Here is a 72,089-nt window from a genome sequence, read left to right on the forward strand (position 1 = left end):
TCCAAGTCTTAACTAGCAGACGCTACACATCTGCGATATCAATATGCCACCGCTCGACTGTTGACGACTTCACGTGTGCCGTTATATAGTACTCCACATTATCACTCACAGTATCCTAGCATCAACCATATTGCTAGCTACTCAAGGCTTTCTCTAGCTCGTGTCGCCCAACTCGCGCGTCTGCATAGTCGCAGCATAAGTGCTCTCGCTATACGATTTCGAAATTATCCACAAAACAAAAACCGTCCCTGAACAAACGGCCTGTTCGGCTTTGTATAGAACTTTGTTTTTTTTTTCGTAGCGATCCATTTCGCCACGTGATAGGGGCGACTGCCTTTGCCTGAGCCGAGATCTCTGCCAACAATTACAACGCTACGCTAGTGCTCTAGTGTTCGAAGCCCACTGGTTTCCTCTACCTGCCCCTTAGATCATCTGAATGCACGAGCGCCAAGCCTCGAACCACGACACAATCATAGTCGCACAAGAATAAATTCACGACAGCCACCTTCCCTTTTATGGGATAACCCTCTTGTTTTCAAGATTTGGCTACAGCCACGTGAGCCGAACACACAAACAGGTGCGCATTAGCTAATTGTGAGCCTGCAAACAATCAGGACAGGTTACGTAGGAAAACGAATGGGAGAGTACGCAGTCTGATGTGGTGCGATACTATAACATACTGTATTGTACATCTAAATAAAAATGATGGAAGAAGGTTCCGCGTCGCCCGAGTCACAGCGAGGCTAACGTCACACGTTGCGTCCAAGTTATGCGTCGTGGGGACAAGTAATAGGAAATTGCAGGGCCTTGGTAGCGATTGAAGTAACGGACCACTCGGTGCTTCATCGTGCCGTGTTCTAGGAACCTTCCACACATGAACCTGCTTTAAAATGAAGGGGGTCAAACACTTCAAGTTCCTTGTCCAGAAGCGCCGCAGACTGACAGGCTTGTAACCTAGCTAGCGACCGACTATCTTTAAGCCCCTCTGAATTCAGAATGGCGCATGAAGATAGTGGTGTAGTGCTGTAGAAGAGTAGCGTCGATGGCAGAGTCGATGTTCGTGCTTCTACCGCTCGCACAGGGACGAAGACGCTTAGAGTTGCTTGCCTCTAGCCCAGTGCCCAGTTCCATGCCGTGCATGCCCTGTCGTTTCACAGCACCCTCTCTCTTTCCGCTCATTCTCTTCCTTTGCCTTCGCCTTGGCGACTCAAGCGACACAACAGAACGCGACAGAGAACCCCACAAAGAAATACCGAGGTAGACAGAGAAAAGCGAGATGAAGTAAAAGGCGCAGCGAACGAAAATTAGGGGGAGAGGGGAAGTGCGTGGGTATCTATGGGAGAGGGATAAATCTCTTTCGTCCGCTTCCTCTATATAAAGAGAAAGAGAGATGCTTCTCCTTTCACAGCAATACAGAACATCAGAGAGCGACTGAAAAGTAGAAAACGACAAGCAATCTCTGGCAAGAATGTGAAACGGGGTTTGGCGGCTATGGCGGATGCAGCCGTTGGCTCGAAAGAAGGAGCAGAGGCCGAGGAAGCGCCAGCCGGTTTGGTTTCATTAAAATTCATTAATTACATGAAGCGAAGACTGACGCAGTTCCTCCTGGCGCAGGACGGCTACAGGCAGCGGCTCGAGGAGCCGATACCGCCACCGGCATTGTCTCCGTCTCCAGGAGATGACTGGTTTGGTTACCGGTCAGGTCGAGCTCTATTAACGGCAGCAGCATCGGCAACGGTGTTGCTATGAGATAGCGACAGCGAGCTAAAGCTCTGTTCTAGCTGGGCCATTGATAGCGATTGCACTGGGAGAATTGTTGGAAGTAATGTTTCCAAACAGAAGGTACCGGCATAAACGCAATTGGGATCGTCGTTGGTTTATGCTACCGGGTGGTTTTAAGTGCACGCGTATGACATGCCATGCATCACCGTTTGAACCCGTTTAGTTTAAATAAAAATCAACTGTATTTCCTATATAGACTCCATGGGCTTCTAATAGATGTACATTACGTAAAAGCACATTGAAATGTATCATATATACGTTCTGTGTGTTAATACATTCTAGAATTAGCCCTTTCACAACACCAAAGCGTATTGCAAATGTAAGGCTTGATCCTGCTGCGTGGAACACCTGTTGTAGAATCCTTAAGATTCAGTATCGTTATCTTCAGCCTACTAGGGACGGTGGTCTCTATTTTTCCTCAGCCGTCCACGCTGAAATACGTCTCCTTAGATTTGCTCGTGTCATTGGATTAAGAAGTGTCTAACTTTAAAGAACTCAAACCCAAGAATATACGGAAATTATAACTTACTTGTGAATATACCGAAACTATTATTTCTTTATCCAGTCACGCCTGTCGTACTGTATATGTCATTGTCAACCTAATCAGCAGTCTTTCGCTTTTTAGGCAGAAATTTTGATTGTCTAAGACACAGTCAAACTATTTTAATAGGCACTCTTCTGTCACAACGGATAAATAATCACCCTTACATGATTGAATTATCGCCCATTTCTCTTTCTATTTATCAGACCATGAAGTCAATATACTCGACGACTCGGTATTTCATTAGTTTTCGTGCGTGAGAGCCTTTCTGTATTTCCGGTCAAGTGTTGTTATCGACTGAAAATCCTACAGCGACAGCTTACAACTTACGCGCTTTTCTGTACTTTGCACGATTCTGTACCCTTATTAAAGCCGCCGTCGATTACGAGAGGACGCCTCGTAGCGGTAGTATCTCTCTGTCTGTACACTGCCTAGGAGAGAATTGTTTCGATTTTATGGTGTCGAAACTAAGAAAAAAAATTCACTTCCAAACCAATTTAGTAGATCTTTAGTAGTAGGCCTCTGGAGCCTGAAATTTGACGGGATGTTTGGACCAGCTACCAGCAGACGATCGCGTATTCTACAAGAACGACGCTGCTAGTGCGCGTGTACTGAGAGCGTCGCTGGTAATGAACGTGCTGAAAAATCAAAATAACAATGAGCGCCTGTTCCAAAAAAACAAACAGTAGATGGCCTCTGCTGCTGTAGTCGTGCCACCCTATCAACGCAGAACACAGAGACAGAATGCGAGACGTTGAAAAGCAAAAAGGGCCCGATCTAAAAATGGGGAAAAGTTTGATAAGTAGTTTTGGTAGAGAACGTGTGCCAAATAGGAACACTTAGGCCCGACCACGCCCCGAGCATTCGCGAGACCCTGACGGTCAGTGACCCGAACAGCAGCAGCAAGGCAGTCTGCATAATGGCGTCAGATCGAGCTCTGTCTTTGCTGTATTTTTCTCCCATTTCTATTTCTTGTAACTCCGTGAGCCACCTGCTGGCCGTTCAGTCAGAGACTGTTCATAACTGAGCACGTTTTACGCTCTTAGTCATTACTCTTACTGTTGGAAGTATTAGCCCGGTTGGGTAGCGAATCGAAAAGGCTGCAGATAGCTTTTCAGCTGTTAGTTTTGGTGTGTAGGGTATCCATTGTCTTAAAGGGGCGACCTAAACTAACTAGAGTGCAGTAGTCGCACAAGACTCCAAAAAAATGGGTGCCAGAACGAACAGAAGAGAATAAATGCTGACAACTCGAACAGAACTCGTTGGGCTGGGAGGACTAGTGTCACGGGATGATATTACGGAGGACACAAGAGGGGTGAATGTCGGTCGGAGACCAACTGAAGAAAAAGGATCAGGGGTTTAGAAAAGGGGAAAGAAGGCTGGTACATGGACGCTGTGATAACTCTACGCATTAGCGGGTCACGCATCGCGCTGCAAGCTCTAGCCCAAAGTCCTGTTACGGTCACTAGCGACTCACCGCTCGCCGCTGACTCTCCGATCATGCGGGGTTCAAAGCTGTCCTTGATTCCAATATCAGATATTGTTTAGAACTCAATCTACGCCAACCATTTCTTCTCACTCATCTCATTACTACACCGAAATTCCTTAAGGAGCAGAGGTTACAAAAAAACGACGACGACGACAACAACGTCGCAAAGGAAAACGTACTGCCACAACACCACTAATACCGTCAAAATACGAACGCCGTAACAAAACAAGAGCCCTTCAATCATATTGCCAAAAGTGGTTCGGAGTCAGTTGTGCGCTGGGTTTCTGCAATCGATACATCAGCCCATGCTTTAACGAAAAACAGCTATCGTTACTCGCAGCAAAACAGCCCACAATAGAGCTGAAGGTGGTTGAGGTATCGCAATCGTCAGAAAAATGGCGCTAGCGGCAGAGGCTGCAAACAGTAAAGAACAAACAGTTATAGACGTAGTAATTGCGTAATGGGGGAGAAGGGAAGCAATTAAGTAACATCCCCTTCCATAAGATAACGCAAATGGGATTTTATACTATCGTTATGATGCTAGGTCGGATAAAGGAGAACTGAGGCGAAGCTGTGGACGGTTGTGTGCTGTTCGAAATTGGTGGGGAAGATTTGAAAACAGCCAGATTATTATTACACATTAAGCGTGCGAAACATAGAACGCACGCAAATTTCATTTCGGCCACCGAAATAAGTAAGTGCACGAAGATCAGCGAAAAAAACAAAGTGGGACCGGCAAATTTGTAAAGAGAAATGCGGGGGCTGTGCTACCATCAGAAGACGAAGAGCCATAGAGAAGGAACCGCTGCTCTAAGGCGTCAAGCGAAGTTTCGAATGCCAACGGTTCTAAACCACCTCAGGCAACGAGACATGGAAGGACTTGTGTTGTTTCTCGCATTTGCAAGGCGAATTTGTTTGTATTCGAGAGGTCTACCTACCAGCTTTCAACTGGGTGGCGAGACCTGCGCTCACTTGGTACGATCAACGTGGGTTTATGGTTGAAGACGCAACTTAGCTTCTCTAATGTCGCACAAACGATTGGTCGGCAGTAACCTACAACGACTACAGGTGCAGAACCCAGCTATTACCCAGATGGCTCGCACGCGGTTTGCCATCCGTCCACTATCTGCGTGCTGGTGTTTTAAATATCTGAAAGGCCAGCAGTGGACCGAGTCATTCCATTGTCAGCTCACGGCTAGCCTAAAGGACTCTATGGACTGCTTCGACAGATGTGTTAGACCCGAACTCGGGTAGACCCGCGCTGAGGCAGCTGCTACCCCTTAAATTGATTCAGCAGTTACTCACAATACTGACAGGTGAAAAAAGTGAAAGAGATAACGACAGAGCAAAAAACGAAAAGTCCTTTATTTCTGCCTTTCCCCGACACTCTACATACAAGCATGGGTGTACGCAGAGAGCGCCATACGAACAGGTTCTTCGCTTGGCAGAACCCATTGGGACAAATTGGACCATCTACAAAACTGAAATACATCACTCCCTTTTTCTTTTACTTTCCCCCTCAATATATTTGTCTCTTTCCTAACGCGTCTTTCTACCACCCATCTGCAGTTTAGACCATTAGCAACACGTTCTTTACTGGGGGTAACACTTTTCCCTTAGTCCCTCGAAGTATCAGCACTTCAACTCGGCCTCTTCACAGCTGTCCCACGATCACCACCGTTAGCTAGTTCGGGCGAATAAAGGCGCGGCTAAGGTTTGTCCTATTGCAGGTCCTATCACTTCTCGGGTCTATTCACAACAAAATATGTAGTGCTCGTGGCGAACTTGGTTATAGTGCAATAGCTGCATCCACAACACAAGGTGATACTTTTTTTTCTGGCTGACTGCGTACTACTTGCTAACAGACCCATGCTCTAAAAATGTCAATACTCTTGCTGTAAATGGCATTTCTGGGCTCATTTTTTGCTGCACTTTTTTCGAGTTGGTCACGAGTGGAGTAATCTTTTCTATAGCCCATATTATATATACTATTATATATAGAATTAGCTGTTATGATTCAAAACACGTGGCTATGAACCTTACCAAATTTTATGCCTAGTGGCCACGATTTGTGCTGGACCAGTTTTTTTTTTCTCAACTTCAAGTTACTTTGCAAAGAGCCATGCTTAACTTCTTCAATTCGTCTACCGTCAATAGGAGACATGGTAATTCTGGTTCTGCAGCGAAAATGCCTGTCAGCATAGCATACGATCATTTATTGATATCTAAAGAGGCTCGAGGTGCTTTTAATTTCCCGTAAAGCGTTAGAACAAGTTAAAATCTTGTATTTGATTTACTCAAAGGTGTGAACATAGCCATTTCAAATACGCTAAAACCAGTTACCTTAAAACCTTCAACCAAAAAAAAATTATAGTTGTATTTTAAAGCATTTTGAACGCCAAGAAATCACTCAATGATGTAGACTATTCATATCCACACGATACATTATATTGTTCTTATTGGGCGTCAAAATTGGACTCCACAACCGCACTGTACCTGCACGTTTCCGCATTGACGATCCTTTCTTCTCGCTTCTCTATCGCCCTGCAGACATCAGGCCAAGCCTTGTAGATGCCAATTTCCCACGAGTACTCCACCTCCAGCGAAACAGCGGTACGCTAGCAGCTTAAGATGCAATCTTCATCTGCCACTACATCTCTTTTTTACCTCGCCATACGTCGGCCGCCTTGCTAGCAGCCCTCAGGGGTTTTTCGGTTCTTCGCGCCAAATCTTCTGCTCGCCAGCTATGGTTGACAGTTCTTCGCGTTTCATCCACTTCTCAGATTGTAATCCTCTACGAACCTTGGCGATCCTGAGGCTAAGACCGAGCCCGCAGAGTCGCTGGATCAAATGACTCATTTCGTGCTCTACTCACTCTTCTCCGATCTTCTTGTCGTCCAGTCAGTCCGGTAACGCAGCTGATACTGTTGTCGTAGGTCGGCCAATTTAGCAGTTGGGTAGTGTGTCTTCACATTGTAGCAGCTATAGCCATAGAAATATAAGGTGCTCGGGAAAAGCAACGAGCAGCAGTTCTCGGACCCAGATGAAGAGACCTGAAACCTCACGGTGGTCACCACCCCAACGTCATGGTTCTTACCACTGTTACTACTGCCTATGCCATTGTGTTAAAACACCCTATTAAACGAGCTGAGTCAAGTCACACATATATATATATATATATATATATATATAAGAACTGGAGCAAGAGTCTTCTAATAATTTACAGAAAAGTCACTTGACAGTCGAAGAATCTTCTTTGAATAAATTCGTTATTATTGAAAATTACTGCAATCATAGGAGTATCTTATTTTACTTTAATGACATTACTTAACGGAAACTTGTGCTTCACCTATATATATATATATATATGTTTATTATCAAATATTAGCTGCACAGACTATGTACGATGCCGCATGCCACTTTCAGGGGATAACGACCATGTTATGCTACGGATGCCATCCTATAAGTCTTTTCTGGGCATTATTATGGGCAGATTCCTCTCTTGATACAAGATCTAGACGGAACAAACGAGGAGAACGGGCAGCTAGACTTGTCCGGGGCAGACGCCGCCTCTGTCTCCTCTCTTCTATGTAAATTGCCGAAATATATCCGCGCCACCTAACCACTGGCGGCGGCAAACTCGCGAGTCTCAGCGGACCTAACAGGCGCGATAATGTTCAGGAAACTTTGTCGTTCGGTAAACCTGTTCCTTTCTAAGTCAGTGTGTCAAACTTACAAAGTACATATTGCTGCTTAGGGTGGGTGGTATTTACATTGGTCACCTTGTACCAGACACCCTATAGATCGTGATACTAACGAACCAGATAGTACTCACAATGTTTTCGTTTCGAGGCGCTGGTAGTTCCGGCAACGGTAACGGCTTAATGCCCCACTTAATTGCTCAGTTACTTACTCATACTCACTTAGTCAGTTTCGAGGAAAATTATGAAAAAAATATATATCTTCGCTTATGTGCACAAATTGTTTGTGTTTGTTTCCATTAACACGAATAATTGTCAATAACTTGACGCGCAAGATCATCATATAGCTCAAACTTATTTTTTTGTAAATACTTTACCAATGTTTCACACTTTTCCTTCGGCTTTTTGGAAGAATGTTTTTTATATCGAAGTTAATTGCGAAGTTTTTAAAAATTCCGCAAACAATTATACAATTTTTGGCTATAGATATATTTGTCGTTTTTATATATATATATATGTATAGTCAAGTCTAAGTTTTCCATCGCAACATAATTAGACAGAAGATACCTACCGGAGAGCCTCTAGCCATGCTCATCTAATATATAAAGAACTATACACATAGCTTTTTCCGTTATTTTATTACAAAAAAAAGTCTTTTATGTTGTTGAGCTTCTTCAGTTCATGTCAGCTTGCCTCCGTTAAATGCACATTCATAGGACACTGCATATAGTAATGTGAAATAGAACAGGCAAAAACATCTTAACATTATTTGTGTATAAGCAAAAAAATCAAGCTTGAAATACCCTGATGTCGCTGTTACTAGTTTCTAGTTGTCTGACTAGCGCCCTTTCTTTCGCTTTTATTCTATACCTTTTTCTCTTACTCGGGGGCTTTCCGACTTCTATGCGTTTCTTCACCGAGATTAGACTCTATCTGTACTGCTGATAAGCGCTTTGACTGGTACAGGTATTCGACCCCCCTATCGGCCTTTGATGTTTACTTCTACTTAAGCGGCCGCACAATTCGACGTCCTTTATTTCAGTTTCTTCGCCCCGTCCTTTTGTTGGCTTGTCCATTAGCAGGCCACTTTGCACGTCCGAATATCTTCATCCCTAAAATTCCTTATTTACTTGTCCTCTCGTGGCACTGGCCTGTATATACTCAGACGCATTTACTGGTCACAAATCTTTTTTAAGCTCACTTTCCTTCTCTTCCGCGCCCTTGAAGTCTCTCAATAGGCCAGTCGGTATTCATATTGTTTTTAAAGAATTGAGCCATCTTCTTTTCCAATTTCGTTGATTTTACTTGTTTTCTACCGCTCGTTGCGTCCTGGCATATAACACCTAACGATGCTTTCGCTATATAGTTCTTTTATGTTCGTGTAAGTGCTACAACGGCTGTCGGTCAAATTGTGCATGTTCTTTCACCTATAGGTATTGCGGCCACAATACCATCCCAGCGCAGAACGACCCTACGTACTTAAAGGATATAATCCAATGGCGCCCCAGCGCATCCACGGTTTATGTAGGTCGTGTTTGAACGAGGATCGTCGTGCTGAGAAGCGACCCCTACGATGCACGTTACTGGTTTTCTAAAGCAAACCACAAAACTACAGTCTACAAAACCACTTATTGTGTCCGCTCTTTGCGCTGGAAGACTCAAGCAAAAAGTCGATGCTATGACTCAGACCAAAATCACGGTGTCGGCGTTAGCCACCCTTACACCGATACAAAATAAAACCCATTCGGCACGGCCGTAGCGTCGGTCGGCGTTGTCTCATCATCAACGAGCTGTTCTGCTGCCAATCTTCCAGCTGTTTTCCATCGTAGCAGCTTTTCTGCATGATGCCACGAAAGATACCTTCTACACGTCATTTTCGTCTGCTTTCTCCGAATCATCATTAGAGCTCTTTATCATTATAGGCATTATTCAACGAAAATTCGGCTAACCGGCGAGACAAGGAAACCAATGGCCGTGACCAGCCTCCACAGAGTCTGCTAGGGGAAGGCGAGGTCCTAGGGAAGAAGACTGCTATTCGAGCCGGTGTTTTTGTTGCTTCTATTGCTGTTACGATCACCACACTAACAACAACAACAGTATCAGCAACTGCATTACAATCCTAAGCAATAACAGACAGTCTCAAGCTGCCTTTTGCTTCCTTGTAATATAAAAACGAGAGTGATAGAGAGAAAGCAGGGGAAGTAGAAATCGTAGGCGAATGCTGGACAACGGCCAAACGCCCAAGCATAGTGATTGACGGACCTACTAGCTAACTGGAACAATATCGGCACTATGACAGCAGATAGCACGCCGCGGGCCCCGTCCCGCCATAAGCCCACCAGCCACAATTTCATGGTATAGAACCCCTATAGTGTCCTGAGAGTAGCTTGCACCCAGTATTTCCATCCTGCTACTACTACTATTATTCTACTACAACCAGCGGATTCTGCCATTGCGGTGCTCCGCTATGGCCCCACATTGTCTCGGCTAAGGACCAAGGCACAGACGCAGTGTCATAGCGAAATCGAGAAACCTGAGTTGAGAAGTCAGGATAACGCCGTACAGCAACAATGGCGAAAGGAAAAAAGACAGAGAAATGGACGGACAGAAAAGGAAGGACCTAAAGTGCTTCTGCTAGTTGCCCCTTCGTTTTGTCCACGTTCTACCCGCCCGTTTTCTGTTGTCTGCCCTTCCTGTGTCTGCCTGCCCATCCGCCTCACCCCTTCTGCGGTTCTACGTTCAACTGGACACGGGCAGGACTCTATGCCGCTGCTACTGATGCCGCTTCGGTTCTTTCAGCCCGTTCAGGCCCTTTCTCAGCCTATTCCACTCGTTACAATGGTCGACCCGACGGAACGTCCAGGAAGCTCGTAGGAGGTGACACAAAGACCACTAAATCATCGCAAAATCAGCATCCCACCACGACCGGCATCATCGCCTCGAAGTCATAAAAGGAGAAACAGTGAGTCGCTGAGGGGTCGAAGGGTGATGCGTAGGGGCGTTAAGGGGAAGCTAAAACGAGCTGAAGGAGAACGGGTTGCAGCAACCCGGAGGCAAAGGACGACAAACTATGGAATAGGAAGCTCTTGTCCAGAGAGGACGAAAAAACAACATCAACAACGACGCCTATCTGCTTGCCGGAAACATGGTCCAGAACATAGGCAACTGATGTCACGATGGCGAATCCAACTTGTATCTCGCTAGCTACATGGCGATCGCAACAAAACGCACAGGTGCTTTTTTCTCTCATAACTAGCAGGCTATAACGGTCGCAGAAATAGAAACGGCACAAGAATCGACTAAGTGACGACAGACATTTACTTTTAAGGAGACGAAAACCGTCGTCTTTTTACAGCATAATATGTCTAACACCAAAGCATTTCTCTGGAGCCCAAGCGGACAACAAAACACGGGGCATCTCTTAAAGCTCTAAGCAGATAATAGAAAAGTCTAAGACAGAAAAGGCAGCTAGGCCAAGTCGTCTGGATCTTTTCTCCAGAACTGCTCCTATGAGCTTGTGGTATTATCCTAGTTTCGATCGTCCTGCTTTGGTGTTTGTTGCTCCAGAAGCATGGGCATCGATTTAAGTTTCAGAAGCTCCCGCAAGTCGCATTGCATTGGTCTCGGAGGCCTGCGACTCTTATTTTCGTTTTCTTTTTCTCTCTCTATGTATTTTATTCTATCTAACTTTCTGCCTTTGGCTCTTTATTCCAGCCGGTTCACAGTCTTTGACCGTCATTGTGCGTATAGCTGTAGCCCTTGGAGGATTCCGGCAGAAGTCAGTTTGTAGTCTGCACTTCGTAGTTTAGAGGTGGCTCAAAACTCGCATCAAATTTATCTGTTACAGAAACATCGGCAGCAGGGCCAGCACGACGAAATAACACAACGACGGTGACCAGCAGCATCTGTTACTGCCTCGTACTACGTGTATCGGCATTATCCTTTTTCCTTCTCAATAGTAATCCTACTACGTCGTGTATTTCTACTGCTCTGCGCCCACATGCTGGTGGCGTTCCCTTCCCCACGGGGCGGGACGCCCTTTCTCTCTTCCATTCCTTGTGTTCCCGCTCAATTCCCGCTGGCTTCCGCCACCACCGCCTGTTCTGCGCCAGCTGCCTATTGCTGCCGTTGGCGCTCATCGTTCGGTCGGTGGTTTGCTCGCCTGCTACCCGTCAGCTACTGGCAGATCCTCGTTTCCTCTGGTCTGCGTTGCGCTCTTCCCACTACCCCAAATTCCCGGCTTCGGTGTTCGTTACTCCTATTCGGCTTCTCGTTTGTGTGCTCCCAAGCACCCCCTTTATCGAACCAGTCCAGCCGAACCACTGCATCCGTGGCACTGCTGGCCTGCTCCCTGCTCGGTTTCCCCAGCCCAGACTTTCCGCCTGAACTCACGTCCCGCTAGGCTTCCTAAAAGATTCTCACCCAGAAGCTGTGTTCAATCCGCGCCGCTACCCGCCGTTGCCCCTGGCTGACTCCCCTTGCCTCTCCCTGTCGCCCCTTACCGCTCCCCCCTTTGTTCGGCTGCTCCCGCTCTTCCTCTTATAGCAGCAGCGCTTTCGTCATTGAACAGCCCCCGCCGCTGCCTTCGTCGCCTGCCTGCTTGCCTTGATCCTGCCTACGCGCTTTGCGGCGCTCCCTGCTCCCTTGCTGTACAGCAGCAGCACTCTGTCTGTGCAATCCAGAGCCTGCCTGGCTAGCTGGGTGCTCACAAAACTCTCGATGCCCTCAGTGGTGCGGCCAGCTGCTGCTGCTACTGCCGCCACCACTATTCTTCCTGACTGGCTCCCTTGGCTCGGCCGCCATCTTGTTTTCTACCCCGCGGCTTCTGCTGCTGCTGCTGTTGGAGCAGCACATCCACTGGATTGGCTAGGACCGTCGAGCGGCGGTATGTGCAAAACGGCAGAGGAACCAAATCGAGGAGTGGTACGATTGTCAACGGCACAGCACCGATCCCAGTAAAAGCCGCATACGTACACAGACTGATAAACACGCACGCATCATGCAGTGGCAGCGTGCTAGGTATTGTGAGACGAGAAAAGATCGCCGCTCCACGATATAAAACGCTTCGTAGAACTACCCCACTGTCATCTTGCTGCCACCGTCGTCGTCAGCATCGGAAAACCTTAGCCGGAAAAATCGTTTCGTCTATGTCTGAGAAGCTTTCGACGAGTGAAAGCCCAAACGAAGACGCGTTTTACCTTACGTCAAGTTGACGAGTGTTTTTTTAATTTAAGGTGCAAGCCTTAGGTCTCCCTCTTTGTCCGACCCTGTGTGCCGACCCTGTTCGCTGAGGGATTTTAGACTTTTTCGAATAAACCCTTGATCTATCGTACTGTCGTGGTGTATCACTCTCGTTCGTATCGATTGTATGGTGCGCAGATACTGTGTACAAATGAGTCCCGTGCTCCGTATGCTTTCATGTCTATCGCCGGTGGATATAGAGATAAGCACACTCGTGCCGAATGAAAGGTACCGTGACATTATTATTTTCGTTAATTCGTAGTCGACGTTTAGCGACATCCGTTGGTCTGAAAAAGGGTGAACCGCTGCTGAAGCGAGACATCACGGCACTGCCGCCGCTGTTAGTAGACAACCAACCGTGTACGTCCATATCGACGTTTGTTTCTCGTTTGACAGCAGCGGTGAGCAACTTATATCAAACAGACCAGTCTCAATTAATATGCTGCTAATGACTGGAAAGTAATGAGCGTGTAAACATATAGAGTGGGCAGAGTCTACTCGAGTCGAGACGGTGATTTATTGGGAACGAGGAACGGAAAAGGAGCAATGAGAGCAGGTAACGAAACGCTCCGTTATGTTCATAGGGTTCCTGCTGTAGGGGGACTGCCCACTTCGCTAACAAGTGCTACAACGAAGCTTGCACAAAATGTCCTCTGCTTGGAGGACTACCTGATAGCTACGGCCACAAAGACAACAGCTAATAATTTTTTAAGAAAGCAAGCCTATAGAAAGCCCGGTTCTTTGTGCTCGTAGAGGCAGCATTCTTGACACAGTGTCGAATGGCGCAGGTTTCTTCCGCATCTTCATCATTGGTGTTGACTAGTTCTTGTCGTTAGTGGATAGTGCGTTACGTGAACTGATTACAGGTGCGCCGTATATTGCCGTGTTTGATTGACACTGTGCCCCTTGAATCTAGTTAGTTATGCCATGGCCCGCTGAGGACAGGCGAGTACAAATCGTGGAGTATATAAGGCTTCAAGACTAAAATAGGCAATAAGTTTAAGCAAATCGTGGGTGTTGGTAGATGCAGGACACTCGGTAGTGGCGTGCCGTTGATCTTCTGTGAAATTCATCATCTATAGGAAAGCCTGCAGAGAATCCTGACAACGAATCACGGGTGCGGTGTAGACCCGCACGACTCATGGACGTCAAGCATGTGGGGTGAAAGCCCGGTAAGTATTAGCTCGTACAGATTTGGTACAATTAGGCTACATCTCACTAATGTTCGCTTCTGAATGCCGACGCAATGCAGGACCGAACCTTACATGTTACAATGTTTTGGATGGAATTACAATCCATATGATGGTACACCACTTTTCAGAAGTCAATCCTTTTGTCAATCTGTGTTAGTTCAGAGACGATGATCACTCTCTTCGCTCGTGCGTTCGTCAGTGCGCTCGTACACATAGATGCAACTGCCAACTCCAAACAAATCGTTAACTTCTCGCTTAACTTAGCGTTGTTAGCGTCTCGTGACCCGCTGGCAGAATAGCGAGCGTTTTTCTCTGAAACGGCAACCTCGTGGGGTTTGTAGCTTGTGAAAGTTACTTAATCGCTTTCACTAAGAGTGAAAGTTCCTACGTAGGGTCCGTACAGCGTCTGTGTCGTACTACGAACTGCCTTCGATCACCAATCGCTACCCCTATATAGGTTTCTTGCTTTCGTTTCTTACATTTATAGTAAAACAGACGAAAAGGCCATCTAGTGCGTAGTCTCACTTTTTTTTCTTTCTCAGGTTCTCTTTCTATGTGTCTGCCCACCTATTGGCGCTCTGATAATTTCCGATTTGTAAGCGTCATTAACTTTTGATAGTGATTTTCCCATACACTTCATCGCTAACACCGCCCCATCAGCACAAAGATCGGTAGCCGGTTGTCGAACTTGGCGGTGGCAAACGACTTTAATTGAACCATAAGAGTTCCCAGGACGGCTAAATTTCCGCGTCGTATTCTAACAAATTTCGAATAACTAACGTCGATTGAACTCACTTAGACAGGGGCCACTGTGGTCGACGAGACATTCTGCTGTTGGATGCAACGGGAATCGAACAAATGGGATAACATGGTACGACACGGCGAAACAACTCCGACTCCGGGCCGCAATGGGCACGACCCGTGCGCGGAGCCCCCAGGCAAATAGGAAACGAGTTATTCGATCACACCACTTCCTATCGCTACCGCCAGCTTCCAACGCTGGACGAGAACCACTTGCATATAATAACATACGCATAGAAAGAAACCTGACATAAAATGCAGATTGCTCATGCAACGCTAAAAATCTTCACGTACAGGGTCTGGCTATTGATGCGTGAGTCTAATTGTGTTTGTCTCTGGTGTGTATGTGTGTGTGTGGGTGTGGGTGTGTGTGCGTGTGAATGTGAGTATGGGTGTGTGTGTGTGTGAATGTGAGTGTGAGATCCAATTTTAAGGCAAGAAGCCCCACTGATCTGGGGTTATGCAAGCTGAGTGAAATCAGAATGCGCAGATGTAAAAAAGTATCTACCGAGCGTTGTAAGCGACATCAACAGGATGCGAGCGTTTATCGCAAATAAGCCGAGCAGAACCGCTAATACGTATCTATATGTATGTATACATATATGCACACGGGACTGCCTCAACCAGTTGAAAGATGGTACCTGTACGCTAGGTCCAAAACGCCGCTGGTTCAAATGTAACAGCGCGCATATGTACACAATAGGTGGAGATAAGGAAAAGTATATATAATACACATACATCCATATACATATATGCATAGCTAGAAAATTTGTAATTGGCTCTTAATTGGCGCCTTTATAACTCCATCCTATCAAATCAATTTCTTTCTCGGTTACGTTCTAGTTGTGATGCTAATATAGACGGCGCAGAGGCGCTCATAGCGCCGATAAGCCGGGCCGATATCAAAAATCAACATGCCCCCACCAGGATCGCCCCAGGTGGGCAACTGGGTGTCAGGCCTCGAATCGTCTACGCCCTCCAGGTAAGTAGTAAAAAGTGGTATAAAGCTGGGGTATTAGACACAGTTGCAGTAGAAACCAGTCAGTTTCGTCTCTCTTATTATTATTATTGTGAAGTTACCATAATGAAAGATGCTTACCGCAAAAGATATTAGGCACAACGGAAGTTCGTTTGCAATCAAATAGTGCGTTGAGCTCAAGTAGCATAACGTGAAGCACATCGTGTTCTGTGTTCTACAATCTTCTGATAATATGATCGTATATCCATTTCTTCATTGACTGCTAATGCTGACGTCGATTTGGGACATGCGGCGTGGTCGCTCACCGCTGATGAATGATGGCACAGTCATCCTTTGCGCCTGTTCTTTGTCCTTGTATCCCACCTGTGGCACGGCAGTTTTTACACGCTGGACTTTTACTGCTGTTGCTATCTTTTCCACATAACTAACAGAGGACGCTTACCACTAAAATGGATGGCATCTCATAACCTAGAGGCAGACCTAATGTTTGACGGATCTGCTGCAGGAGACGAAGAAGCTTCGATAAAGGGGCGAGTTTGGCTTCCCCGCTTGTTCAGTGGGTGCTCGCTGGATGAACAATGGGGCAGCCCCACCAAGATAAAGACCTAAGTCTCCCGCCGAATAAAGCCGGTACACGATAGTGCTCAATAGGAGTTCCTGTTTTGTAGCTAGTGTTAGCTGCCATGCATGAAAAGAAGACTGGAAGATATTGCACCATCTAGCAGCATTTGAAAGAGCACACTAGCACTTCACACCAAACGGAAGACTTTCCACTCAGGAATCTCGTAACGGTCGCAGCAGCCGCGGTAAAATAGGCCAGGTCTTTGTCTCTCAAGTCGGTATGCCCGCTCAGTATCGGCTCCAAAGAGCAAGCCAAGACCCAGCTGAAGGGACTAAACGGGGCAGGGCTAGTCATCGTAGAGGCGATGGTGGTAGGGAAAAAGCAATTTGTCTCACGATGCAGTCACAGTCAACGCAAAGTTGGAGCAACGTGGGGCACTGAAGCGCCGGGGATGGACGGAGTGGAGTAAAGGGATTTAGCTGCTCGATTCGTTTGGCCCGAAGTGGGTTATGATAGTGGTACTGGAATCCTTCAATATACGTATGATTCGTGGAGCGAAACGATAGAGAGAGCTTAGAGAGTTCAAACGTTACCTACGAATAAAGCAAGCCCTATCCGAGCCAAAGCAAACAGAACCGATCTCCTCAGTGTGTGACCGGCTAGGAGGCTCTTCGTGTTGAATTAAGGGCTTCGCGGAAGACAAAGCGGTGCTGCACGTAGTTTCGTAACAGTAGTAGCAGCAGCTATTGTAAAGGAAGTAAAAAGCTTGTTTTGCCCTTCGTTCCCCTTTCTCGGCGATCCACCATTGGACTATGCTCTCATCCATGATGAGTGCGATCGACGATAAGCATACAATGACGACGATGAGAACGACCTCTCAAGTGGGAAGAGGCTAGCTCTCTGAAGGATAAAGTACTGTTGCAACTTCCCACAGTTACTTTTTACTTGATTGTTCCGCAACTTCGGTTTTTTCTGTTTCTAACTCGATTGCCCCTAGAAATGTTGCATTGCGCTCTTACGTACCGATTTTATATGCATTATTAGATTTACATCACTACGTATGGTACGTGTATAACGTTAGTTAGACATTGCCTGATGTTTAGAATATTGAATATACCTTGAATTATAGAAAAGATTTGCTGTTTAACAAATGAAACATGCGTATGTTATTGGTTCGAAAACTAATGCTTCTTGGGAACGCCCAATGTGAAGGAGGTCTTGATTTGCGTCGATGCTGCTGACTTGGAACAGAGCGAAAAGCGCGATAATTGCAAAAATCGGTCGTTTGCCTTCTACATGTATGCACATATGCATCTATATATATATATATATATATATATATATATATGTATATAGATAACTCGTTGTTGTTTTTTCTGCCAGTTCTAGAGTATTCAACTTCTATTGAAACTTATGTCCCTCTATGTTTGGCAGACGCAGAGATGGATTCATAGGCCACTTAAACGTGTGCGTTAATGGGCAGTAATGCCTACTATCAGATATTTGCCCCTCTTTTCGCCAACGAATAAACTTGAACTCAACGTTGTCAATTGTAATAGGCCGAAAACGGGGTAGCCATTGAAATACGCCTGTAAGCGCGCTTGCCTTTTTGTACTTCCGACATTTCATTGCGTTACAAACAGCAGTAAAACATTGTACGCCACTAATGCGATATGAAAAAACAGTTTAGTTTTTTTTTAAGATAATTTTAAGCTGTGGTGTGCTTTTGTATATGGTAAGAACTTTTATAAATGTATTTTTCTTCCACTTACCAATTGCGCTTTAATAGAGAATTAATAAGATGCAAAACGACAATATCCGGTACCCTTAAGTAGGACGCTTAACGGTGTTAAATTGTACCGGGACGAATAAAAGTGCCTCTATTATCGCTGTGTACCTATTAATTTACTCCTCAACTGAACTGCTTCGGTCGCTTTCTTCCCGAAAAGGCTGAGGGTCTCTTTAAAAGTCGCTTAACAATGCCGTATTCGCGTGGCCTATAGTAGGCTTTACGGCTTTATTTCTACTTGTTGTTCTGAATTGTGGCGATGCCAATTCTAAGCAAAGATCCGTACATCCGACTTTGGGTGGGCGCCACCTTGGGCTCTATGCGATAGCAAACATCCAATTCACGACAACGTTGTTTTTAGGCAGTATCTGATGAATATAAAAAAGCAGAAATTATAAAAGTAAGTTCCCTATATAAACGACGTTTATTTCTATTCTTTTTGCCTCTTGCATCCTCCGTTCCTACATATATATATATATATCTATTGACGTCACCTGCTTTATTATTTTTCTTGCTCTGCAATTGTTTTCATTTATTGCCGTCATCTTCTTTTAATTACAGGTTCGTCTGAATCGTTTCGTTCTAATTTACTTTTTACGTACGGCTTCGTGTGATCCTGATTCTTATCTGGTCTGCCATTTTCAATTTACAGCCCTATCGGCGGAGGTCTGGGTCGTCGAGGGGGCCCACGAGGACGTTTAGATGACTCTGAAGAGTCGCTAAGCTCTGGCGGTGGACGAGACAGCGGCGCTTGTCCCTCGAACGGTTGCGGGAACTGGCTCCTGCTTGTAACGACGACGGCGCTCCTCGCTCTGACCGTTTTGCTTGTCGCCAGTTTTCTTCAGCTCATCATGGCATCTGGCCATCCTCATAATAATTACATCAATAACGGCGGTTTGATTCCCATCCCGCAGATCAGTATTGAGACGATCGTGCAAAAGGTGGCCGGCTGGTTCGGCAGGACCGCGGACGACCCTGACAGACCCTTCCACCAGCATCCGATGGATGGTAATAACATCCCCGATGATTCCAACGAGGACAGTCGAAGATACCTTCAGGACCGTAGGCGTTAGTATTACTATAACCAAAGCATCAATAATTCGATAACTGCGGTAACGACGGCTATATGTTTACACGATATTTTGTAAAAGCAATAAGATCTAATAACACGCTAACGAAAACAGCGGATGAAAAGTTCGAAATAAGGCTATAAAAACTGAAGCCCATAGAATCAATATATCGAAAATAGACAGTTTACCCTACACCGATACCTGCTTGGTGGAGTCCTGAACTATATATATATATATATAACCCGCTTCAATTTGGTTTATGAAATTATTGTTGTTCGAAGTATTTTTCTGAACTCGAACTAAGGCTTTGCCTTTTGCAGTTGGCGGCATGACGTCTAAGCTACGAAACGTTATAACTGGTTTCTCTCGCTATTCTCTTAATTTTGTCATATTTTTTTTGTTATAAAAAAATGCTCATTTTAAAAAAATAATAAATAAAAAAATTATTACATGTCGAGTAAATGTTTTCTGCTGAGTGAAACGCTCTGTCCAGTTCAGTACGATATTCACCGTCGTTACAACTCCATAAATTGATTACGAAAAATTAATTTTTAATTTAATTTTCTTTTTTTTTCCCTTTACTTGATAGAGACTGCTAGTAACATCTCAGCAATGTGACGTTGCAACAGCACTCGCAGCTGGTTACAAGTTCGATCGGTTACTCTGGAATGGAGTTTAGCTTAGGGTCCGATCAAGGGCTCGGCTTCCCCACCCTTCGTTAGCCCTTTCATGTAACAATTTAGAGTTAAAAAGGATCTAAATCAATATTACGCTCATACCAGTCGGAAATTGTTTTCAATATAAAGTGAGTGTCTGTGTATCTTCTACCTGTGAGCCTATGGGCGCGCCATATTTAGTTAAGGACCTAACAGGCCTCGAATTTCATTTTTATTTCAGGTTCCACTTTCGTACCTAATGTCAATGATTTCATCGCAAATGAATACGACAGCTGTCATAAGCTGGCCTCTTACAGAGATTTTTTATTCATACCCCACCCGAAACCGGTTTCCACACTCGGTTCTGGCTGGTTTTGTAATTTTTTTCCATTAAAAAAATCTACGGAAGGAGACACCCAGTTCTCTATTATTACCGATCAACTAACGTCATATATTATATTTGTTAAATATCTACTAATTAATAAAAAAAGAAGTGCTCGAAGAACTTTTCAAATTGACGACGTTAACGATCGATCCCGGCTAAAACGAAGTTGACACTTAGCCGCTTGATTCCTTTATCAGGTTCTGCCATAATTTTATCGAAAGCTGTATCATCTATACACCTTTCACAGAAAAGAAAAAACAGATAATAACATATACAGAAATCTTAGCTATACGGTGTCTGTGAAGCCTTTTACGCTTTGGTTACAGTAAATTAAGTCATAACAATAGCACGCCGACTGTAGTCGAGTCAATAACAACTGTAATTAAAATATCATTGTATAAATGCTGATCGTATAACGTAAGCCGACGACGTACTTGTAAAAGCAGACTGTCTTGAGCTTTGCATCCGAATTGATTGATATGGGTAAACCTTGTTGCTTCAGATTGACAACTCCCACCAACAGGAGACGAAAAATCTACCTACGTTCAATCCTGAATTTAGAAATTTATCGTTTAAGAAGGACAATTGCAGGTTTCGTTACGTTTTTACTTCCGTTTATACTACTTTAGTTAAGCATTGCTTCAAGTGGCTCGCTCCATACATCCAGCATTAAACGAATTATGTCTGTCGACGCCAGCTTTTGAATTTGGACTACTTCAGGTGGTCTCGAAGTTCTTTAGAGAAACGTAGTGGCACAGCAAGACACAAAACAAGCTAAACGATTATCAACTTACGCAACCTTTGCTTGAATTGGATCGCGGCACACCTCATTGCTCTTTCGCTCTCTCTCTCTCTCTCTGTCTGTCTGTCTGTCTGTCTGCCTGCCTGCCTGCCTGCCTGTCTGCCTGTCTGTCTGTCTGTGTGTCTGTGTGTCTGTCTGTTTGTCTGTCTGCCTGCCTGCCTGTCTGTCTGTCTGTCTGTCTGTCTGCCTGCCTGCCTGCCTGCCTGTCTGTCTGTCTGTCTGTCTGTCTGTCTGTCTTCCTGTCTGTCTCCCTCTATGGTATTAGCACTGCGCTAGAAAGAAACAAACAAAGTGCCGAAGAAGAAACAAAGAAAGAAACAAACCGAAAGTTTCTGCTTAGAATTAGACCGCCAACTTGGGTAAAAATGAATTTGGCGCGCTATTGTGCTACCTGTGTGCTGTGTGTGAAGATATCCCCTTTGTAAACTCACAGTCATATCACAGGGATAAATATAATTTAGGCATAACATAAAAGCGACACGACTTTACAAATTAGGTGGAATCACATTATTACTATTCATAACATTTTCGCGCGGCCATTTTTAAGCGGGTCATTTTTTCAGCACAAAATTGATATTGCGTGATGTGATCTAGGTTCGAGGATGGACGAAAACACATATTGTTTCGTGCTGAAAATGGCCAGCCGCCTCCAAGCGACGCCTAGCTACATCGACACACATACACCTCTCGAACGTTATAGGTACCTTCTAGTAGATGCTTTTCACAGTTTTGTCCCCCTCCCCGGTTGGTCGTAGGGATTACCAACCCTATGACACAGATAGGTATCTATCTCACACCACTGGAATGAATAACTGAAAATGTACAACTCTTAAGGTATATGACTAGCCGAAACGGATAGGAGTGTACTATGTCGAAATGGTAGCATCCGGCAATCGAACGCATCCACCCAAACCAAGCCTTTACAGGGTTGATTGTAGCACCTTTTGTTTTACTAAGATCCTTGGCCTTTATAAAAGCTTTAAAATAAAGGCCTTAATAACAAGCAGGTATTTGAATGATGATCCTTGTTAGGGGACGCACCCCCCATCCCTGTGTGGCACCGAAAGTTTTGCTTACTTTAAACTACACAGCTGTTACATTGCACAATTTATACCACAATAGTGCACGACTCAGCGATTCACAAGTTTACATGTTTCGGACCATGAAGTAAATTTTCTACATATCACTCATGAGGTCATTGGAGCATCCTAGGTGTTTCGCTGCGAGTTTGGTAGGACAGTAAAGCTAAGGACGCCGATAACTTGCATGACTTGTTTAAAGCGACCATCATCACGTATTTCTATACGGTATTTTGTAAAGTCGTGAATACATACTGTTGCTTTTAGAATTGCTGCTCATATTCACATGCTTGAAATAAATTCACTTACGTCACTGACAACCTACCATGTGAAAGTATAACATAAAACGCAAGTTTATGGTAGGCACAATATCTCTCAGAACACGACTAGCCCATCATTTATTTGTACAGACCCACCATATACGCTATTATTAACCTGACGATCAGTATGCTTTTGTTTAGCTTGCGACAGTGATTCGGTTAACGAAGCTTGTTCAGGCGGGCCTTGTAAAGCTACCTGACCGTGACTTACTGGTCCGCAGATTGATCTAATCAAAAGTGCCCTTTTGCGTACTGTCTATTTGTTGTATATACTCTACCCAATCGGTTATCGACCCGGATCATCTCCGGATCGTCCTGATCCTGCTGTCATCCAACTATGCCTGCTGCAACGCTATTATCGTCGTGTTCATCAATCGTCACATATCTAACCTCCGTCACATCCATTTTACACGACCGGGTGCGACCACGGCGGCCTATTCTACTGATAAAACCAACGTCCTTCATCTATATAATAAAAAAATGCTTTTATTTACTTAATCGACCGGTTCAATCCTCGAATGGCGACTTGGTGCTATCAAGCAGTTCTGACAAATCCATCGATACCACCTCCGCCCAATCCAGATGGTACGAATGGACAGGACGACAACGGGGATGACGATCCCCCAGAAGGATCCGACGAGGAACCCCCTGATCCGGAAGATGATGGCGATGATTCGGACGATCAAAAAAAAAATAATAATAACGGGTCGAACGAGGCCGACGGTGACGACGCCGACGATGATGGAGGTGGGGGTCGACATGGGGGAGACCGCTCCCACATCGGGGGAAAGTCGAATTGTGAGTATCGTTCTTATTATGAATAAAAATTACGAATGGAAGCTATCGCACTCGTACGTATACCGTAATGATAGGTATTAATATACAAATACTGCGTGAAATTTTTCTCTCAGATTCAAGTTCCTAAATAGACTAATATTGTATAGACTTGTTATTATGAAATTACACTCAGGATTATTGTCAGCTGTTCAAGTCCAAGGTCAAGAGGTTAGATTTCTATTGTGGTACTTGATGAATTAAACTACCTTTGTGCAGCCAATGACGTTATACAAGTCTGAAACTTATAGAACCATATAACTTGCTTTCACCAGTGTTAGAAGCTTGTGGCTTGCGAAATGTTCCTTACTATTCAATGGGATAGAAACAGACAATGTAGAGACCAATCGTAAAGATGAACTAAGAGTACGATGTTGACAAATAAAGCTTAGTGTATCTGTCACCCATGTAGATCCTCAACGGAATACCTAGTGCGAAACCTTGTTTCTGCCTTTCGAATAATCATACTGTGGCAAGCAGCCGTTATGCATAGCGATCCACTTGCGTTTAGAGTCATATTCGTTCTGCTCTATTGAGGGACATTGATTGTGGTCTGATTCCGCATCCGGCCGGATCGGTTTTTCAAAAAATCAAATCCGCTAAACATTTCTCTGTCTCAGTTCCAACGATACTTCAGTTTTATCAAACAAACGTTCCTAACGTTTTCACTCGTGGGTGGTGTTGAAAACTTGCTATAACGTAATGTAGTCTCCGAAATTATTTACTGACTGAGACGACGAGGTAATTGAAAAATGGCTGTTCGAGGAAAAAGAAAGATGATGGAAAAGTAGGCGAACACTACTGCCGTCGGTGAATATGTTATCAGATACTGAAAAGTAAGTTCTGTCTTACTGGGTACCGAGGGTAGCTACTCAATAGTGAAGTCGAAAAAACCTTAGGTAGTTTGCACTATTGATCTTGTTATCCAGCGAAGTGATCTGAAAGATTGGTGAGCTTATTTTTTATTCAACTCGAACCACGAACGTCTCGCTTCTGGCAGGGCAGTTGTCAGTTTCGCATAAATAAGTACATAAGAAGATATATTCAGCTGCGTCACCTCTGTAGCGTTCTTCCACCTTCTTAGCAGCAGCCGAGGATTGTCAGCGGATGAATCAAAAACAGCACCGAAAGACAGAAAAAAAAAAAACAAAATATGGAGCCCGAAGTCAACCGAGCATCGCTGCACTGAACCGCTTGCAAGAAAAACGTGCAGCGGCTTTCTCTAGCTTTCTTTTTGTTCGAAAAATTACTATGAGATAGCGCATAGTCAAACATATTATTTCTGACTGTGTTAGGTAAGCAAAGGTAGCATGATGGGGGCATGAATGGCTGTTCTTGTCACTGTTATTACTATTATCAACATAAAGATTTACGAAAAATATACTCATCATTCGTACATCTATCGTGTTGCTTGTGTTGTTGTTCCTGCGGCAGCGCGAGGGTCGCATTTGCACAACCCACCGTTCGGCATCGGCGGAGGGATTACCACGTTCCGACCGCGTCACGGCTTCAATAGCCATAATGATAATGGCCACGACCATCAGGAACATGGGGGCGGTCAAAACAACCCTTGGCGACCGCGCACAACCAAGCCGAGTCCAATCGACGAGATCCGCAAGATTAACAATGAGGACGGATGGAAAGCTCCGGGCCGGCCATATCCTCCGGTGAGGCCCTATCCGCCACATAGTGGACGAGAGTTCCACGAGACAACTAGCTCGTCGACGAGCACAACCCGGACGCCTTATACGACCGCTGGTTATAACGGCCTGCGCAATCAGAGCGCCCCCAACACATCAACTATGCGCGAACTTTGGTGTCATGTGTACGCAAACGCAGGTCTGCGTGACGATCAGCTGCGAACGCTGTCCGAACACTGTAGCTATCTGCTGGTCGATGGCGAAGTTCACCTGCAGGGCACTGGTCTCATGCCGAAAGTGATGTCTGACGCACAGATCCTTAACCGCATTCGTGGGGCAATGCCCTCATCGGTCAAGATTCTCCTTGCGACGAAGGACTTCGACTCAGGCTTCGACAAACTGCTCGAGGTGGATGACGCGGAGCCGGGGGTCGGCATCGGCGCTGGTGTCGCTGTGAGTGCAGGCATCGACGATGACGCTTTGCGGTCACGGGCCGGCGTCTCTGGGGGTAGCCTATCGCCGGGAGGCGGTTTGGCCTCGGGGGCAATTTCACCAAAGCGCGTACAAGCGTTTGATGCAGTGATTGGGCTACTCAAGCGCTACCAGGTGCAAGGATTGGCGCTGCGAGAACTTGAAAATGCCAAACATTACAATCTCAATCAAGCCGACAAGGGCGAACGGGCTCAGCTTCGTGCGAGGTGGGCCGCCCTTTACGTACAGCTAGCCGAGTATCTGGCCGAGAAAGGCTTTGAACATGCATTCCTCGTAAAACCTTCACTCGAACGTTACCGTGAATATTCTCTACGAAACATTGTCAACGAAGGCCTAGGTCCTGTATTGCTGACGAGTGGAGCTTTGCGGGCTGCTACAAGCACGTTGTGCGTCTCGCCCTTTAAGTGGATGCGGGATAAGAGGGTGATCACACAAACGAAGGTGAGTCGACCATCTTTCAATTTTGGCTTTTTTTTAAGGTTTTTGAAGATTTTTTTTATTTAAAAACTGTTTCCGCAGCGAATAGCGTGCTGCAGCCTAAAATGTAGGGATATATAAAGAACCATAATAACAAGATCTATATATGATTACAGTGCGCCATATGATATCTCGCTAAAGTATAAATTCTAGCGAGGCAAAATGCATTGAGATCGTGCTTTAGTCTGTACGTCATATCTGTACATTGTTCCTGTCACCGTGCGTTGGGGTTAGTTCGTCGTCTCTCTGAGTTCATTAAGATTCTTCAATCAACGGGTTTGCTCAAAATTTACGTTCCTTGTTAATGTCCTAGCTGCGAGCATTCTTCAAACAACCTCTTAGAACGGTCTAGTACCACTCGTGTCGACTTTGTGCACGCGCTTCCCGAGAGCAATTCGACAATCCGATAGCTGTTCTGCTTGCCAATTTTACTTTGTCTTGAGCTGCTGTGGAAAGTATTATGGAATGATGATTTTCTTAAGGCTCTCTCGCCCGTCATCGAGCCTTCGACAGCGTTCAACACTCTCAGTATTCATTCCTTTAGTACAGACTATGGTGCATGCTCACTGATGATCTATTTTTATATAGAAGAAAGGGAACACAGCCAAGGGTCACTTCATTCAATGTGTTTGCTATGAAAATAAAGTATGCTATTGGATGCTTTGAGATATTGTCTGTGATTAGCATACTGGCAGGCGCCACGTAGAGCGCCACGAATTAGTCGAGAAAACCTACCAATTTATCGATAGCTTGATGGGTAAATTACATGCTAGTCTTAAACACGCTGTGGTCTAGGTTTGAATTTGGGCGTAGACACATTTTGTTTTGAGCCGGGAGTCAGCAATACCGGGTGTGAGATTCGAAACATCGAGTATATGTTGCTTAGTCTCATCGTATCAAAAAATACTTCGAGTTACTAAAGCAAGCATGGTACTTTGCCTGGCCTTTTACGCAGTTAGGTTCAATGGGTCATGTACGACGTATGAATCTACCACCCGCGTAGCAGAGAGACGTTTATTGTGTGAATTAGCGTGTTTAAGAAGATACTGAAAAAGCATGTTGAAGCGTTTAAGGACATCCGATCTCAGTTGTAACTAGGTAATTTTCTCATGTTCCCTTACCCAAAATACCAGCATCACTTACAAACTAGTCGACAACTTTTCCTGGTGATTCGGACTTACTATTAGACCTACTTTGCTAGGCCGTCCGTACAATTGTAGATTACAGAGAATCAATACATAGCTGGTCACTTCATTCTGAAACGAATTCCTTTACAATACTAGCGAAGTGTCCCCGTTCCAATGGCGTATTTTATCGGTAACTTATGTCTGGCCGACGGTAATCGTTGCTTATTTCCCTATGGTAAAACGATGAATACCGTCTGTTGTATGCAAATGTTTTGAGCTTTTCTAAAGGTAATAACAGTTAATGTGATGTCCTACAATCATGTACCCCCATTCGACAGTCCTTGCCGGCTAGCATTTTCGGTATATTGGCGCCGCTAACTGATTACTGAATTTTTAAATAGATCGATCACGTTGATTAACTTTACGTAAACATATTGGCTCTTCAAAGTATATCTAGCCATTTATTGACAGTAAACAATGAAAATTAATCAATGAATTAGAACAGTTCTGCTAATAGATTGCCGTACCTTGTGAAGTTCGTTCCATCTTATAAATTAGAACCTAATCCAATTCATAAATAAAATAGTTATTCGTAGATCATATATATACCGCGAAGAAGTTCGATATACATCGTGTGCATCAAGTGTGGCGGGTTTTGCTCATTGTTTCGCTGCACAGCGAGACGTAGCCTTCTGAAATTAAAGGTAGCAGAAGTTGTTCAGCTGTGACGCAGCTTTTAAGCCACTTACGGCCTGTGCGCTGGAGGTGGGGACGTCGAACGAGATCTAGATGCTGTGATAAAAAAAATTATGCGACGCTTCAATGTCCGATGACCTGCCATAGATCTCTCTGTCTGGAGACAGTGCAGACGGGAAAGTTGCACCGTGGACGAACGTGTAAATGGCCATATCAATACTCCTGATGTTTTGGGTAAGGTTTGGTAAACGGTTTAGCTTCGCAAATTTTTGGTAAGGCATATGTGAAAGGGAGGCTTGCCAAGAACGCTGCAAAAAAACTAAGCAAGCAGCCAAACCGAGAGGTAAAATTGAGTGTCAGAAAACAGCCGACCTAACGAAAGTCGAAAAGAGGATAGGGTGTAACTCTATCAACTTTTTCTACATTCATAAAGAACTGAGAGATTAGAGAAAGACAACTCTTGGCTGTGAGTAACGATACTACGTACTTGCCCGTCGCAAAGAAGCGTACTATCTACAAGTTACAAATTCCCTAGGGAAATTGGGCGACAATTTTTTTTAGAAGCCCACTAGACGAGTAGGTAGCCACCTATTGAAAATAAGGTTTTTACATGCATTAACTTGAAATTAACGAAGGTTACGCTATGCAAGCGTGCCGCGAAACGCGTATTGAAAGAACATGTAAAAAATTATTGAAACTAAAAAATAGTTTTTCGTAAAACACCACAGAAATAGAGAGCAACTTCGAACCGCATTTCCCATAAGTAGAACTGATACGAAGCTAATATTCAAAACACAAAAATGTGCTATCGAAGTCCGTAAAGTGAAGCATAGGTCCTCGAATTGTAAAGAACTACAAAAGAGAATGTTGAAAGTCTATTAAGAGGCAAGCTACTTATCCTTCAGACAAAATGTTTGCCTTCCACAACATATCCTACTGAGAATAGAAAAAATAAAAAAACTTTTATCTAGTGGCTCCAGGCGTACTTATACGGTATAACTTCTTTAAGACGATCTTTCTTTACCAACAGAACGAAACGTGTTGAAAATCCATATTGAAAATGGATGGAAGATGAAAGTGAACGCGAATTCATACGTTTATGGAACAACTAAAAAAATGACATAACTTCAGTATCCCTTAGGCTTTCTATGCAAAACAGCTAAGCGTCTTCTTTGACCATCCACCAGCGTACGGGAATGAAAAAGGCCACAATTCACCTTTCTCTGTCCTGTTCCTTTGGAATCGCTACTATTGCCTCTCTATGCCAGCGGTAGGAAACCTGCCTGGTTGTGCCCCTGTTTGAAGTTGCAAAGTCACTGTGAGATACCTATACCATCTAACGAGAGGAGCTACATTCGACCAACGTTGTATCAGTGAGTTCCGAACAGACAACCCATAAACAAACATATGCACAGAGAAGCTCGGGAGAGTTTCAGGGCTTCGGTGAAGAAGAAGGAATATAGTCGCAAAAGAGTTAAGGGCTTCGTCCTGAAAACTACTCGTCGTTGCAGTTGGGTTACCCTGGACGGCTCGGACGTGTTCGTCCCGCAGATGACGATGTACGCAACCTTAAACAGGCAAAATGTGGTACAACTTCTATGAACAGTTTGGTTCAATGCCGCGAATTCCGTCGACGATACAGTGGGTTACGTACGTGTTCACCAAGTTTACATGGCAGTTGGAGGTCTCGCCCGCCCAAAGGATGCTGTCTAAATAGCCTAAAGGGAGGACTCGCATTCAGTCTGCAAGCCAGCGCGTGGCGGGGATTACGAAAACCCCGCTGGTAACTGCTGTGCTTGTCGAAAGGCCACTTTGAAGAAAGACGTATAGGGAAAAAAATCATAGTTTGCCCTTATCTCTACGTTCGCACTCTTAAATACTGTAAATTTAGTAAAAGCTAAAAGTTTAATTGGGCTGTCGATGGCCGCACGGTCGACCTGGGCTTTGCGGTGCGCTCAGCTTCAGACCGAACTGGTTCATTCGTCGCATAAAAGATCTCCAGGAATTTCAACCAGAGCACTTGCTACAAACTCGATAATGACACAAGCCACTGCAGATTCAACAATCGAATTGATAGCAAGCGAAAAGTACATCGTTGAGTCTGTTTGTCGGTCTTAGGGTCTGTGGGTCGGTTTGTTGATTCTAAGGCTGACAATATACAGTCCCAATCTTGTTCCACTGCTCAAACAGCAAAATTGCGGCGTCAGCAGCACCGCTTTCGTCCTTTATACTGCCACAGTAGGTTCGACTGAACACAAGAGTACCTGGACCTTTTTTGCGTAGTTGACCCTTCTGTGGATGTCTATGCAGTTATTCTTGGCTTGAAGCTCAACTGGGTTATGCAACGGATAAAACTGACCTGAGGGGCACGCTCGCTACCAATTTTTTTTTCAGTTTACTTGTGGTACACATTCCGTAATAGCGTCTGCTGCTAAAAGCAATGATTGAACGATCACACACTGGAAGTGAATGGTTAGAACTGGAGTCAAGCGCTGCATGACCTTGCTACTTCTTAAAGCTCTATAAGAGTACCGCTGCCAAGGGCTAACGATGGAACGATGGAGAGTGATAGAATTTTTACAAAACGTCACTCAATCGTTTCAAATGAGTTTTTCAGAATACAGAATGTTTTTTTTTGAGTATGTAGTAATTTCTAGTGCATTTAAAAAAATATTTATTAACCTCGCTATGTCAACTTACAATACGATGAATATAGTCCGGGTTTGCCGCTTTATACTTTTGACACCGCGGTGTTGCGCACATCCGAGTTTTATGTGGATAAGTGAGTAACGACTGCAGCAGACGTATTTGTAACTTACAACTTCTACTATAATTCGCGTCCAATCGACAGTCTGTACAATGATTTTGTACCAGAATGTTTCTATACGTATATATATATATATATATGTATATATATGGTGTATCTGAATTCTGCTAATTTTGTTTGCCGCTTTGAACACGCGTCCATCCACTATTCTTGGGACTAGAAGAAAACCAGCTCTTTTTAGAAGAAAAAACGGGATCATCATGGCGGAGAACAGTGCGCTGTTTCTATAATTTAAACGAACGCGCTCGACAAACAATCTCTACCAAGTATATATTCTTTATTTTTTGCTCGAAATCGGTCTTCATTATTACTGGTTTTCATGCGGCCCCTGAAGGATCCGAGGAAGATCTGCATGAGGCAAATCGGAAGATCCTCGATAGCGCTTACATTTTAAATACTTAGTAATTCATCAAAATGGTGCAAAAGAACATTTTTAATAAACCGTTTCGAAAAAAAGATACATTCAGTGTCAAATGGGCCGTTCTAACAGTTAACTTTTTTGTGCCCTTCTGTACGTTTTGATCTTTTCGGCGCTATGTTACTTTTAGGGAGTTTTAACTTACCATCATCCTAAAATTTAATTCCACTCGATATTTTTTTTGTCTGTAGCGTATTTGAGCGAAGTTAGTTGCAAATTAGAGGAAGAATAAAGTCAACCCAATAAAGGAGACTTTGTCTAAATATGATTAGTGAGTAGTTACACCCCAAGCTGAAGCTGTTATTTTGGTTAATTGAATGTTAGTACATGACACTTCTAGCCCATGCAAGTAATTGTGCTGAAATATCTGTTTTTATTTCGATGCAATCTAGAAAACAGCTCATAAGAAAAATCCATATTTAGACAGAGTGCCGTGGATTTATATTCTATTCTAACTAAAGTTGTATGTGGAAGATAACGGCTCGTTAGTTGAATAGAGATAACAATCGATCATTCTTCCAGGCCGTAGTAATTCACAACGCATGATCTTCTTCCAGTCTCACTGAATGCACAATACCATCTTCTTTGGCATCACTCTGATCTTTGCCAGAGTCTGCATGGCGCATTTTTCTTTGTTTTTTGTTTGCATATTATTGTCGTAAATGATAAATTTCTTTATTTGTCGTGATATATATATATATATATATATATATATATATATATATATATATATATATATATATTACTAACTTTCTATTCTGCTATAGATATTGATTAAATAAAAAATGTAGGCCTTACTGGCGTCTTTAGGTTATCTAACTCAAAATGTGCTCATTTCAAGACACAAGAATAAAAACTTCACTTTAGGTCGGTATTGACTGTGGCAGATATTTGCAGGTTATGCCACAAAACAAACAAGATAAAGTAGGCCTTGCGTTCTTCCATATTATGTAGGCACGTTGGATGCATATTTTTAACAATTTTTTAATGAGATGTTATAGTGTTCCTACATAAGGTGCCTAATAAGAGTGAAAACAAACGAAATTAGATTTGTTTGGCTCCCCAGTCGTCCTCATACGATCTAGTCGGATTTTCATGACCGCTATGCGTTATTGTCGACGCTTTTTGCAAGCCGCACCCCCGCCCCCACACCCTGACAAAAGAGCGTAACTGGTAATACACTTCGTTTCATCTCGTTGGTATCGCTTTTGTTTTAGCGATTAACGCCTCTTGGTTATTGGCATTAGGAGTGTATTCTCAAATAGGCAATAGAGGAACAATCATTTGAATGTGTTAATAATTCTATATCCATATGCTTCGTCCTTTTTTTATCCTTACGCAGGTGCTCAAAGAAGCCAAAGACTATTTCGGCAAAACGTGGAAACGAAATCTCGTTTTTGCAGTTGCGCCTTTCGTCACGAACTGTCACGTCTACAATAAAACAGCCGTTTACAACTGTACACGAAGCTACTACAGCGAATTCTGCAAGCATGCCTCGCGTGGCATGCTTATCGAAGGCACAATGCGATATGGAGCTGAGAGCGATTGTTTCAGGTATATAGAGCAGGTGTAACTAGAGTATATGTGTTGTAGCTTAGAAATAGTAGATTGATCAATTGGCATTGTCCTATAGTCAGATATTTCACTAAAGACATTTTTCTATTTATGCTGTAAAGCGTTCTTCAAACGCCCGCGTCGACGTCACCACCGGATAATGCTTCACATGTTCCAGCTAGTGCATTGATTTAAATTATGTCGAAGGCTTGCTCTAGATGTAAAAATGGCCGGTAGGAAACCGGTCTACGAAACTAGGCTCTAGTTTCCTGTTTGCTTTAAATAGAATATCATTTGTGTCCCAACTGAAACGTCGAGTTTCGCGCCCCGTTCGAATGCTCGACGACAACAGCAAACCTAGCAAAAATAAAGAACGAGCTTTCTGACACGCATAGCTAAAATTACTCTATACCTTGCTCATTGTTGTTGTATTTATTACCAAAAACAAATCTGTGATTCTTACATTGACTATCATTTACATTACGTCACCAGCATTCAAAGGATGTACACGAAGATATAAATGTCCTTCGCTTACTAGGAGAGGACCTTGTGGAAGACTTCTATCGTCCTAACTGTAGTGATAGTGCGCGTTACTAGTCCGCTACCCATTCGCCGCGCGGCTATAAAATACATGTAGAAATCGTGGCTCATTGGTTTTCTATCCCGTTCTTTGCTGCTGCTGCTGCCTTTTTTTTTTCTTTATTTCGTTATCGTTCCTTTGTTGATTCTGTCGCACTCACATTGCCAATTGTCCACACCGTGACAACGGTAGCAACAGGCAGCAGCTTCGGGAAGTTCTTCTCGTAATATCGGCGCACGCAGCGGTATTATTAGTATCCCGAAATCTCATTGGTGACAAGGATCTATTTATGAATATTTAAGCCAGTGGCAGTTATGCACCTGGTGATGCCTTTGACGCCGCTAACTACTTCATGATTACTGGTGTTCTGTCGTCCGCTATTCTAACGCCACCGCAATCAGCTTGGCTGGAGTTTTGTCCCCGCTGCACTAAACTTACGAGACCCTTCACTGTTTGTGTACTATCCAGTCAACTATGTCCTACGCCATACTATTTCATGAGCGTTATTAACTTGGCTTCGTAATTGCGTTTTCCTACGGACTTTCTCTTCGTTCGATCAATCACGCGGAAACTGTGGAGTGACTCGAACCGAACGGTGCTGGGCTGTAGTGTGACGCTGATAATCTACGAGTAGTCAGCAGATTAGAAACGCTGAAGCTGTGTAGGCTGAGCTTCTCATTGGGTTAAGCGGCGTCACGGAGTCCATTCACTACCAAGTCTTTAAGCAGTAAGTCTCGACGGCTCGTAAGCAGTAGTTCAAGCGCTGGGCCTTTACCATCAAGTAGACTGATCTAACCACTGCTGAGAGGTAAGGGGCGAGCTGACTGGACGAAAATGGAGGGCTTGATTTGACTCGCAGTTCTGTAGGGACTAATCAGCAGGACCTGTAGTAGCTAACGGCTGCAACGACGGAGACAGGCTTCAAGCGGAATTTACCGCCGCTGTTTCCTTGTTCCTCATTGCCAATTTTCGCAGGTAATTGCGTTGCCCAAAGCCTTCGTCTTTTGACCCTGTCCCCACCCAATACCGAAGTACTCTGGCTAGGATGAAAACCATGCAAAAATCGAACATTTCCTCCCGAGAACCTCTGCCGCCAGTCATGCTGCTTATCACCTATGCCAGGACAATTTACCCCGACTCGTCCTACAGGCTAACATACACACTTTCGGCTTTTAAACGAACACATACGAATACGCGTATTCAGAAGCAGCGAAATTTGCTAAACATTAATTCATTTTTCTATAAAGAGGAGAGGAGTCGGTACTTGCTGATTGCGGAGGTAGCGCTGATGGAGGAATCCATACATGGGTGACGCTGCATAAAAGAGTAGTTGACTCTATTAATTTTCTTTCGGGGGAAGCATCAACGACAACAGACATAACTGTGATTGTCGAAGGTTCTATTCAACAATCGACAATGCAGTTTTGTCTTTTCGTCGAATTGTTGCTGGTGGCCTTCTTTCCACGGTTTCGTCTTTTGACGTAAAGAACGACCTGACAAAACGATCAGCGCAATCGGCTTTTGTTCAGCGTAGCTCAGCATTAGGCCCCTGCGTCACTGCTGCTAATAAACCAACTTGTCAAAGACCTATACACATACTATTAACCTTGCACATAATAATGATGCTACTATTGGCAGTTACATAAAAGGACCAGCTTTGGCGGAGAGCACGGTTGTGGCTTTACTCTCTCGTTTCTCTTTCCACTCAAACCTGTCGAATGTGCCACCCTGCAAGATTTATTCATGCAAAAAAGAAGCATGGAGTACGAAAATACGCACACAAGAATGATGCTATACGTACATATGTACATAAAACACGAAACATCATTTTCGTGTACAGGGTTTTGACGCAGGGTGGCAACGTTTCCACAAGGCTGGTTTGAACGTGGCTACCGTTTTTTTCTGCTAAGAGGCAGCAGCAAACACAAAATGTCGATGTCACATTGGCAGAAACGCCTATAACAACAATAACAACCGTTGCATTCACAAACGGAGCAGACACAACCACATTTGAAGGGAAGGAGCGCACCGCCGTCGGAAAAACGTGACAACAGCAAAATCAAAAGCAAAGAACAACCGATCGACATCTTACCACTGCAAACGCACAGTTTCCGGACGGTGCCCCTCTGAAGCAGGCCTGCGAAAAGATTTCGTAGGAAGTTTTACTAGAGAGAAGAACCCGTTTAGCGTTTGGCGGTACGGCCACAGAACATCGGAAGCATAACGGATGTAACTGGCGAAACAACAAATTTCAAATGTACTCAGAAACACATTTTTCGAGGCACTTGCGCGTTAGTAGTTCAACGAATAGCAAACTAACGAAAAACATTGGGTCTATGAGCGGACTTACAAGATCTGCCTACCATCGGTATGGCACGCCCATGCCACAATCCTTGTGACGAAAACAGATCTGGTCATAAAAACCTGATCTACATAGAAACTGTCGGAACATATTGTCAAGTAAGGTAGCTTGCGGAGTGCAGCCAAAGCAACAAGAAAATTGGCCTTATCTACGTGCATCTTGACTGGCCTTTATTGAGTCCATTTGAGCGTGCGAGTAAGATCGAGAAAAGCAGGAGCGAATCGCTATATTGGTGCCTGGCTCAAGGAGGCACAACGTCGTCTTATGCTACCAAGTAAATGTTTTGAATTTGATGCATAGTGCTGTCGTAAGGTGTTTCTTCAATAGTCCAATGCTGCTATTGTTATAGTTACTGAAGGCTTCTGTCAATCGTAAATATTCCACTCACTAAGGATCGGTCCGAGCAGCTTTGCAGCAATAGTCAGGCCATCAGGCCAAGGTTACGAGCGAGCTTCCTAGGCCACTAAAATTGTGAGTCAAGAACGACGCCATCGGCAATCCTCTATCCTCCAAGGACATCCCCAACTTCACAATAGTAATCTTCGCCTGCTGGAAGTACAGGCTGACAGAACTTACGGAGGTCACCAAAGGAAGATCGAAGATTGCATTAAAGCATTGTGCGCAAAGGAATTCTTATTATGTATAGATCGGAAGCAACGGCCGGTGACTTCAAGATACATCGCCAGCTACCGCCCACCTCAATGTAACATATTCACACTAGGCGTTAAAAGAACATGGGGGATGAGAGCTTAGATACTCGGAACACAGTTTTTCCGAAAGCAGTCCACATTATTTCGTCGCATATAGTTGTAACCAGCGGCTACCACTGTTGTGTTGTTCTTGTTTCGCGCTACTACTAACAGCAATCAGTAAATGAAAAAGGCTACGTCGTTCGAGAAAGTTTCGTTACCTGACAATAGCAAAATGTACATTAGAAAAGCTTGCTTAATATCGAGCAACATAATATACTACCATTTTAAGTTGTATTTATTGAATTTATGAGCTCATTATCTAACGCCTCTGCTATCTATATGTCTGGTACGTTATCGAGAGATCACAACACCTTTCGAGTATATAGGACAAATACACACGCGTCGGCGCATACAATGATTTATCGTCGTTATGTGTGGTTATTTTGTCTTACTTCAGAAATGTTAGTTTAGGCACCATGAGCAGAAACTGATGAGTTAACACTGGAAAAAAGATCGAGCCCCAATAAAAACAGAGCAGATATAATCATGAATAGAGGCCACGCGATCTGAAATCGAATGCGTGCAGGGACGACGTAAAGGCTGCCACACCACTGGACAGTTCGTTTCGTCGATAGAAACAGCTTCTAAAAGGTTTCCTAGCTGAAACTTCTGAACAGTAAAAAAGGACGTAGGAGGCGAACCATTGTGGAAATGTTTCAGAGTCTAATAAATAGTACAAGCATCTTCTACATGGTTCTATCACCGCAAAGCATAGTTTCAGACGGCTAAATTTGGCAAAATAAAATATATCTACGCCAGGTTATGATTCGATACCGTCTCACTATGGGTCTTTAGAACTAGTAGTCAAATAGGTTACCGCTGCGTTACAAAGATAACATATTCAAGATTAAAACTGTCTTCAGGAACCTACACGAAGTCATCCACCGAATGTATCCTAATAAACATCTTATTGCCTTTTTTTTTTTCACTATAATCCATATTCATAAAAGCATGGATACCCCGTGCAGTTGCACCCCAATAGTTGATAATGCTTAAAATATTTGCGTATAGTATTACAGTTTGCCCCTTGTTTGACGAGTTGATAAATGCTAGCAAACGACTAATTCCATATCAAAACAATGTAGCCTTTTGTATTCCTAGAGGCGTTGATACATTTTCCCTTAAGTCTTCTCACGACATATCCACAATCCTATGGCATTCTTCCATAATTTCTTTGTACCATATAATCAAAATATTAAACGGCTGCTAATAGAACTGCTCAAGTTGAATGCTGTCAATAAAGGAATTCAAGCTAAAAATGCCAAACAGGAAATATAAACTGTAAACACATGGCAGGATTTACATCCTATTTTATTGCTATCTTGGAAATAAGATCACTTCATTAGGTGCACGTACCATTAAGATGCTGGAATTGCACATATGGATATCGCATGGATACGAAGCCGAGCGTGCGTACCTCATGGTTTCTGTTGGAGCTCTCAAAGAGATTCCAAAGCCGGAGATTATACGGCACTCTAAGCCAATGGCTCCCTATGGCTTCCAAGATATACTATAGTACAAGAAGCAGGTAGGCAACAATAGCCTCACAACGAGGTACAACAACAGAAACAAAGTAAGACTCTTAAATAGATGAACGACTCAAACGATCAAACTTTGCACTGAATAATAAACCCGTCTGTTATCGGTCTGCTCGTATGACGAGTCTAGCCGGAGCAGGGTTCATCTTCAAGCATCTACGCCATCAGCAAGATTAAAAGTTACCAGAAATAAGCTGAGCGTAATTTCTATATAAATAATATACAGAGATCGACAGTAGCACGCAAGGAACTTCAGTGCGTGGCCTAGCCTGGTGTACCGATGCGCATGCCTTTGAGTGCACTGCCATGCTAACCACGAATATTGGGTTATTGCTGATTAAATTGCGTGTGTAAATGGTTAGTGCGATGTATTGTTGCCATTTCGTTTCATAGGCGTGCTTGAGGAAAACCCAGATAAACCCAGCCAAGCCCATGATTACAAAATCTGAAAAAAAAATTTTAAAAAAGAATCGAAGTTCGCGTACTTCAATTAGAGGCGATGAGCGTGCTCACCCCCTGCCCTTAACGCTACATAGGACGATCCCTGGCGGATGATAATGTCAAACATAATACGTTTATCTAAAAAAAACAAGAGTCTTTGTTCAAAAATATGATTTTTCACAAGAATGCTGTGCTCACGTGGCCTCCATTTTCGAAAAATCCCAGAACAGATTAAGCCTAGTGGTCGGTACACATTGACTTCGTGAATGTAAAAATCTAGTTTGCTAAGTCTTGAAATGAGGCCATCATATTCCATCAGTTCGAGTTAAAACAACAGCTCGAATAGTTTCCAGAACCGATTCTTGATCCGCAGTCTACCCCTCTCAATTAGAGATCTACGAAAATGGACCACCATCGATATATCGTTTCTAAATGCTTAAGGCAGATCACTAGCAAAAGGGACTTAGAATCTTGATTTGTCTTCCGTTTTCTGAATTTCTGTCCGTTGTCTTCGTAATATACAGTAGTACACGAAGCATCTATACTTCCAGTTATTCTCTGACTTGGCAATATCTTGAGGTAATGGCCTTCAGCAGAACAGTCATCTACTCAACAAGTCATTAATGCATTGAATGCGTGTACCAGCATGTATTTTCAACATTTAGTGAGAATCATGAATTCTTTAATTAACGCTCCACGGTTTCCCCTTCCTTAGTCGTTCTAGCATTGCAATCTGAGCGTCTATTAACTCAGGTCTATGTGCTCCCTGCGAACCATACTACTCTTCCTATTGAGGGTGTATTTGTGCCAGCTTTTTTCCATGTTTGTGTGCATGCATGTGTCTGAGCCTGAGTAAATGTGCAACGGTACGTGCCATATCTGCTCTCTCTCTCTCGCGGAAGCTTTCGGTGTCTGTCAAAATCTGCACTTCGTTGTGAAGCACATCAAAAGTCCACTGAGGAGAGTCTATGATAAATTGATAGGTCTCGTTAAGAAACGTCCGCTCCATAATAAATACAACCACAATAAGAGCAATGCTCAGCATCACATACAGCAGTAAGATAGGAGACAATATTCCCTGCACATAAGATTCATTTAGATAACGTTGCGCCACATAGTTTGGAAGAAGACGTTATGCATTGCGGTCTTCTCAAACTGTCAAGAAACTTATTATTATTATTATCATCAAATAATTTACCGACATTTGTCTTAATCTGTATCTACTCTTCAAACAAAACGCGAAGCTAAATGCTCAAGCTGATCGTGACTCCCTCTGGCGGCGAATCGTTACGCTGCCTGGGCACTAAAAGCAGGGGCATTATTAGTATTCGAAGCAGCATAATTGACATTTGTGCCAAAAACACATCCCGGTTTCCTTTATTTGTTCCCCATTTTAATGGCAAATATGAAAAATGACTATTTTGTTATAGGCTTAGGGGTTAGGTAAATTCGATCATCGTTGGAATGGCCTGAACGGTGTTCTTGACGTTGTTTTATATAATGAACTAAGTTCTAATGGCAGCGAACACGGATTTCGTTTGCCGTCTGTTGTCTTCGACAGCAATTTATGCTGCAGACAAGCCACGATGATTTCTATAGTCGTATATGTAATACGTTGCAAGGACCGTGATTGTGAATGTATTGAATTGAACGGAGATGTAGCGAAACGCGACTGATTATGATTTTGCGTTTTTGTGTGACTCTGCAAAAGCCAACGTATCAATATACGAAGGGTAGCAGTGTTTTTTTTCCGATGAGCCCCATAAAGCATGAAGAAATTCTTCCCTATTGTTTCGACTGAATAGAAGGTGTCCAGTGGACGGTGCTGTGTCATACGGACTTGTATATAGTGACTAAGGGTATCGGTAAAACGAAATCAGTACTCTCAAGTACAAACGATAAGTAAACATAGATACAAGCAGATATCGTTCCCTATGTCATGAAACGTTTCCGATATAGTGATATTTGTTTCTAATATGAAGCACAGAAAATATGACATTTTGAATAATATAAATAATTTTACCAACGAGCAAATATGGGATAGCGTTATGACTACAAATGTCTTTACTTTTACAGATGTCAAATATTTCGTGTCAAAAAATATTTTTCTCGCCTCTCGTCTGTCAATATCTACTGGTAAAAGATCACGCCATCTCTGAGGCATATTGTCTGGACTGTCATCGTTGAGGCGTCTTGCGTACACTACTACTAGTCAGTCAGGCCGGTCCATACGATGGCCTTTTCGAATAAAGATGAATCACTTGAGACGAGTGTGCAATTTGGGCCAACCGATGAGCTCGAGCCTACTCAATAGCTATACTGTTAATAAACCATCACAGATTTTCAAAACAGCCCCTGCTTAAGACGCGCGCCATTTGCCCCTCAAGTCTTCTTGAGCAAGACTTTGATTTAATTGCTGGCAGAGGTAGGCCTTTGCTGTCACTGCCGGCTGTTAGTTTCCATTGCTACAATTATTCTGATGTCATTTCGTGATAAATCTTGCAGCCCTAACTAGATAGTCTCAGCTCGAATTTGACCAATACGTCCCGAGGAAGTAAGACGCCGGTCAAAAGCTGTGCCTGAAATTCTCAAACATGAAAGGGGCATTTTCGATAAACTGGCTCAATTCAGGCAATATATGCACAACTTTTCCGACCGAACTTCGAATGATACAGCCATTTTAGAGGCTACTACGGGAGCCGGAAAGTGTGCAGGCTTGGTGTCGTAAACATACAGCCTGCACTGGTGGTATATCTCTTTGGCATTGTTAGTATACTGTTTACTTTGCAGTTGCTTTCTTTTGCCAAAGAGATATCCATGAAAATATTCTTAGATGAAATCTAGATCCGGACAAGCGACTTATCCAAAATAGGCTTCTAACATTTCACTCACCACCCGGATAAACACAACTGCTAACACTAACCAAGATATGGGCTAGCGTACTTTTAGTGCATCTTCTTGTAGATGTAGCGAACTCAAACGAAGTTCGTCAACTCGAAAACGATGGTTGGAAATCAACGCAATACGCAGATATAAAACATGCTTGATTGGAAACATCTGCATCTAATTAACGTTCGGCTTTCGATTACCTTCTGTTCTGTTTCAGTGCCCAAACACGCCAAGATGATGGGCAGGTCATTCTGTGGACAGGAATGGGCCCGATGTCAGGCCAGTTCATCCGCGGCCTGGGTCAGTCTCGTGGCCTTATGATGTACAACGCCTTCGCCGATGACAAGGAAGGCCACTGCGGGTTCGGCGAGTTCCCCCTATTGAAGGCAGTGCATGATGCCCTTCAAGGCAAACACGACTCAGCAGTTACATCGGGTTCTCGAGCAGGGCACAATTAACATAGGACCAAGAACGTAACACGTCAAGAACAATGAGCGAACAAACATAGCCCCGTTGACACAACACCGTGTTCAAATAACCTCGAACATTAAACGTGGCAGGCCGATCAACAACCTTTGAAATAAGAGATACCATCATATAACATGTGACATAAGGTGGCCACACGTACATGCGTTCAACTTCGACGCATAGAGGAAGAATTAGAAAAGCAATTAACGCCAACATATGAGCTAACGTGATGGCTAGCCAATAACGTTTAGCTTATAATCTCAAAGATCAGATGAAAACGAAACGAAAATGTACACAAACATTGAATAGAATAGCAGAAGACATGACTCGAGGCAAGATCGTCTTTCTACACTCAGGCGCGCATCTATCCGAAATCCGGTGTTCCCCTTTTAAGCTGATCTGGCGCAACATCCATCGGTAAGGTAACGAAGTATGTATGCCTAGGAATATATATTACTTGTTCATGCAGAGAGTTTCCGCTGAATGGCAGGTCCCAGGTTTGCAAAGGAACTAATGGAGTTAAAAGGTGAGATGATCGGCGCTACTGGAAGCGCTAAATGCACTGATGAATGGACTATTATTGCAAAAAGTAAATCTATGAAGAGAGATTGCGTCTTACGTAATTTTAGGGCAAAAGACTAGTCGAAGAAAAGGTAAATAAACGAAAGAAAACGTGAAACAGATAAAAGAAAAAAAACATCCGTGAAGAAAAGTCAAAGGAACGCGTAAATTTTAAATAAATCTAATTAAATAAGACGTAGGCGACGGCCTAACGGCCGGTGAAATCGGCCCAATGTTACCAACAATACAGATGTAACGGAGTAACGATAAGAGTTCAATACACAAAAGGAGAAGCACATGTTGTTCTAATGCAGAGGGGCTACTATTCCCTCCCGACGCAGTGAACATGCTCAACTGGCTAACTAAACTTAGGTATCAATGATTTGTACATATTAAAACGATGGGCAGATAACACCAAACGGTACTGGTAATTATGATGAAGCAAATGATAGAAGAGAGAGAACACTTATGCTAAGTAGCTCTAGGTCGGACCCGATGTGCAATATAAAAAAAAATTCAGTAACAGAGCAACAGCTTTAGGCACCTGCTTCCAATTTGGGGAGTGTCGTCGCCCATCCGAAATTTCGCGCATTTTGGTGATATCATGAAACAGAAGTCATGGTATATCTATTGTCCTCTTGGACTGATCCCTGTTGCCCCAATGACATAGCTGGCAATTCCCTCAACTTGTAAATAGTGCACAGCAAAAAAAAGAGATTTTGGTGTGAGGGAAAAAAACGGCCTTGTTGGGCGACATGGCTAAGAACAGAGGGCCATTAGGGCCGTTTTTCTGGCTAGGTGAAAATAAAAACTACGTATTGCAAAACATGAAACGACTAAACAAAATCATGTAACTGCAGGGGGGCAGCGGCACCCCTATAGTTATTTAGGCCTCTTCTCCACACATCTATAAAACTTCCTGATAGCCGAAAGTCCCGCCTTGCTTTGATTTTTAAGCGGAAATATCTGCGGCATATTTCGTTCTCAGCTTACCGCAGTCAAACAATGATCGATTATCGCATTATTATTATTAAGTAGGAAATTTATGGTAATATCTTCCGGTGACTTCGTACAGATGAGCATCATAATAGTAATACCATGGACGGTAATGAAGACTTCAAGATCATGATTTCGTGTGACCATATTGCAGCGCATTTAGCTGTTGAAGAAAGAAACAGCGAGGGCATTACGTGTAAGCAAAAGACAGATGGTAACGGTGAATGCCATGTGTCTATCAACAGTCATCAAACAGTTATGGTCATCTCTATATACCAAGTCATGATTAGGAGCGGTCTTTAGTTTTACACTCGTTTGCAATTGGACAGAACGATTCGTTGATCAAATCATCCGAGTACTAGTATCATTTTTGTTGTCTGAGGCCAATGTGTGGTTCCGCTGTGAAGATCTTCTTTTTGGCCAGCTGACAATTAACGTTCGACCGGTTATATCTAAGCGGTAACCTGTAACATAAAATTTGGTCATTTGTAAACTTCAGATAAATCAGCTTGGTATAAGAAATTATCACTGTTGTTAGAGGTGGCTCGTCCTACAAGAGCGCATAGATTTCATCAAGTGTCTCATATCGGCTGTCACGTTAGGCATCACAATCAAGAGGACTTGAAATTCAAGTATGACGGAGTTAGAACAGCAGTAGTTAACCTCGAGGAAGCAAAATGAAGGCGATTCTGACGAAAAATATGAGATATTACGTGCGAATGAAGACTTTGGGCGAAAGATTGAAAGATTTAAGAAAAAAGTGATTTCATCATTGGTAGCTGAAGTATAGTCAGATCCAAGCGAAACGACGATTTTCATCTGAATAACTGCACAAGGCTGTGTGCTAAGACTGATCATCTGTCTGACAGATGCACAGATCGAATGGTTACATTTGTCACGAAAATCTTCTTTTTGTACTAATTTTATAGCTTTTGAATTGATTGCATGTAACATGGCCGAAACATATATTTATTACAGTCTTCGACCTAAGAGTCGCGTAATAACTTTTTTCTATAAAAATCTTCTAGTTTAGCGAAAAAGTATGTGATGCCAATCGCTTTGACTGATTGATTGATTGATTGACTGACTGAGTGCTAGGTATCGCTTGACCAATATATTAAGCGGACCTTTGCTGTAAAAAATTCTATGAATAGTTGTTTTTAAATTTGAATTAAAAGCCCCAAAACCCCACTCCCTCATCACACGATTGGTAAGGTATTGGGTTGCTTTTATTATATCTGGCCTATGTGGCTGGATATAATACGCCGGTGATGTGAGTTAGCTGATTGGCTAGTTTAAGCGTTCGCACTAGTCAGCAGAAGCACCCACGATAATTTAAATGTACCGTAGCGGCAGAGAAGAAAAACTGATATCACGCTATGGACGCCATTGTAATCATACCGTCTTGTCCATTCGTCATTACCTCATAACGTCTGAATTATGCTGAACCAGTGCTTGCGAGTTTTTGTGAAGATGATGTACTCGCTGGTGATGAACCATTGACGAAAAGTACAGAATTCACAGGCCTTCTCTTTCTAATCAGAATAATTGATACAAAGAATGACTTAGAAAGGCACGAGAGGTGGTCAAAGAAATGAATGCCCCCGTTTGAAATTGTCTAATTCATTATTTAACGAATGCATGTAAAACACTGAATCGTGAATCATTTGCCCACTCCCAGAAACCTACTGTTTCCTACGAGCTAATCTAGCCTTAATCTGAATAGTGATTACCGACCGGCAGATATTAATTCATCCGTGTAATCGGTAGACTGCCAATCGTTCTGTGGAATATCTCCCCTCTGATTAACGAATGAATCATTCGAACCCCCGCGTTCTTGCAGAACGCAAAGTCTGCCCCCTTTCCTGGACGGCCTTAAGTTACTAAAAACGAAAGAAAAATTGAATTTTTACTATTCCTATTCATTATTATTATTATTATTACTGCGCGTGGTGAACTAGAAACAATTAGAAGTTGTACACACAAAGGAACACCATTTCATCGTCGACTCATCAACTTTCGGCTAGGTAACACAGGGACAATACAGAACAGGGAATTATAACAAAAATACTGGCAATTATTGGAGTCAAGAGAAGGAATTATACAAGAACCAATCGAAAGCTAAGCACACCGCTATATTGAAAAAACCTTCGGGAACAACACAAGGTAGTAGGTGTATGTAAACAAATATATATAAGAGACTGAAAGCTTACTAATGCGAGCGAAAGAAATAAACAAACATTAGTCATTCATATAAAATGTTAATAATATTAAACACAGAAGAACTAACAATATTATGAATAGTAATGATGATAACGTACGAAAATATCCAAGATCGATCGTCCTGATTCCTTAGTAACAATGCTACTAAAACCACTGACGACCATGGCATTGACTAACTGATAATAACAGACTGATCAAAATGGGAAAGATACGCAGACGCCGTGCTGGTACAGTGTGATGATGGTATCTGGAGATAGAAAGGAACAAGGACGTTGTTGGCTGCAAACGAATGATGACTATTAGAGGGTTCGACGGTGAGCCGCTGTGACGAGCGGCTGTCTGTCATCGGCTCGCCGTCTTGAAATGTCAACAAAAGATGACTTTTTAGCGGAAGGCATGAAATTGACATGAAACACAACGTCAACAATGGCAACAAAAATAACAACTATTATAACAAGAAAATGATTTGAAAAAAAAAGATAAAATTGGATAGAAATGATGTACATATTGTTTTAGCTCACAATAAACAACTTCGCTCCCGTAAGCAGACATGTGTTTTTTGCGAGCATCAAATATGATAATCATCTTGTATTTAATGAGTAAACGTTGACATATGTGTGTGTATGTGTGAAAGCCATTACAGGAGCTGCTAGAAGGGAGAGCATCCTTTGGAAAAACTGGTTTGTGGTAAAGAACCTCCATTCCAACTCGAACGCCGGCAAAATTTCTAGCGAGAGTCGAGTTTATCAGAGGTTACAGAAGCGCACGTTGTCTCAGACAGGTTGTTGGTTTTGACTTCAAGGTAACTTTTTTTTGCTGTATCTTTTCCATCGAACTGGAAGCGCTTTTGCCCTAAGGCCCAGGTAACTGAATGGTTTAATGGTAGAGAACTTCCGCTTTCAATTAAATGACTATGTAATCCTCGCTATAGATTTTACGTCAGCGTATCAAATCCCCACCACTATTCCCTACCGGTCAGCTTCTGCTTCAATACTCGTCCACCACATTTACTACGATGTCTCGGTTTTATTCCTGCTAACTTATTACATATTAAATAATAATAGTGCCAATTATAGTTACAACAAATGTATTCCTGATTGTGCCACTTATCGGGTGGTAGGTGGCGAAGCTAAATGTATCAGACACTAGGCACCCGCATTTTAATAACTACAGAACTCAGAATCTATAATTGGCACTCGAACTTCGCAGCAAGGGCTCAGATGAAACGTAAGATCAAACTCTGCTTCTTCTATATATACATATATATATATATATATATATATATAACATCTGTGCAGGCACCAGATCATAATACCTCTTACGAAAAAAATCAAAACCTATTTCAGTTGTTATATCGGGTAAAGACGTTGGCGAAACAAACATATACGCAAGTATAAAATAATCTTTTTCCCATTGTTGAAGCTTTGCAAGCTCCATCTAATTTTACAGAAGCCAATACGTACGCAATTTTCCAATATGCTTGTTACCAAACATCTGCCATGGAAGACCCAGGTTCATTAGATAAATCACTATGTACTACCTGTTCGTGCACAACGAATAAGCCATTTCGATGTGAGGTCGTGTGTGTCCAGCACGTCTCTAGACCTTTTCACCTAGACGGAATGCTGTGACCCAGCGACTATGTTCATATCACGTCATGCGGCCGGCGTCATTTCGCCCTGATCAGATGAATATCTGATCATGAATATCAGTATGTTCACACATTATGGCACAGAGCTCAATCTGCCCTGTTACAAGCGCAACTATTTTTGGCCAAAGACGAAGATGAGACCCACTTTTTACGGCAATAACAAACAAGACCGTGGCCAATCGGCAAGCGCATAACGACTGATGCATTTTCCGTTTGTAAAGCAGATGATGCCATTACCTTCGCTATACAGCCCGAACCTGCAACAAGCAATCACGAGCTCTATTACAACTCCGTCGCTGTATACGGCGCCCGTTACTTGACCCACTCTCTAAGTAAAAAAACATACCACTTCCGACAATGTATACGTAACTGCTCCATGTTATAATGAAACATGTTACAGATAACGTCTATCGGGAACTCGTTCGAAGTGTGGAATAGTTAATAACGCTAAGGTATTTTACATGTTTAGATGACCATTGCTGTGTTGTTATTATTTTTTATTATTATTGTTATTATTATATTTTTTCCTGTTTACTTTTCCCAGTAGTGATTCACAGTCTTCACTCACTTTATCTTGCAAACGTAATCAGCTTTTTTTCTTCTAAGCTATATGGATCGATTTGCGAGTCATCAATTATCGATACCCTCGATTTTGATGCTCGTGCATGTTTCATCACCATTGATATGAAAAATCGATATGTTTTTTTGCCTATATACTGGGAAAATTTCCTGCGATCATGGTTGTTCCACCATTTAGATATAATCAATGATAATAACACTGCTCATACGCATCCCTTCTGCCATCATCAACGAACAACGTCGTTGAACGAAAATGAACGACAGTACAACGAAGCGCACGGCGCAGGACGTCAAATTTGTCTGCTACCAGTGTTTATAACATAGAAAATACGTAACATGTAAAAAATATATATATGGAGCGGCTAAATGGAGCAGCAAAAAAAAACATAAAATGGAGTAGGTAAATAGCAACCTCTTTTTAGCGAATTCAATAGGATTCTTTATGACAGCAAAAGGTTCCTATAAATGTTCGCAAGTTGACAAACAAGCTTATGTGACACTTTTTCCCGCCTTAGAGTACAACAGGAGCAGTCACTTCCGCATGAACGTCTTCCGCCTGTCACCACCCCGGCTAGCGCACATAGCACGGGGTAGCTTATATATAGTACACTATAGCAAATTGTATGAGTGTGGGCGTGCTTCATAGGGTCCAACTCGCAAGAATTCAAGTTCTAGTTGTGGTGACTGCAGTAGTATGACTGTGTGAAATTAACAAATTCCGCTTTTCTCTGTGCATATCTCAAGTCACATGTGGATGGGGGTGGCTTGATATCTTTACGCTACCGGCAACAGGACAAGCAGTTCCGGCAGGGCAACCCAACTGTTCATACTGGTCCACGTTTGAGAGGGGCCCCTCGGTAAAGTCCCGAGGTATTTTTTATCAGGTTCGCCGACTGCCGAGCTTTTCGGCGTACAAGGCCAGCTAGAACAGAAGCACGTACCCAGGTTGCTAATTTCATCACTTTCTTTGCCTCCCACCTTGTCCCATTTTTCCCCATCCCTTACGTCCGGTTACCGTATCCCGTTTTCCTAGTACAGGCCCGACGGAAGCAATTCTTATGGAGATTTAAAAGTCTGCAGAGACACGGCTTACAGCCTATCCACTGTTCGTGCTGGCTATGAAACTCGATCGGATCGGGCAGGTGCCACTTAGCACTGAGCCCGTGGAGTGGGCTGCGTTTCGGCGAAAAAAGCTTCACGTGAAAATTTATAACCTGCTTTTATTCTCCTGGTTGTCACCTTACCTGGCTAACGGACGGCTAGCGCTGACAAGCCGCTAGAAGCCTATATGGTAATAATAACAAAGGAAACAACATATTTCATTAATACTCGTATGTTCTCTTCCTAAAGAATATAGCCTTTTGACTATGTTAGACATTGTAAATTTGGTTACTATCGAGCGATCAATAATAACATGTGGTGGCAGAGCAGCCCTCGCGCAGCTAAAACAAATAAGGAATAATTTCGAAAAACATTAAAAACACAAATAATAAACATTTTTCTATTGTGCCTATTTGAATGTTTCGCTTATATAATACTATATTTTGTTATATACTACGGTATAATATTATATAATGCAGTGTTTAGTATTAGACAGAGATACAACATGTGTAGATTCAATGTAGAAGTACCGTTTGTTCAAAAACGCGCGCTTCTGCCGTAACTATTTTTATCACAAAACAATAATGAAATTATCGAATGGATAAATGTAGCCAGAAAAAAGACCAACGCGTTTGCTCAAAACAGCCACCATTTCCTGTGCTCCATGTTAGATTTAAAAAATGATTTAAAATTCGAATCGAAGTTCAAGTAAAGTTTATAGAGGTCACGTAGAGGATGGTGGATGCGACTTGTTCCTTTACGGAAAAGGTCCGGTATCGCACGAGGTTAAGCTTGTCGATATGTTAGCTGTCAAGCAACTAATGGAGATCAGAGTTCTCGTCTCTCGATAGCCAGAAAAACTATACATTTTCCACCAAAGATGTTCTGCTATCATGAGTATTGCATTGCTATGTTATATTATTAGGTCATGCATGGTAACAGTGCTGACATTGTACTATCAATGTAGTAGTATATCAATACGAGTCATTACTGTGAGTATGTATGCTTAGTCCAGTTATATACAAGTGTACGTATATACATAGTCTTGTCTCTAAACCCGGTTTTCAGGAAACACCGTCTTTGACGAATAAAAGTTTACTCGTACTCCAGAGGCCAAGCTCTCTAATGCCATTTCATCGTCAAATCCGCTTAACCCTTCGAATACTTTGTGATACAACTCAAAGGAAAATTGAGGTCGTGTCTGGGTTTGAGTAGCTTACGCTTATAGCCTGAGCAGGAAACACTACACGTAGAAGTCCTACTGTTGTTTTTTTGGCGACTCTTCTCGAAGCGAGTAACCTTAGGGGCGAACGCTGTCACGAACCCTATTCCAAGCGTGGGTAGGTAAAAGTGAGGATAAAAACCAAAATAACTCCTTATGTAGTTTAGGGAAGAGTGTAATTGAAAGATACTCATTTTTCATGGGAAAATCTGATTTGACCAAATTCAGCTCGCTGATATTTTAAGATAAGCCTCATTTAAAACAAAGATCAGGAATCGAAATATCATTTAAATCTAGAGCTTTAATACGTTTCGAATCACAGTCTTTTAGTTAGTTAGACTCGAGCACACAACGCGAAGCCTGCCGAGTATCCAGTTTGTTGTACCACAAGCCATAATCTCCACCATTTTGTGAATCTCTGTGTATAACGTCAGAGGAAGAAAAAACCATTGGACGCTTAGTAAGATACCGCTCAGAAGGTTAGGTTAGCTTAGGTTACAGATAAAATTCTTATAACCTGCTCGAATCTGACTATTTCGGGTGTTAATCAGTAGAAACCATGATAATAATTGTATGTTAATTTTATATCCCGAATAATGCATTTAGTTTTTGTGACGCATCTCTTCCATATCGACCTAGAACAAATCAATGCTCCCAATAGCTCCGGTCGTCCTCCTTAGTAGCTTAGTTTACCGGTGTTAACGCCTAGGGTGAAAACACCAAAACCGCTTTCTAGTCCGGAGTAGGTGAATTCGAACTCAGTTCAAAGGCTTGTGGCAAAGCATAGAAAAATGAAAAAGAAAAATGATCAAGTAAGATTGAAACGAAGATTAATAGCAAGGTAAATTTTTAAGAAATTAAACTGTTACTTATGTACAAATAGGTGTGATTCGGGGGGAGCATCGGGGAAAGATGGCTGCATCATCTGTCATAGTAATTGCTAATGCAGCCCTGGTGTAGTCGTAACCTGTTTGCTTAGTGATCTTGAACATATCCATGGAGATGGTCGAGGTTCCAAGCCAAATGTAGATCTCATGCTAGAAAGGGCCTAAAGCATTTCGAAGCACTGCTAGATAATGGCAATACCGGGTGCAGAAATTTCGTACATCTATTGTGCTCCATATGTCCATAATGGAAAAGGTATCCAATTTGTCCCGCTTCATTTCTATGCTAACAAAACACGTTCAATTTCAAATAATTGCCATTAAGTCCATGTCGGTCCTATTATATATTTTGAATCATTTTTTTTATTAAACGGCCCATGTGTACTTTGTGGTTACTTGGATATTATGAAAATTATACAAGTTTGATACTGAATGTGGTCGAGCCAAAATAACGTTACTCACCTCAATCGGTTTTAGCCGACGACTAGCACTTACGGGCAATTCCTTGTCCAAAAGGCACAGTTGCAATTGCCTCGTTAAATACTGAGAGGCTCACGTTGCCTCTTAAAGTATTAAGCATAGTTGATATCATTAAGGAACATTATAAAGGTCGAGGTTCTGTGTGTTGCGTCGAGTCTAGTTCGTTATCGGAATTACCCAGACAGATCGCTCAACCAATTTGGAGCGGGCTGTGCATAGCCGTCCACTAAGGCAAGAACTAGGCACCAAGCTGTCAGTCCTTTTCGTGTCACGACCAGACAAATTGTCGCGTGTTGACCCCAATTACACCGCAGATCCCATTCCCGGTAGCGGCCTTTTGTCAGTTCCTTTACTTTGCAATCATACCGTATCTCGATATTGATAGACACGTTCATTCGTTCATATCGGTCTAGTTAATAATAACTTTAACTTGGGACCTGTAGGCGCATCCCAGTCCTCTATTATTCTTGCCGCTCTATTGTACACTAAAGGATCATGGATTAAAATCAAAGGCCGCGTGCTCGGGTGAACTTATCGAACGGCTATGATTAATGACATGTGAAGGGACACCGCTAACGTAGTTGGTGCGATGCTAATTTTATGCCAATCCAAAATACGAAACGTTATAGTTAGCGGAAAGTTCTCTACATTATTCTCTCTATCTTCGCTAGATAAATCTCACCGCAAACATTACGAAACTCAAAAGGTACATATTGAGCCTGATTTTATCTGCGTCGTATTTTCAAGCAGAAGTTTCAACGATTTGAAAACGAGCCACTCCTCAACTATGCGCATTGAAACATATACTACGATGCGCATTTCTAGCCGATTCGCTAAAGGATTTTTTAAGACATGTCTACTATAAATCTACTTACAAATATGAAACATTTCTGCCTAGTTTTCGTCCTCTTGCATGAATTTTTTTAAGTTAATTTTTAAGTGATTCATTAACGCTAATCTTTACAATATTTACTAATCTTTATAGATTGAAAGGACGAAAACTTGACGAAGTAGGATCGATGCTGGACTTTAGCCGCATGTTCACATACGTCTATATATTAACCCCGCATCGGTCCTGCTTCGTGAAGTTTTCGTCCTTTCAGCCTATAGAGATTAGTGGTGTGTGACGAAAGATCAGTGCTATTCGTATGCTAATTACAGAACTCCTACTGATAAAGCCCAACAATGAAGTGAGTACATCTAAGGGAATCATTGTCTGCTTTCGGCTGCTCTCTTCTCGTCCAGTAAAAAGTAACAGGATAAATATCTCTGATTATCTTGTGCAAAGCTTTGTTAGAGACGCCTATCAGTGAATGGAAATATGCGCAGTTTCTCCATTTTCAAAAGCGGAAATTTTGGCGCTTGACCAAACCAGGAGCGAGGCAGACGCTCTAGACCATGGAGATGGATATGCGTACAGATACGTGCTAAGGTATCAAAGCACAGATAACAATGTATAAGTTCTTATTAGCTTTCAGCCCATTTTCTTAATTATCCTCTAGATTATCTTAATTATCCGTGTAGATTACAAAATGCTATATGAGTATACATGTACACGTATCTCCGCAAGCGTGTGATTACGCTATGTGACGATTTTTTTCGATTAATTTAAATGCTGTTAGCAGGAAAGGCCCGAGCGCGACGCTGGCTTAAAGTTAGTAAAATTACCGACAGTCACACTATGTAACTGCTATACTATCGGTAGAACTCCATCAGACGCGCGAAAAATATTGTAGTTAGATTGTTTCGAAGTGAAAACTTTATTCTTGTATGTATGTCAATGGCATTTAACACGATAATCCGCTAGGGCTTTGCCCCACCTAATAGCATATGTATTGACTGTTATTAGGTAATCATGCGTCATGTGCTCCCGAAAAAAGTTCAGAACTTGAATGGATCTGATTTGGCCAATAGAAGTTGGGGAAAAGAACAAAGATTTGTGCGGGATATCGAAATAAATAGCATCATGCAAAGAGATCTTTTTCATTTGCATTCATAATAATTATGTACGATATTTTTAGCTGCTAAGTAGTGAATATATGTATTAAGAAATAAATGCGTTTTTATGCAACGTTGCCAATAATGACAAGCATGTCAATATATACTTTATAATTACAATAAAACTGAAGTACTATGGGAGATAACTGGAGTGTCCATTTTATACAACAAAAAGTACAATTTCAAAGCGGATAAGCTGCTTTGACAACCTCTCGGAACTTTATTTTCGGTCACAATTCTGTAGACGTTACTCGACAAGTAGAGGTCCACTAGCTAAAGCGTCGTCGGTGAAAATGAAGATTCTAAAAGGAAGGACTGTGATACTTGCCAGTAATAGTTAGTTTGCATTTATCAGTGGTCACTTTATTAAGGCTGAGTGACATCTCAATGCTACAATACCTTCGGATCGAATTCTGCACAAGGCATATTTTTCCACGCTTAGTTAGCATATAGCACAACGCTAGGACCATTATGGACCTGAAATTGGAAACGTTTATGGTGACGCTCAAATCGCTTTTTATATCTACGGTATATGGAAAACCCATTGGGGCTACTGGGTCTATTTCATTATTATTTCTGATACCGCGTGGGGTCCTCAATAAGCAAAGTACAATAATTATCATTGTAACCTTGACTTATCAGTGGGCTTGCGATTTGCGGACCACTTGGAATAGTTTTTTTTTTTTTTTTTTCGATACCCACGCTTCGGTAAGCACGCTTTGCAATAATCCAGATAGATAATGGTATGAAAGAACCGGACTCGTTGAATAAATGTAACTCGAAAGGACAGTAGCGTTCCACATCGTTTAAACCTTGTCTGCAGACTAGTGTCAATGCGAAATCCTCTTGACCGTTAAAAGATGTCGCTTTTTTATTTTTATTAATATTTACAGTGCTCTACAGAAACTGCACTACGAGCCTGTAGAAGCCTACAATAGAGCCTTGCTTTCAAGTTCCATTAAACACATCGTAAAGCCTTTTCTTCGTCGATGTTTGACATCAACCCGAAATTGGAAAAGTCCATATCCTATTATCAGTGGCAATTTACTGCAAAAAAACACCAGACTATTATGTAATTGCTACTATCGAACGACAGCTGTATAGCGAACAAATAAGAATATTGCTAGAAATAATAATATTATTATTCCCAACACTAAACGTAACGATGAAACCCTTTTTAAGCTAGGCAGTAATCTGGGTACTGTAAAAGGTTGCATGTCCTAGCCGAAAAGCAATCTTCTCAATATACGTTTTTGTTATTCAATCACATCTGACATGTACCATATTTCATTGATACTGGGGGCCTGTATATGTCGAGCTATATTCTACCATATACACACGTTCGGTAACGACGTGTCCGTCTTAAACTCCGGAGTGAGCTTTTCGTGAGCTCAATTAATAGCCCCTGGCCAGTTTCTCTGCGAGCTTCGTCTTCGGCAAAACGGGACTATAAGCCTGATTAAGGCATATTTTTGGCGGCTATAGCAGACGAAGCAGATGATATCGATAGTGCACATAATTGTTCTAATGAACGGCCGGTATTCGTAAAGTTGACCAAACCTCTTACCATGGTTGAGTTCGAAAATGCCGAATCTAAGGGCGAGCATCACGAATATTTTGCAGAAATGGTGCGAACGGCTTACACGAAACTGCAAGGCCAAGAGGCCATTAGTTAGTAATGATTACTTAACGGTGTTTTATCATATTAATAGTCCTTTAGTCGACGGAAGAAAATTAGCTACACTAAATGTAAATAACCGCTTTACGCGTAGACGTTTCATGCATATGAAGGTCATGGATCAAGAAAAATAGGTCCGCAGAGACTCTAGAAACAGCTAAAAAAAACTATTACCTTCTGCCTGCATAAACCAATACGGCTGCGTAACGAGTAATCGAGCGTCAGACTCGATTTCGTATGGTTTTACTAAGTTTACCTAGTAAATTGTGCAGCAGATTCATTCTTTTTGCTATTCGATTCAATCTGAATCATCATTTTAAAGATGGCTATATATTTTTTCATTTACCGTTACACTAAGGTCACCTTTTATAATCGTTTCTGCACAAGTGATATCGTAGGTAATATAAACTTCTATTCAACGTCTCACAGCATGCATGTCGCACATATACATCATTAGCTCAACAGAGGGCCGCTTTCTTGCATTGATTGTACCGTATCGACGATGCCAGGTATTGTCATCGCTCACTTTCACCGACGTATAACGAACCTCACTGGATACTACGAAATATAGTTGCTACGTCTTTGCCGCGACTGACGTTTTCGTGGCGTTCTTCTGCACCGGAAGTTCACGGCCTTCGTACTTCTGTTCCTGCATCAGCCGTCGATCTGTTGCTAGGTATTTCGATGCATTTTCGCCAATGCTGACGCGCTGGACAAAAATGACGATCAAGTTCAGGGTCCAACCGACTGTAGTGGTGTGGGAGAGACTATTTTCTGGTTTGTGATGGCCGTTCTCGTTTGCGCGATTGTCTATCGGTTCTATGTACCGTAAGAACAGCACTATGATAAAAGGGCTAAATATAACGACGGGACAAGAAGCTATAACAAATACGATAAATTTAACGACAAAGAGCGACCTGAAGGGTCTCTGTGTGTTGATCTTCAATAAAAGTAGTTTATATATATATCTAACGTGTATTTTGCAATCGTAGCTATCTAGACACACTAATAATAACTGTCTCCGTAATGGTGCAGCGATAACGAGCCCGCCTCTGACCTAATGCTGAACGGCAGTAGCGGACCTTAAACTCGAAACATTCATTTTACAGAGATGCTGACCGAAAATACATAAAATGCGCCTGTTAAGTGAGCTGCGAAGTCAGGTGTTCGACCAAATTAGATTTGTTAGTCAATTAGATTGAACTCAACAGAAAATCAACCTCACATGTTACTGCCTATAATTGGTTCTGGTGAAGTTCTAAGTACCTACGTAAGACTGTCTTTGTTTCATGTTTTTCAAAGAACAACCCATAACCTATAAATGAAGTAACCTTTTTATTATTATTGTTTTTCGTTCGTCCTATTGGAGAAACCTTTTTTTTTTTTCTCTATCCCAACTAACAAATATCAGCCCTCCTTGGCCCTACTATCGAGTATGTCTATATAAGCCCAATCGACCAAAATTCGTGATCTCAAAACAAAATGCAGATATACCATTTAGGACTTTGAAATAGAAAGCCTGTTCAAATAACCGTTCATACTACGAGTAAGGACGCAGAGCTCATCCACCTTAAAAATGTGACGTAATGATAGATTAGTATGTCCCAATGTCACCACGGTAACGAACATATAGTGGTGAGCCTTCCTGCAATTTCCAGCACATGAACAATGTTCTGTTAGGACGCTTTCTTTTCACCGTTTTTACGTGGGGTGTGTGTGTCAGTGGCACCACCACAACAACAACGACAATAACAAACGGCAAACGTTCTCACGAAGCCCTTGTTATTTATAAGCTACAGATGGTACTCATTTAAATCTTATAACATCTGATAATACATTGTAGATAAGGATTACACTCTCAAAATATGTCGTTATTGAGCATGTAGGGGCTGCCACGGAGGTTCGCAAGCGTCCATATCTTCGACATACTTTGCAGCAACGATTCAATATTTACATAGATTACGTACGTAATCTTAGAATCGTAGAAAAAAATGCCTATTTTGTCATAGGGACTGCGGTCGTTCATAGTTACGTTGATTCCGCTATTTAACCAGTTTTTTTTACAGATGAGCTATTTAACCCGTTATGTAGAATTCTTATTTAATTTTATCTAAACATTGTGATAAACGGAGTTTAAAAAAATAATGCTAGGAGTAATAAGCCAATAATGCAATCTACCAATTTTAAGTCCAGCAATAAAATCAATATTTTATTGCATTAAGGATCAGAACACAAATCTGCGTTACGGAAGGCCTCGTGGACCCCGAACGATATGTCACCTCAGACGGAATGAGCTTTGTGTTTCCTGAACGATGCAATTATGTTTGTGATTCTAGTCGGCCTGCTAAGGAGCAAAAGCTTACGAATAGGCCCTGCAGTTTATTACGCGTCTCGAGTTATTACTGCCTAATGGATTAGTAACATCGCTGCCTCGTCTCTTCATATTCGTACGTAACAGATTTATGTAGGACATTTTAAAAAAATACAGGACAAGGTTAAAGTGAGCTCAGTCGATTGGCGATATCTTTTTCTTGTTTTTTCTTATAGAGCTTTATCTGAATTCAAAATAAAATTAACAGCTTATATTTAGCGACAATGACGCATTTCTACGATGAAACAACTTTAACAGTTAAGTATCGACTTTCAACTGACCGCTGCAGCAGAACTAGATATAACCAGTGAATTCTTCCTTTCTTCACTTGCTGAGTTTTTTCGTGTGACTTAACAACCTTCCAAAGGTTGAAAAAATGTTCCAAGATCTAGTTCCGGCTCCACCGTTAGGTAATGCCTTTAATCGGGCAAAGCGTGTTTACGCCTGATGTTAAACCTAATCCCGAACTTTTGTGGGTGAACACGTTGCTACTGCGCTATCACGACGACCCAGAAATCTCTTTGTTTTCCAGCCATGCTGGGGAAAATAACTATATCATTCATACATAACTGGCTCTGTTTCCAAAAGAAAAATGTATAGCACATACAGATACATCTGTTTATGTATAAAAGGAACAATAATCTTTTTTTTTTTCTAAATGTGCACACTTCATAAAGAAGTAATTAAATTGAGTAATTAGATAAATGATTATTCTCATAAGAACATCTTGCCTACACATGATATAAAAAAGTAAATAATATTTTGACAAATCTAGTGCTTTAGATTACTTCAGGAACAATGCCGAAACTACTGCCAGATAAGCATCCGACCCTGGCATCAAATTTATATTCTACCATGTTTCTGGTGGTCTTGTTGAGCACAGTTCCAAGCATAGTCAGTACTATGTACATAAAATTGTCAAGAAGTTCGGTTTTGGCCTCCCGTAAATGGACGATTTTATGTAAAATGTTGATGTTAGCAAGTATGCAACCAGGATGAATGAGCAAAACTTCGTTCACCCTGCCATCGCCTTCCGTTCCATTCTGCATAGAATCCTTGAGGTACGAAGCGGAAACTTTGTTAGAACAATTTCTGTTCAAACAACGTCTAAAAGGAACAAAATATTACCGTTAAATGTTACACTCTGAAACACAAAGTTGACAGCCGACCAATCAAAGTTTTTGCCAACATGTCACTTTTCTTATATTAAAGTACACCCTGCGTTAAATTAGGGCGACAGTTAAGAGGTAAGGACTAATAGGATATATATATTTAGAGACGTGATAATTACGAAGAACCACCGAAAACGCTACCCACATGTTACACGTAAAGTGCTTTGCTCGCTTATATCGTTCGTTAATCCCCAATCAATGTACGTATTTTAAACGAAGAAATGTACACATCTTCGATATTCTTCCGCCAAAAGTTTGACGACGGTATGTACACTAACCATAGAAACAACGGTAACAGTTGCCACCGAACAAAACGAAGAGGTAACCTGGCACCAGTATCGAACGGAACAGCTCTTGTTTCCGGGTAGAAATCCATCATTTCATACAAATTTCGTCAGCAACAGCTATCGGCTGCTTTCATACTCGTTTTTTTCTTGTTTCAGCTGTGGGCTGCCATCGGCACCATCATCAGCAATGGCGCGACAACATTAACGACAACACCGTAACAACAGGACCCAGACCCCGTCCATCCGCGAGCGCTGGCTCTCTCGTCTACGCTGGCGTTGTCTATCTCTCAACTATTGCTTCAGCCGCAATTACTGTGACCGTTCAACACGTCCATCTGCTACCCAAGGCCGTGACTGTGTGACCGCAGCAGCGTTGTAAGGCCTTAAACTCTTCGCTTTCCCAGAAGTAAAGCCCTTTCTAATATAGCTATCGTTGCTTCTGCTGCGTGTGGCCGCCAAGTGCTAAACAGTAAAAAACTAGCCGCCATCCATTCGTGGCTACAAACGGCGACAGAATCGTCAAAAAAGGCTGCGAAAATGCTGATACAGCAAAATACAACACGGCTGCAATGGCAGTGGTACGACGTCGGGGAGAGGAAAGCTGATCGAACAGTGAAAAATGAGGAGCGCAGGAACGATCTGCTACGGGTTGCGACGTCAAAAGTATGACTGCTGAGAAGTGTCGCAGGTGAGGTCATGGAGCATGCCCCTGAGGGGATATGGGGCACTGTGTGGACTGAGAACCGCAGTAAGACTCTGGTTTGAACATCCACAGAAATGACCCGGATTGTTACAGCTGCTGACTGCCGGATATGCATGTACAACATAGAAACGAATCCGGGGCTTCAGGCAGATTTGATTCATTCTGTCGTTTCTCGTTGTTAGCGTTACCGTCTGCTTGACTTGATTTGCAGTTTGAATTTACGGGTTAGAGTCATGCGTAGCCTCGGTTATGGGTCTTACACAGAAATGAAAGCAGGTAACGGTACGGGTAATAAACCTGGTTTTTTTCTACTTGGTAGTAAAAAGTGAAGTAATAACTAAGCCATAAAACTGTCGCATCGACGGTAATGCAACTTGCAAAAAAGGCCAATGACAAAACTGGGCCAATAAAAATACACTAGTGACACTATCGCAGAACGACGTAATGGAAGGGGCTATTGTTTGGAGATGGTGCATTATCCTTGTCTCCGTTTTCCAAGCTTAATATTGCTAGAAAGTTGGGCATATGACAGGCAAGCTATATTCTGTTTAGCATAAATTTCCCTTCGATAAGATTTTCAGTCGTCTTTGCCTCGTGTTAATTAATCTGCTACTCGTTTGTTACAAAGCCGCCGAATTTGTCAGCATTAGTACTATTGCACTCTAGACTATAAAATTTAATAAACATTGGTTAAGCGTTCTTTGGTCGCGGATTGTCATTTGGTGGCTCATCAGATTTTGGTATACCAGTCAAATTTAGCAAAATCAAGGTAAAATGATTTCTTACGACTAAGTAAATAGCGACAAGTTGGTACATTAAACTACAGAATAGAAAATACCCGTTGTTTTGTCGGATTGAATGATAGACACGACACCGTGCTCGAATTCGACCAACAGCTTCATCTATTACATATTTTCCGTAATTTATTGAGGCTTTTTTCTCCCTGCAATCGATTGATGTCTTTCTTCTTATTAGAAATGCTGAGGTCTGAGCTCGAACGACTGCCCAGCTAACGCATGAGGTCTTTCGGTAGTCGAATTCTGTACTGCAGCCAATTTCATAGGTGGTCAAAAAGTGCTAACCTGTTGACGCGCGCTTTTTGAAATATCTGAGGTACTCAGCGATCTTGATCGACCGATGGATTAATGGCGCGTTCGTCACGCCTTAGCCTGCTCATGTTTATTCGGTAAGTGATAGGAAATTTGTTTATTTTATACTATTCTAGCTAATGTAAATAAAGTATCTTCAGTTGTCAAGGGATTTCCCTTTCCCTCTCTCTCGCTCTCTTTCGCTTGCTATGTATGTATGTGTGCGCTTGCGTGTGTACGTGCGTATAAACGTCGTATAAAAGGTGGCTTACAATGGAAAATTATATAAATTTACACTTAGGAAAAACTGAGATCTTACTTAAGCGAATAATTATATACCATTTGAAATACCGCTTGCTCTGTAAGCCTACCCTTCCAAATTAGTGCTAATTTTCTCTGACGTTCGTTTTCTGTACGCCTATTTTTTTAATCCTATATAAGTTCATTGTCGTTGTATGCGTCGACCTTGACGAATTTAGTAGCTTGGAATGATTTGGTTTTTATTAAACAGACTGTTATAGCTACCATTTAGAGGATTATGGCTTTCACTACTGCCTGATACGCTAACAACGGGTATAGTGAAATGTCTATTCATTATAAGACACATGGATGGAATACAGAATACTTGCGCCGTTCGATGCGGTGCTATACCATGATAACAAACGCGGCCATTGTGTGGAGGTACAGTACAGCAACGGAATCCTGTCCATACAGCGGGTCTACCTGCTAACTATATTTTATAGTGTATCGGAAAATTATTCATACAATTATCTGTCCCATAAAAACTCCATTTGATATATAATCATTCGTTTGTGTACGTTCCGTGAATAAATATAACGGACCTTACCAACTGAACACTACTCGTATCGGACTGATCGGGGGTAAATTGTTTAAAGTGCTTAACGTCCGATTTATGCTATCTGATTCGTGCTTTTAATTTTTCTATGAAAGGTACAACTCCACGTAATTCAGTGTCCGAATGCGATACGAATAACGATATCTTATGCTTATAAGCATAAATTACCTCAGATCGAGTGGAGAAGTCTCAGATGCTTTAAACCGATAGCCATTCAACTCGTTCGAGTACGGCCTAGCAATACGCCTGTAACCTGCCTAATGAGGTCGCATCTTTTAGGGCTTTCAAGCGCTGTCAAACTTTAATTCGACTTTAATAAACATTAATTCGAGCCCGCCAAAAACCAAAGCGAGCGAAAGTTCAAAAGGCAGAAAAAAGCCCATTACCAAGTCATTCCTGAATATTCAGTAGCTTGAAGATATGTCGGTAGCGAAAATGGTCACTTTTATCTTTAGCAGGGTTTCAGGATTATAAAAGATGGGTTGTCCCGCTTTTCTTTGAAGAGTTGTTGAACTACCTTAATTCAATCCCCACGGAACTGTGGGCAAGATCTTTCACAAGCTATGCTTACGAGCAACACCGATTCTGTGAATTTCGGATAGTCGAAAATCTTCATCATCTTGTGTACGGCACTACAACAGGGATACTTTTCGACAATCGTTGACTTTAAGTCATACTTAGAGGGCAGACGCTAGCTGCTCAAACACGGTGCGTTTGGCATTTTGTTTAAGGACAGATAGACCTTCCGTAGAAATAGCCGTCAGCCGGCGCACAATTAGTCCTTATTCCCTGATTCCCGCAAATACCAAAGGGTCGCTCGTTTTCATCTAGAACATTTGATGTATAGCTACTGATCGGACGCCGCTTAGAGAGATCTGAACATAGTAAAGGATATGCGAAAAGCTAGTTATCATGAATATTATGACGAATATGGCCCGCGATCTTCTCCTGGACGAAATAAAAATAGCTTCCTTAAAGAATGATGGAATAAATAATGCCACTGATATGCATATCGTTTATAAGTTCCTATTCTGTCATTAACTCTGCACAAAAGGAAACACCTATTTACAGTTACTTTTTTAACTACACAAATTCACATGCAACTTGACTATTCGTGCTAGTAAGGCTTACTTCGTCGCCACTAGCTCTGCCATATTCAAACAGGTGCTTCTTAGCCTACTCAAGAGATAATGAAATGTTTATGGCCTGTGCGACGTTGTGACACCTCCGATAATCTCGTTTAAGGCCTTCCCATCATACAATCCTCTTGACCACATCATACGACCGACAAATAAAGTGTGAACGCTCTGAATTAGCGCTCCAGAGAGCGTTCTTCAAATTTTCTTCAGATGACATCGACGCAGAAAGATGGCTACGTTTGTCTATCTTGCCTCACACATTTCTGCAATGCAATGCAACATACTCACGTTTGGAAAAAGGACCGTACACAGCGATATAACGAGTGTAAGCCATATTGGCGACTTACTACCAGCGGATGCAATAATTTCAATAAATATCTATTCTTTCATAAAACGCCAAAAATCGATTCCTGAGGGCCATGATTCGGGCTGTGAGCAGGGTTTTAGCAAGGCATGCAAAGTCAGTGCATAAGCTGTATGTAGGTATAGTTTCTGTCATGCATATTTCTGCATCGTAAAATCTAACGCGGTGTTGGCGACATTTTCATTGACAACACGTCGCCTGCTGGACCAACCAGCGACGGTCAAACGGAGACCGTTCGAAAGCCTCGGGCCGATTGGGGCTTCGCTCAAGTTTCTCATCCACGAGCGACCTACTACTTTTTACCCTCTTCTAATTTAGGCCTTCCTTCAGAAAACTGTTCGCCCGCGTGCAAGGGCGTTAGACCTGGACTATACCCATCGTCTATCCTTGAGTATGCTACTGTCCGGGGGGGGGGGGGGGGGTAGGCGTCTCAGATTGGCCACGGGAGGGCATGCCAAGTGACTGCTTGAAACTTTGGCGGCGCAGCTCAGCTTTGTCTAATCAGAGGTAACCGATAACCGAAGTCGACAATGAAGGGCTGCAGTATTTGCGAAATCACCAGATCTCTTCCGCTCTGGAGAACTAACTTCATGCGAAATGCGAATGTAAATTACGAAAAACTGTAGTGGGGCATTTGCGCACAACAGCGGGATGGCTGGGGCATCTGACATGGAAACAACCCGAAGTGATGCTAGTATATAACACAGTGTTTTCGCTAATATTTAATGCTGGAGTAAATGGTGACCGAGCGCTTAATATAAAGAAGTTTGCCGACTTTTCTAACGAGACTGTTAAATTACTCGTTCCTTGTGGCTCCAAGCATAATATAGCTCAAGAAACTACGTATATGTAATCGCGATACAGGCCCGTCGACTCGACAAATTTGAGACACGGGAAAATACGTCAGTACAATATGATTAGAAGGGTCAGAATAAATGGTTTCGTTGGCACTCTTTGTGTGGGCATGCAGTTATTCATTCTGGTAATAGTCCCATAATTACAGTGTATTAAGAGGGCTATCATACCTGAGTTCCGTCACAATCAAAGGTACTCGTATTTTCTCCAGACACTCAGGAAGCGAAAAGGGTTAGGGGGTCGGAGCTTCCCAATTTGTTTCAAAGAAGAACCCACGTCACCATTTTCAGGTGTGTCTTTCTGTTTGTATTGTTTCTGTTGTGTACCTATCTATGTATTTCTTGCTTGTGTTCGGTGAACAAACAAGAAAAAATCATTACTCTATGGATTACCTGACCGTTCATTGGCTACTAGGCTCGATTTCAAAAGTTACTATGATTTAAGTCATAAGTTTGTCGAGTGATTGTTCAGTGGCCAGAGGTAATAATGGGCACTGCTCATCTCAATAATAGACAATATTTAGTATTATCTGTATGTATAGATTAAATGATCAGGTGGTATTCTAAGTCGTTCGATATTCTATGATGAATAGGCCGCTATTCAAATACGCCGAAGCTTGACTTCATTGTGTGATGCAGAGTTATCGCTTCTGAAATAGCTTGATCAACAGTTCAACATTCTTTTCATTATTGAAACCCTAACAAAATTCAAGAAATGGGGAAAGTGTCGCTGAAAAACGGAGGCCATTTCTAAAGATAGACAAAATTTCAAAACAGATCATCTTTCTCTGTCGAAAACATAACAAAATCTTACAAATTACGTATTAAATTTTACTAATTAAAACCACTTTCGTGCCAGCTTATAATAGTTATCTATCATAGCCCATCAACTATAGGAAAATTATCGAATCATCAAAGTTTATTCAAATACCAGCTGGGCCCATATATGTTCGTTTAATATTCATATAAAGAACTATTCCATTTGGACCTTCGTTGTATTCAATAAACCCGGGTCACGGTTTCGCACAATGCAAAACATCAACGCCCAAAAACTTGTTTACTTAGGGCAAGTTTATAAAGCAAAGTTCATTGTCGATGCTGTCCAACAAGTTGTGATTCGATTGAAAAACTCATTTGTTCGACGATAGTTGGGTACTTTGGATGTATGCGACTTCGATGTCGATCCAAACATGTCGGATAGAACTATCAGGTAAAATTTCTCTGACAGGAGTAAATGTCCAAAGTAATACACTGCTATAAAGACGTAATTAGCCTGAGCACGAGATGACTGACATGCAAGTAATACCTTGATGCATTTCTTTGTTAGAGCCTTGATAAATAAAAAGTACGATAGTGCATCGCCGATAGAGCACAATTTTGTGGCCATTACGGTGTCTATCTTGTCAGAACAATGCACGATCGCGTCTAAATTCGTATACATATATATATATATATACATCTATAGTTCTGGTTAGCAGTGCTGTGGTAAAACTGATTCCCGGCAATCCACCAAAAATAGTCTTCTTACCAGTACATTGACGTGGAGAAGCTGCAAACACGAAAATGAAACTGAGCTTCAATTGTAATCGTCTCATTTGAAAACTGTAAACTACGCCATAATATAAATCTTCTAAAGAATACGTTACGTGGACAAAGAAAAATTCTTTAGTTAGTTATCATCATGCCTAATAAATGTATAGCATAACAGAACCGTAACTGACTACTCTTCAGTGAGGTCCATTTTTGTTTTTCTTCGCCTTGAGTTCGACCCAGGGCCCCGACTCAGCCGCCTCGAATGCTAAACTTTATCAGTGGCCAGAAACGTAACTCTACTTCACTGAGAAAAGCATTCATTCATTCAGGCCAGATACGCAAGGCTTTGAGCAGCAAACGAACAACCGATAGACTCAAAAATTTCCTTAGAGCTGATCTCTGTACGTAGGTTACAGGGCGCAGTGTAACTTTCATAAATTAGATTTCTCATAAATAGTAAGCCTTTCAACTACGTTTTCGCTACAAAAAACAAACATCATTTTTCAACGCTGTCTCTCCATTTGCGTGTAAATTAGGCATTCAGATCATAGGCACGATTCGAACCTAGCTCATAACCAGTTCCTAGGATTAGCACGCAAATTCATTTCCCACAAAGCTGTCACGGTGCCCAGCATAACCTGGTGGCTGCGATAGCACAAGGTAGTTTTCCGTTATTAGTAGTTAGGTGTTAAAACAGTCCCACTGGGTTTAAAAGTAAGCCAAAGCACGGCTCTTTGAGCCTGTGTTCCTAAAATGCCCCTTGGCTGCTTTCTTACCTTAGAGTGAAACAAGCGTACATGTAAAAGTATCAACGATGCCCAGCTGAAGACGGGTCAAATGTCGTTGAAAATTCTCAACTTTACGTAATGCGCTATTGTTTTTACTACGATATTCAAATGGATCTTGAGCCGTTGTGGATAGCGTGATTTGTTCAGTAATGGGTGTAACATCTGTTTATACATACGAGTATGAGTTTTATGTAGATTGACACCTGCTTCGCCCCTCTGCCAATTCAATATTAATTTCGATCGATTCAGAAAGGATGTTTGTAGTTTAGTTACTTAAGACAACTCACCTTATCACTTATATTTAACAGTCATATAGCAAACTAGTCATAAGACGTAAAAAACATCAAGTCGCCCATTAAATCAACATGAGAGAGATTTGCGTGAATTGAAAACCAACGCGATAACCAACTATCTAAACTTTATTAGCCATAATAAATATATTTGTCTTCGGATATCATGTGTAGTGGTTAAAGTTGCCATTGGTCTAGTTCGGATGTTATCAGACGAAGGGTAAACGGCCAAAAGAGAGCCTAAATCAGCCACGTCCTATTTAGGCCATCGCTGAACATGTCTGACGGATAGGCGGCAATGGTTCATTTGACTTTAGGCTAAAAAGACGAACGACTTAGTCCAAAATAAGGACTGCGAGGAAGCTGCAAGGTTGTCAGTCACCCTTCTATTTGTAGCACACAGTGATTTACTTCTTAAGGTTACCCGAAGGCTTCGACATATACCGTTTAGAATGAAAGTAGCATTCCATAGCTCACAGAGATCCAAAGGAAATCCATTATCATATGCAAGAACACAGAAAAAGCAAACACTTATAATTTTTCACACTTTAACTAATATAAGTAGCATGTATTTTTAAAGTGAAAGTGAGATAGATTTTCATTTTCGGAGCATTCAGCAACAATGCTTTTATGAACACGAATGCCGCCCAATTAAAATCATAGGAGTATTACATTTCTGGCCTAACATTGTCGCTGAAGACAGTACCTTATTTTACATCTAGTATTAAAGCAATTCCACGCAGTTCCCCTCGTTAAATGAAGAAAAAGAAACGTGAAGGACTTGTTCAAGAGACGTACATGTCGTGCCGGGAACCTGAAGCCCCGGTTAGTTAAGAGAATAGTTTGCAACTTGCGTTACACAATACTGCGGTGAGCTTGATTTTCTAAACAATTGCATCACCTATTAACGTATCGTAATGAATCGCTTATGGCGAACACTGCAACAAGTGACCAAGGGAACCCTTCATCATAAACGTGGACAAACGTAGAATAAACGAAGTCTTTAGGACGACAAGCTGCGTTTGCGACAAGCCCCGCTTCTGTATTTTCTGTATCACTGCATGGCCAAAGAAAGGTCCATCGTTAATCATGGAAAGCAGCGGTGAAATGAAGTATAATCATTGCGCTAATGTGTCGTCTTACATTATGTTTTCGTGCGACAAAGCAATTGTTGAATAAGAGAAGTGGAGCTAGAGGGTAACAGGGAAACCTGGTGTCAAAGGTCATTGTAACGTGCCAAACAATATGTTAGGCCGTTTATGGATTCGTCTTATCCTGAACCGTATCGTTGACCCCTTGATTTTCGCGCCGTAGAAGCGAGTCAAACAACATGAACATCCTGTAGCCCTAGACACATCTAGGTGTACCTGTTTATCAGCCCAGTTTGGTGTTGCTAGCTGTCGGCGCTTTCAGACGTTTCGTCAGAAAAACAGGGAGAACAATAGAGAAGACGAGCTTCTCTGGAACAGAACGATTTTAGAAAAGTAAAGACAAAAACACCTCTGTTGTCTTAAAGCCGAAAGCCTGGACCAAGATTTCGACTTCAACCATTTCCCCTGCCTCACCTAACCTCGTGTTTCTTCCCCTAAGTTCCGAAAATGGAACGTTTAAGACTTTTTAATCAGAGGTGAATCATACTGCTACAGTTCGGATTAGGTGATGGGAGCATAGCCATGATCATCAGATGAGATAATGTTGCCTAGTTTACGGGTACGTCTACCCCAGCGGCATCGCTGACCTTTAACTTCTCGCGCCAAAAGAAAACACCATGTGGACTTTCTACGGAACTGCCATCCCGTAGCAATTATTTACCACTTCAGTCTGTTTGTCTCTATCGAAGAACGTGAATGAAGCTCCAAGCAAGAAGCAAGAACGAAAACGTTCCTGTAGTTTGGAGGCCAGAGAAGCACGAGTAAATACTTTATCTGAACCTTTCATTTTTGGTCTAACAATAAGTTGGCGCTGGACAGACTTTCGACAGAGATGAATCACCTCTGTGTAGTTGCTCTAACAAAAAAAAATGGGCAGCTGGCGTTATTACGCGGTGGTCAATTGGTTTGTTTATGGGTCCTGCGAACGACAATAACTAAATAATGTAATCGCGCACGAACAGGCTACAATAACATCACGTATCACTTGTCAGGCAGCGTAAAAGCATGAAGTTTACGAAAATGTGTCGCTGTTTAGTGGACTTCTGCAACGTATTGTTTTAGGGTGCCATGGATGCGACCCGTCTTATTTCGAAAAAAAAAAAAGCTTTATTTAGAAAACGAGCCGTATTTCTACTGTTATACCAGTGAGAAAACCTTGAGCATCCGGTATGACTATGTGGCAATAGGCCTATGTAGCGCGTCTACTTAAATGAGCTGAAAATCTAAGTAGCAATTTTCTCTGTCGCATTGTTTAGAAATTTAACGAATAGCGCAGTGAAGACATCTAAATGTGACAAAGTCATTCGAATTATTGTATGTAGAAGCACAGCATCCCTAGCGTCCATCAACAGCTTGTCATAGTATGAATGATCCCACACGTTACCACCGCGTAATTCATATCGTTCTGTTGGATCGCTATCCTAGATTTAAGTTTAATATACTTTATCCTAAGTTTTTAAGTTTTCTATGCCACCGAAAGCGTTAAACTGAATCTAGCGAAGAGTAAAGTCTAAACCATCAAAGCCGTTGGTTCCACGTATAGGACATTTACCGTCAGCAGCACGGGTGTTTACCAACAGGGCCAGGGCAGAACAAGAGAGCATACGTTTGTCCATCCATTTATGGCCCATCCATCGACGCGTTTCAGAGCAAAAACGACCAAGAGTACTAAGTAAAATTGTTGAAGATTTCCGTTGGTGGCAATCTGGTTTCATTGAATTTTTGCGGTGCTCAGATAGGATCATGCGGGATCGGCCCAGCCAATGCATTTGTGCCTCTTGCGCGGGGAAGATCCGAGTAAGCAGGATGAGTCGTGACAGCCTAAGACTCTTCATTTGCCCTCAACGTTTTTTGCCGGCTAGCTAGCAAAAGGATTGCCGGCTAAATTTGACTTGCCTAAATTGTTATAATAAACTACATGGACTGATGGTCATGGCTAGCAGCCATGACCAAAACACCAGCAACATATCCACTATGGAGACACATAATGGCCGGCGTCACTTCGATGGTGGCCACCACTTCTTTATTTTTATTATTATTAGTACGAACCATTGGGGGCATATCCCGTGCTGCTTCGAACGCTACCTATTAAGCTCTGTATAAGACGACACTGAAGATAGCACGAGATGGTTTGTTCGGTGATCGACTTGAGATTTCCTTAGCGATTGCGTACATCTTATTAAATGTCATTACCACCGCGTTACGGACGCCTCGCTCACCGAATGACGCTAATATGGAACTTGGACGGAGGATCTCGACTAGACATATACGTAAATGCCAGCAACGAACAGTCATTGTATAATAAATACTACATATATGTATCAGTATCAGCTGTGCGAAAACAGCGTTCCACGACCGACGGAAAATTGGCTACCTGAGAAAAAAGCCCGCGCTAATCTTCCCCGTTCGCGCTATCCATGTCTCTAATAGTCACGTAAGCGTAGCAAATGATGTTCATAGCCCCTGCCGTAGCATAGCTTCCCATAGATTCTGTGAAGTAGAACCTCCCAAAAACCACTTCCAGATAATTGGCGGCAGCAAGAAGACATTAGATACAGTCGCCACCACTGCAGTCCGTCACTGGAATATAGTAGTAAGGTATAAGCCACCCCCGCGCAGTAAATCGTAACAGCAATAACGGCAAAGCACCAGCTAAATCTTCCGCAATGGAACTTTTGCTGCTGTCGAACCCCTTCACGTCAGCGGTGTCGCTTCTGTTGAACAAGTACGGAGCATCCGCGCAGGACAGGACATACAGAAAACGAAAGAAACGCTGTCCAAATACCGGCTAAACGTCCAAGACACGTACGAGCGCCACTACATATCACCAAAAAGTCAAACAGTGAAATCACAGGGAGCCAACAGCAGCTCCAGACGCTGCTTGTTTTGACCAAATCAGCAGAGAAGAAGGTCTGACGCATAAAATGACAGGATGCAGAAATAGAGAATAATTAAAGGAGCGGAAAGGTGCCTCCGGCCTTGATCTTCGCAGTGAGTCAAACCGATGCCGTGGGCAAAGCCGTGGCCGTTGACGTCCATGAACGTGTGTGCATGTGCATTTTATATGAGTGTAGTTGGTTGCAGTTACGGCTGAGGCAAACTGGCAATTTTTGGTCAAGCAACAGGACACACAAACGGATCTTATCATGTTTGCGTCTACAGCAACGCCGCTAATACTGTAATTGTTAGTACTAACTGCCTTTGTCACGGAGAGTCTTTGCAACAGGTAGACTCAACGACAGAGCACAAGGCCTGTTTCCACGCCAAAACCACTACAGCTAGCTAAGAACCGTAAAGCGTTTGTCACCACAGACAATGTTCTAAGAGAAAGTGAAGATCTGTTATAGCTAGTGTGGATTATCAAGATAACTCCTGTTGAATAATAATTAGAAGGAAAAACGAAAGCAAAAACGCTCCGGCGTGAATGAGGAGCGTGGGGCTTCCATATTTCGGATTTTCGACGCCACCGGATATCGCTGCTGAAACTGACGAACGCGGCGCAATCATGGATGAATTAGTTTTTATACGGAAGACACGTGGCCAGTTTTGAAATTAAACCGCTCATATTGTAGTAAACGAAGTGAACGCTGAAAAAGGGACGTCATTTGTTGTCTGACAAACGACTGGATTCTAAGAGCCTGCGGCCCCCTCAAGCGGCAAACCGATAAACATCAGGTTTTATTGGCGAAGGGGACGCGACAATTGAAATAGGGCTGGGTGATCGATTTGAGTGACAGATAGATATGATTTCTAACATGGAAAGATGGCAGGAAGGCAAAACAATCGATAAGTTGATAATAAGCGTTCCTATTGTGTGTAATTAATGTGATGTTAACTATTTTCTAAAGTCGTTGGACAATCAAATGTATTACTTGTGGCTATATGCAATAACTTGGTGAATTTTATTAATAGAATTATTTCGATATAGTGCCAGTAGGATATTGCGCCCGATTCAATGTATCATCTAAATGCCAGAGAAGTACTTCGAAGAATTTGGCAATATGTTTCAGCAAAGTTTTTTTTCTTTGTTTATTGATTATTAATTCAAACAGATCGTGTATCCACTTCCGATATTGGACGTGATGGTTAATATGGCGGTCGAAAAAAACAGCTACTAACTAAGTTTGGGTGTGTATGATGGCTATCTTTTATATGGATATTATATGTGAAAAATGTGGAAACATAAATCAATAAGGGATGTAATTATATACCGATGTATATGTAGGGTACCAAGATAAAAGTGAAACGCGCGTAAAGGACAAACACAACGTATCCATAGACATGACGACCGTAAATTATTTTTCGCTCACTTTTTGACAATGCCATAAGTCCATTTCCAAATTCTAATTATCGAGTACAGGTTTGGGCTCTTTAGAAATTCTATTTGTTCATTGTTATTTGCACACCGAAAGCCATGTCCCTTATGCGTATGTTTCTTACCGAGAAAAAAAAAACATTTTATAATATTGGCTAATATCTAATACTAACGAATCCGTTAACATCTTAGGCAATTCTTGATCTTACGCAATAAATTACCGCGAAGATACCACGACGAAAAGGTTTTTGACCGGGGCCGGCCCAATCTGATCCATGCCTTTTGCGTCATTAACATGAATATGGTGGTAATTTGTCTTA

The 72,089-nt window shown here is 42.3% G+C and overlaps 1 protein-coding gene and 1 long non-coding RNA gene across 2 annotated transcripts; both read left to right on the plus strand.

The window, feature by feature from the left end:
• The first annotated feature begins 12,198 nt into the window (after positions 1 to 12,198).
• LOC111272123 (uncharacterized) lies at positions 12,199 to 45,846 on the plus strand. Its single transcript, XM_022853367.2, has 7 exons — positions 12,199 to 13,926; positions 15,592 to 15,730; positions 18,731 to 19,146; positions 22,934 to 23,188; positions 24,659 to 25,797; positions 32,244 to 32,455; positions 41,235 to 45,846. Exons 2-7 carry the CDS (start codon positions 15,663 to 15,665, stop codon positions 41,473 to 41,475), a joined length of 2,331 nt encoding a protein of 776 aa, XP_022709102.1. The 5' UTR covers positions 12,199 to 13,926; positions 15,592 to 15,662; the 3' UTR covers positions 41,476 to 45,846.
• Positions 45,847 to 49,766: 3,920 nt separating this feature from the next.
• On the plus strand, positions 49,767 to 53,198 carry LOC147751897 (uncharacterized). The gene is made up of 3 exons (XR_015315610.1): positions 49,767 to 49,936; positions 52,344 to 52,614; positions 53,032 to 53,198. It is a non-coding gene; the product is annotated as an uncharacterized LOC147751897 (long non-coding RNA).
• The last annotated feature ends 18,891 nt before the right edge of the window (positions 53,199 to 72,089 follow it).

Source organism: Varroa jacobsoni, unplaced genomic scaffold (genome assembly GCF_002532875.2).
Source record: "Varroa jacobsoni isolate VJ856 unplaced genomic scaffold, vjacob_1.0 contig01624, whole genome shotgun sequence".
Taxonomy (NCBI): domain Eukaryota; kingdom Metazoa; phylum Arthropoda; class Arachnida; order Mesostigmata; family Varroidae; genus Varroa; species Varroa jacobsoni.

Excerpts from the sequence above, each read along its gene's own strand:
- LOC111272123 (XM_022853367.2), top strand. The coding sequence starts at position 15,663 with ATGCCCCCACCAGGATCGCCCCAGGTGGGCAACTGGGTGTCAGGCCTC. Across the intron at positions 15,731-18,730 it reads GAATCGTCTACGCCCTCCAG|CCCTATCGGCGGAGGTCTGG; the intron begins GTAAGTAGTAAA and ends TTCAATTTACAG. Across the intron at positions 32,456-41,234 it reads GCTGAGAGCGATTGTTTCAG|TGCCCAAACACGCCAAGATG; the intron begins GTATATAGAGCA and ends GTTCTGTTTCAG.